This window comes from Symphalangus syndactylus, chromosome 11, assembly GCF_028878055.3.
Source record: "Symphalangus syndactylus isolate Jambi chromosome 11, NHGRI_mSymSyn1-v2.1_pri, whole genome shotgun sequence".
In the NCBI taxonomy this organism is placed as follows: Eukaryota; Metazoa; Chordata; class Mammalia; order Primates; family Hylobatidae; genus Symphalangus; species Symphalangus syndactylus.
The window spans coordinates 111957121-112029209 of NC_072433.2; the positions used below are offsets into that span (position 1 = coordinate 111957121).

The window sequence follows — 72089 nt, forward strand, 5'->3', positions numbered from 1 at the left end:
AATGGAATATAAAATGTCTCATTTCCATAATGGAAGAGGTGGAATAGTGCAGGCAGTTATTGCAGGCAGGCAGGTAAAAGAATGTGATCATGTTAAATGGGGCCAAACATTTTTGTAGACTCTAGGAAAACAGTGCACTGACTGACACAGAATGCTGGCATTTGCTGGACTTTTCTTGTTGCTTTTAATAAAGCCCTCAGACAGAGAGTACCTTATTCAAGAGACACACAGTATACAAAACAGATATGGAATAAAATATACGACTGAGATAGGTACTTTTGCTCAAGTCCTGCAATCTAAGTTGTTCGAGAATTCTGAAAGTTGGAGGATTTATTTGCTGGGATATATGTTTGACCATTGGAAAAGAAACCCAAAATACCATGTATAGGAAAATAGAAGCTTAGTTCTCTCTTAGTAATAGTCTAGGTATAAGCAGGTCAGGCCTGGTATATGGCTTCATGTTGGCTTTCTATCTTACTGCTTCTCAGTCTCCAAAGTATTGTCCTTATCTTAAAGATCCCAGATGGCTCTAAACCATAGGAAGGGAAAGAGGGAAAGAAAGGACACATCTTTCCCTCCATAGGCATAATCTCAAAGTTGCACACATTATTTCTGCAAACGTCTCTTTAGACATAATTTAGTAATAGGACCATCACTTACTATAAAGTTTTTTATGGGGGCTCCTATATTTTCAGCTAAAAATCATGAATTCTATTTCTGTGGAAGATGGGAAGAACTGAAATTGCTGCCTTTGGTGTTGAAAAGCCAAAAGTTCTTCTACCCCAAATGGAAACTGAAATGGGAAAAGTTCCCTTGTTCCCCTCACACAGCAGGCGATGGGGGAGTGGCTCGCTTCCTCAGTGCCCCACTGCTCAAACCTCTAGGGAAGCATACAGGTGGGCAGGCTGTGGGGCTCCAACCCCATGGCAGTGTCTAGGGCTGGATTTTTACAGCTCAAGCCCCAGTGGGCGTGTGTTACACGGTGCTCTTTTAGTTTAGCCATCCGTAGGCGGCTGTGTTAGCTCAATTAGACCCCTGCCTTATCGCAAGGACAGAGGGCTTTCTGTATCCCAGGGTTCTTGCCTTGGTATACTGCAAGAATCAGATCATGTGGGCTTGGGGAATGAGTGCAAGGTTTGATTGAGTGGAAGTAGCTCTCAGTAGGTGAGGGAGCCAGAGGGAGATGGTTTTCCCCTGGAGTCAGGCCCCTCAGCAGCCTGGGCTCTCCAACTGTCCCGGCCAAACTGTGTGTCATTCTGCCAGTCAGTGGCCTGCCAACAGGCCGGTGCCTGTCGGTGCATTCCTCTAGACATCCAGCCGCCCGCGTGTTCCTCCACTGATGTGTTCCTCTCGACGTCCAACCGCCTGTTTGTCTGCCTGCTAGGGTCTTGGGGGTTTTTACAGGCATTTCCGGGGAAATGGAACATTTGGGCAGGAAAACAAAAATGTCTGTCCTCACCTTGATCCGTGGGTACAGGCCTGGGGGTGGAGCCCTAGCCAGAGACCATGCCCTCCTCTACCCAGCACTTCCCTTTTCCCTATTCTGTATCATTTAAAGGTACTATGCCCTTCTCTTTCCAGCGCTTCCCTTCCGTATCAAAACCATTATAAGTTGAGGAACATACCATGCTTTCTTTTTTTGTTCTAAAACAAACAAACAAACAGGCTTAAAAAGCTCTATGTACTGTTCTTTTTCCCTTTGGCTTTATATTCAAAAATTATAATGAAACTTTAATAAGATCACAATACATGGTATTTGTATTTTGTGTTTCCATTTGGGGAAAAAAGTGATGGTGTTGGAATGTTCTTTGGCAATTCCAATGAAGAAAAACAGCAACACCTAAAACATCTTTCGAAAAAATAGAAGACAGTGGAAATCTCTCAAGGTTTAGTTCTAATCAGTATCTAAAATTGTTGTTCCTTGAGCACAAACTGAGCTGAGACCTCGCACTCTTGAGACATTGCATTTTATCTTGAATGAGATGGATTAATAATTCTCTACTCAATGAGTGAAAATTAGGTTTGTCAAACAGTGTAATTGTTCTTAAATAAATATAATTCATAGGTAATTGTTAAAGAATAATTTACTCTTACTGGACTAGATGTTAATTATATTCTTCCACTTGTAGAAGCATCCTATTAAATAGTGGAAAAACCTTTCTAAAATCTATATTTTGAGGAAAATAGGTAATATCCATTTTAGAAACCACACATTGGACAAATCAGTTTATTAAAACGTTATGTAAGCAAATATGTTTCTACAAGTATGTCCACTGAGGCATTATTTACATTTCCAAAAACTTTCTTTTTTTTTATTATTATTATACTTTAACTTTTAGGGTACATGGGCACAATGTGCAGGTTTGTTACATATGTATACATGTGCCATATTGATGTGCTGCACCCATTAACTCGTCATTTAGCATTAGGTGTATCTCCTAATGCTATCTCTCTCCCCTCCCCCTCGCCCCACAAAAGTCCCCGGAGTGTGATGTTCCCCTTCCTGTGTCCATGTGTTCTCATTGTTCACTTCCCACCTATGAGTGAGAACATGCAGTGTTTGGTTTTTTGTCCTTGTGATAGTTTGCTGAGAATGATGGTTTCCAGTTTCATCCATGTCCCTACAAAGGACGTGAACTCATCATTTTTTTATGGCTGCATAGTATTCCATGGTGTATAGGTGCCACATTTTCTTAATCCAATCGTTTTTGGACATTTGGGTTGGTTCCAAGTCTTTGCTATGGTGAATAGTGCCGCAATAAACATACGTGTGCATGTGTCTTTATAGCAGCATGATTTACAATCCTTTGGGTACATACTCAGTAATGGGATGGCTGGGTCAAATGGTATTTCTAGTTCTAGATCCCTGAGGAATCACCAGACTGACTTCCACAATGGTTGAACTAGTTTACAGTCCCACCAACAGTGTAAAAGTGTTCCTGTTTCTCCACATCCTCTCTAGCATCTGTTGTTTCCTGACTTGTGAATGATCGCCGTTCTAACTGGTGTGAGATGGTATCTCATTGTGGTTTTGATTTGCATTTATCTGATGGCCAGTGATGATGAGCATTTTTTCATGTATTTTTGGCTGCATAAATGTCTTCTTTTGAGAAGTGTCTGTTCATGTCCTTTGCCCACTTTTTGATGGGGTTGTTTGTTTTTTTCTTGTAAATTTGTTTGAGTTCATTGTAGATTCTGGATATTAGCCCTTTGTCAGATGAGTAGGTTGTGAAAATTTTCTCCCATTCTGTAGGTTGCCTGTTCACTCTGATGGTAGTTTATTTTGCTGTGCAGAAGCTCTTTAGTTTAATTAGATGCCATTTGTCAATTTTGGCCTTTGTTGCCATTGCTTTTGGTGTTTTAGACATGAAGTCCTTGCCCATGCCTATGTCCTGAATGGTATTGCCTAGGTTTTCTTCTAGGGTTTTTATGGTTTTAGGTCTAACATGTAAGTCTTTAATCCATCTTGAATTAATTTTTGTATAAGGTTTAAGGAAGGGATCCAGTTTCAGCTTTCTACATATGGTTAGCCAGTTTTCCCAGCACCATTTATTAAATAGGGACTCCTTTCCCCATTTCTTGTTTTTGTCAGGTTTGTCAAACATCAGATAGTTGTAGATATGCGGCATTATTTCTGAGGGCTCTGTTCTGTTCCATTGATCTATGTCTCTGTTTTGGTACCAGTACCATGCTGTTTTGGTTACTGTAGCCATGTGGTATACTTTGAAGTCAGGTAGCGTGATGCCTCCAGCTTTGTTCTTTTGGCTCAGGATTGACTTGGCGATGCAGGCTCTTTTTTGGTTCCATATGAACTTTAAAGTAGTTTTTTCCAATTCTGTGAAGAAAGTCATTGGTAGCTTGATGGGGATGGCATTGAATCTATAAATTACCTTGGGCAGTATGGCCATTTTCACGGTATTGATTCTTTCAACCCATGAGCATGGAATGTTCTTCCATTTGTTTGTATCCTCTTTTACTTCATTCAGCAGTGGTTTGCAGTTCTCCTTGAAGAGGTCCTTCATGTCCCTTGTAAATTGGATTCATAGGTATTTTATTCTTTTTGAAGCAATTGTGAATGGGAGTTCACTCATGATTTGGCTCTCTGTTTGTCTGTTATTGGTGTATAAGAATGCTTGTGATTTTTGTACATTGATTTTGTATTCTGAGACTTTGCTGAAGTTGCTTATCAGCTTAAGGAGATTTTGGGCTGAGACGATGGGATTTTCTAGATATACAATAATGTCATCTGAAAACAGGGACAATTGGACTTCCTCTTTTCCTAATTGAATACCCTTTATTTCCTTCTCCTGCCTAATTGCCCTGGCCAGAACTTCCAACACCATATTCAATGGGAGTGGTGAGAGAGGGCATCCCTGTCTTGTGCCAGTTTTCAAAGGGAATGCTTCCAGTTTTTGCCCATTCAGTATGATATTGGCTGTGGGTTTGTCATAGATAGCTCTTATCATTTTGAGATACGTCCCATCAATACCTAATTTATTGAGAGTTTTTAGTATGAAGGGTTGTTGAATTTTGTCAAAGGCCTTTTCTGCATCTATTGAGATAATCGTGTGGTTTTTGTCTTTGGTTCTGTTTATATGCTGGATTACATTTATTGATATGCATATGTTGAACCAGCCTTGCATCCCAGGGATGAAGCCCACTTGATCATGGTGGATAAGCTTTTTGATGTGCTGCTGGGGTCAGTTTGCCAGTATTTTATTGAGGATTTTTGCATCAATGTTCATCAACGATATTGGTCTAAAATTCTCCTTTTTGGTTGTGTCTCTGCCCGGCTTTGGTATTAGGATGATGCTGGCCTGATAAAACGAGTTAGGGAGGATTCCCTCTTTTTCTATTGATTGGAATAGTTTCAGAAGGAATGGTACCAGTTCCTCCTTGTACCTCTGGTAGAATTCGGCTGTGAATCCATCTGGTCCTGGACTCTTTTTGGTTAGTAAGCTATTGATTATTGCCACAATTTCAGAACCTGTTATTGGTCTATTCAGAGATTCAACTTCTTCCTGGTTTAGTCTTGGGAGGGTGTATGTGTCCAGAAATTTATCCATTTCTTCTAGATTTTCTAGTTTATTTGCATAGAGATGTTTGTAGTATTCTCTGATGGTAGTTTGTATTTCTGTGGGATCGGTGGTGATATCCCCTTTATCATTTTTTATTGCATCTATTTGATTCTTCTCTCTTTTCTTCTTTATTTGTCTTGCTAGTGGTCTATCGATTTTGTTGATCTTTTCAAAAAACCAGCTCCTGGATTCATTAATGTTTTGAAGGGTTTTATATGTCTCTATTTCCTTCAGTTCTGCTCTGATTTTAGTTATTTCCTGCCTTCTGCTAACTTTTGAATGTGTTTGCTCTTGCTTTTCTAGTTCTTTTAATTGTGATGTTAGGGTGTCAATTTTGGATCTTTCCTGCTTTCTCTTGTGGGCATTTAGTGCTATAAATTTCCCTCTATACACTGCTTTGAATGTGTCCCAGAGATTCTGGTATGTTGTGTCTTTGTTCTCGTTAGTTTCAAAGAACATCTTTATTTCTGCCTTCATTTCGTTATGTACCCAGTAGTCACTCAGGAGCAGGTTGTTCAGTTTCCACGTAGTTGAGTGGTTTTGAGTGAGTTTCTTAATCCTGAGTTCTAGTTTGGTTACACTGTGGTCTCAGAGACAGTTTTAATTTCTGTTGTTTTACATTTGCTGAGGAGAGCTTTACTTCCAACTATGTGGTCAATTTTGGAATAGGTGTGGTGTGGTGCTGAAAAAAATGTATATTGTGTTGATTTGGGGTGGAGAGTTCTGTAGATGTCTATTAGGTCCGCTTGGTGCAGAGCTGAGTTCAATTCCTGGGTATCCTTGTTAACTTTCTGTCTGGTTGATCTGTCTAATATTGACAGTGGGGTATTAAAGTCTCCCATTATTATTGTGTGGGAGTCTAAGTCTCTTTGTAGGTCACTAAGGAGTTGCTTTATGAATCTGGGTGCTCCTGTATTGGGTGCATACATATTTAGGATAGTTAGCTCTTCTTGTTGAATTGATCCCTTTAGCATTATGTAATGGCCTTCTTTGTCTCTTTTGATCTTTGTTGGTTTAAAGTCTGTTTTATCAGAGACTAGGATTGCAATCCCTGCCTTTTTTTGTTTTCCATTTGCTTGGTAGATCTTCCTCCATCGCTTTATTTTGTGCGTCTTTATTTTGTGTGTCTATGTGTTTCTCTGCACGTGAGATGGGTTTCCTGAATAAGCACACTGATGGATCTTGACTCTTTATCCAGTTTGCCAGTCTGTGTCTTTTAATTGGAGCATTTAGCCCATTTACATTTAAAGTTAATATTGTTATGTGTGAATCTGATCCTGTCATTATGATGTTAGCTGGTTATTTTGCCCGTTAGTTGATTCAGTTTCTTCCTAGCGTTGATGGTCTTTACATTTTGGCATGTTCTTGCAGTGGCTGGTACTGGCTGTTCCTTTCCATGTTTAGTGCTTCCTTCAGGAGCGCTTTTAGGGCAGGCCTGGTGGTGACAAAATCTCTCAGCATTTGCTTGTCTGTAAAGTATTTTATTTCTCCTTCACTTATGAAGCTTAGTTTGGCTGGATATGAAATTCTGGGTTGAAAATTATTTTCTTTAAGAATGTCTTATATTGGCCCCCACTCTCTTCTGGCTTGTAGAGTGTCTGCCGAGAGATCCGCTGTTAGTCTGATGGGCTTCCCTTTGTGGGTAACCCGACCTTTCTCTCTGGCCGCCCTTAACATTTTTTCCTGCATTTCGACTTTGGTGAATCTGACAATTATGTGTCTTGGAGTTGCTCTTCTTGAGGAGTATCTTTGTGGTGTTCTCTGTATTTCCTGAATCTGAATGTTGGCCTGCCTTGCTAGATTAGGGAAGTTCTCCTGGATAATATCCTGCAGAGTGTTTTCCAACTTGGCTCCATTCTCCCCGTCAGTTTCAGGTACACCAATCAGACGTAGATTTGGTCTTTTCACATAGTCCCATATTTCTTGGAGGCTTTGTTCATTTCTTTTTATTATTTTTTCTCTAAACTTCCCTTCTCGCTTCATTTCATTCATTTCATCTTCCATCACTGATACCCTTTCTTCCAGTTGATCGCATCGGCTCCTGAGGCTTCTGCATTCTTCACATAGTTCTCGAGCCTTGGCTTTCACCTCCATCAGCTCATTTACGGACTTCTCTGCCTTGGTTATTCTAGTTATCCATTCGTCTAATTATTTTTCACAATTTTTAACTTCTTTGCCATAGGTTTGAATTTCTTCCTGTAGCTCGAAGTAGTTTGATTGTCTGAACCTTTCTCTCAACTTGTCAAAGTCATTCTCCGTTCAGCTTTGTTCCATTGCTGGTGAGGAGCTGCGTTCCTTTGGAGGAGGAGAGGTGCTCTGCTTTTTAGAGTTTCCAGTTTTTCTGCTCTGTTTTTTCCCCATCTTTGTGGTTTTATCTTCTTTTGATCTTTGATTATGGTGTCATACAAAAGGGTTTTTGGTGTAGTTGTCCTTTCTGTTTGTTAGTTTTCCTTCTAACAGACAGGACCCTCAGCTGCAGGTCTGTTGGAGTTGGCTAGAGGTCCACTCCAGACCCTGTTTGCCTGGGTATCAGCAGCGGTGGCTGCAGAACAGTGGTGGCTGTAGAACAGCGGATCTTGGTGAACCACAAATGCTGCTGTCTGATCGTTCCTCTGGACGTTTTGTCCGGAGGAGTACCTAGCTGTGTGAGGTGTCAGTCTGCCCCTACTGGGGGATGCCTCCCAGTTAGGCTGCTCAGTGGTCAGGGACCCACTTGAGGAGGCAGTCTTCCCGTTCTCAGATCTCCAGCTGCGTTGTTGGAGAACCAGTACTCTCTTCAAAGCTGTCAGACAAGAACATTTAAGTCTGTTGAGGTTACTGCTGTCTTTTTGTTTTTCTGTGCCCTGCCCCCAGAGGTGGAGCCTACAGAGACAGGCAGGCCTCCTTGAGCTGTGGTGGGGTCCACCCAGTTCGAGTTTCTTGGTGCTTTGTTTACCTAATCAAGCCTGGGCAACGGCAGGCACCACTCGGCCAGCCTCGCTGCTGCCTTGCAGTTTGATCTCAGACTGCTGTGCTAGCAATCAGTGAGACTTTGTGGGCATAGGACCCTCTCAGCCGGGTGTGGGATATAATCTCCTGGTGTGCCATTTTTTAAGCCCATTGGAAAAGCGCAGTACTATGGTGGGAGTGACCCGATTTTCCAGGTGCCGTCTGTCACCCCTTTCTTTGAGTAGGAAAGGGAACTCCCTGACCCCTTGCACTTCCCACGTGAGGCAATGCCTCGCCCTGCTTCGGCTCGCGCATGGTGTGCTGCACCCACTGTCCTGCACCCACTGTCTGGCACTCCCTAGTGAGATGAACCTGGTACCTCAGATGGAAATGCAGAAATCACCCGTCTTCTGTGTCACTCGCGCTAGGAACTGTAGACCGGAGCTGTTCCTAATCGGCCATCTTGGCTCCACCCCCCTACAGTTTCAAAAACTTTGAAGCAACTTAAATATCCATCAAAAGAGGAACGGTTAAATACAATATTGTATAGTTATCAAAAAATGCAATGTAATGCTCAAAAGAAAACAGATCTACAGAGTAGAACTGAAGGAGATAGAGACACAAAAAACCCTTAAAAGTATTCAGTGAATCCGGGAGCTGGTTTTTTAAAAAGATTAAGAAAATAGATAGACTACAAGCCAGACTAATAAAGAAGAAAAGAGAGAAGAATCAAACACAATAAAAAATGATAAAGGGGATATCACCACTGATGCCACAGAAATACAAACTACCATCAGAGAACACTATAAACACCTCTATGCAAATAAACTACAAAATCTACAAGAAATGGATAAATTCCTGGACACATACCCCCTCCCAAGACTAAACCAGGAAGAAGCTGAATACCTGAATAGACCAGTAACAATTTCTGAAACTGAGGCAGTATTTAATAGCCGACCAACCAGAAAAAGCCCAGGACCAGACGGATTCACAGCCTAATTCTACCAGAGGTAAAAAGAGGAGCTAGTGCCATTCCTTCTGAAACTATTCCAAACAATAGAAAAGGAGGGACTCCTCCCTAAGTCATTTTATGAGGCCAGCATCATCGTGCTACCAAAACCTGGCAGAGAGACAACAAAACAAGAAAATTTCAGGCCAATATCCCTGATGAACATTGATGCAAAAATCCTCAATAAAATACTGGCAAACCAAATCCAGCAGCACATCAAAAACCTTATCCACCATAATCAAGTGGGCTTCATCCCTGGGATGCAAGACTGTTTCAACATATGCAAGTGAATAAACGTAATCCATCACATAAACAGAACCAAAGACAAAAACCACCTGATTATCTCAATAGATGCAGAAAAGGCCTCTGATAAAATTCAACACCCCTTCATACTAAAAACTCTCAATAAACTAGGCATTGAGGGAACATATTTCAAAATAATAAGAGCTATTTATGGCAAACCAACAGCCAATATCATACTGAATGGGCAAAAACTGGACACATTCCCTTTGAAAACTGGCACAAGACAGGGATGCCATCTCTCACCACTCCTATTCAACATAGTGTTGGAAGTTCTGGCCAAGGCAATCAGTCAAGAAAAAGATATAAAGGATATTCAGATAGGAAGAGGGGTAGCCAAATTGTCCCTGTTTGCAGACGACATGATTGTATATTTAGAAAATCCCATTGTCTCAGCCCAAAGTACTCTTCAATTGTTAAGCAATTTCAGCAGTCTCAGGATACAAAATCAATGTGCAAAAATTACAAGCATTCCTATATACCAATAACAGACAAACAGAGAGCCAAATCACGAGTGAACTCTCGTTCACAATTGCTACAAAAAGAATAAAATACCTCGGAATACAACTTATAAGGGATGCGAAGGACCTCTTCAAGAAGAACTACAAACCACTGCTCAAGGAAATTATAGAGGCCACAGACAAATGGAAAAACATTCCATGCTCATGGATAGGAAGAATCAATATTGTGAAAATAGCCATATCACCCAAAATAATTTATAGATTCAGTGCTATTCCCATCATGCTACCATTGACTTTTTTCACAGAATTAAAAAAAACTTTCAATTTCATATGGAACCAAAAAAGAGCCCGTATAGCCAAGACAATCCTAAGCAAAAAGAACAAAGCTGGAGGCATCATACTACCTGACTTCAAGCTATACTCCAAGGCTACAGTACCCAAAATAGCATGGTACTGGTACCAAAACAGACATCATAGACCAACGGCACAGAACAGAGACCTTAGAAATAACACCACACCTCTATAACCATCTCTTCTTTGACAAACCTGACAAAAACAAGCAATGGGGAAAGGATTCCCTATTTAACAAATAGTGTTGGGAAAACTGGCTAGCCATATGCAGAAAACTGAAACTGGACTGCTTGCTTACACCTTTTGCAAAAATTAACCCAAGATAGATTAAAGACTTAAACGTAAGACCCAAAACCATAAAAATCCTAAAAGAAAACATAGGCAATACCATTCAGGACATAGGCATGGACAAAACTTCATGACTAAAACACTAGAAGCAATGGTAACAAAAGCCAAAATTGACAAATGAGAACTAATTAAAGAGCTTCTGCACAGCAAAAGAAACTATCATCAGAGGGAACAGGCAACCTACAAAATGGGAAAATTTTTTTGCAATCTATCCATCTGACAAAGGGCTAATATCGAGAATCTACAAAGAACTTAAACAAATTTACAAGAAAAAAACCCATCAAAAAGTGGATGAAGGATATGAACAGTCACTTCTCAAAAGAAGACATTTATGCGGCCAGCAAACTTACGAAAAAAATCTCATCATCACTGGTCATTAGAGAAATGCAAATCAAAACCACAATGAGATACCATCGCATGCCGGTTAGAATGGCGATCATTAAAAAGTCAGGAAACAACAGATGCTGGAGAGATGTGGAGAAATACACTCCTAAATACGTCTCTACTAAAAAATACAAAACTTATCCGGGCATGGTGGTGTGCGCCTGTAATCCGAGCTACTCTCAGGAGGCTGAGGCAGGAGAACTGCTTGAACCCAGGAGGCGGAGGTTGCAGTGAGCGGAGATCATGCCGCTGCCCTCCGGCCTGGGCCACAGAGTGAGACTCCGTCTCAAAAAAAAAAAAAAAAAAAAAAGCGTTTTTGACATAACGATATTTTCAGTTTATGATGCGTTTATCAGGATGTACCCTTATCATAAGTCAAGGAGCATCTGTATAAGAAACTATTAATAATGCTTACAACCAGATAGTGGGATTGGTTGTACTGGTATGAAGAATGAAGGACTCTTCTTACCTTTTACTGTACGACCTTATGTACTCATTAGACGTTTAATCTTTTTTTTTTTTTTTGAGACGGAGTCTCACCCTGTCACTCAGGCTGGAGTGCAGTGGCGTGATCTTGGCTCACTGCAACCTCCTCCTCCCAGGTTCAAGCAATTCTCGCACCTCACCCTCCTGAATATCTGGGACTACAGGTGCCTGCCACCATGCTTGGCTAATTTGTGTAATTTTAGTAGAGATGGGGTTTCACCATATTGGCCAGGCTGGTCTCAGACCCCTGACCTCAAGTGATCCACCTGCCTCCCCCTCCCAAAGTGGTGGGATTACAGGCGTGAGCCACCGTGCCCGGCCTAGACTTTTAATCTTAAGATTTGCTCTAGTTTTCAATAGAAAAAAATTAATGAAAATCTATAAAAACAACTGTGCTCCAATGTATATTGTCTTTAAATACTGTTATTGTGCAGGGAGTAAATAGCATAAGGAATTACTGAAGTAGGGACTACTTTGAATCCTGCTTCTTTTTGATTTTTATTGACTAAGAGTCTGCTGTAGGAGAAAACACTGTATTTGCCTATATGTGCTTAGATAACATTATGACTTGAGACTGATTTGTTTAATTGATACTGTTGTCCTGGAAGCACAGCCATTGCAAAAGGGCACCATGCTGTCTCTTAGTAATGCATTTAATAGCTCACAAATTATTTTCCTTTCTTCTAAATTTTACTTGCAGGAAGAATTTGGGCTTAGTGAAATGTGTCCTACTCAGCAGTTTTGGAACACATGAAGAAAAACAAGAAGTGCTTTTTCTCTTAAGCCAAGTCTAATACTATTCCTTATAATGGTGCAGCCTTGGCCGGAACCTGCCAAAGAAGAAATCATCGGTAATTCCCTTATCTGTAAGGTGAAGAGCATATTAAGGGACCTGATACTCATTTTGACAACCCAGAAAATTTTTTTCAAAAAATTCTCATTTTATCAAAGGAGAAGTACCCCAAAACCAGAGTTCAAATTTGAAATGAGTAAGTGGTAAATACCATTTCTGCTAATTTTATGAAAGGAAGTATATTCCTCTTATGAGAGCATGTGGCTGGAATCTGAAGAAGCATGAATTTGAATCTGCTGTATAAAATCAAGAAGGCCCAACTTACCTAGGCTCTGTATGCTTTAGAGCCTCATAGGGCACAACCGAGAAGTGTTTATTTCACAAGGCGTTACATAATAGCCATACTTCTCATTCTGGTAAAAAAACAGTTACTGGCATCTACCATGTTGTAGGCCTACTACAGGAAGGGAAAAGACAGAAGACCTACTGTCTGAGATTTTATAATCTAGCAGTGGGGGAGACAGCACTTTTGCTGTGGAAATAATTCATAATCAAAAAGTTTTATGCCCATAGAATACCACATTATTCATTTGAGTCCTTCAAAAATTGAGAGATGGTTGTGTTATATAAAGACCCTCTATGCTAATGTGGTAAAATGATTTTAAAGATCTAATTTGCAAACAGAAGAGCAAGAATTGCTGAATAATAGTGGCATTTATCATTGATGAAAAACCCACTCTGAGTTTCTTACTTTACAGATATCTTCTCTAAACTTCATATAGACCCTGCACAAATGGAATTATTATTTTCATTTTGCAGAGGGAGAAACTGAGGCTGTATCAAATTGGTGACTGAGTCAGGAATCAAACCTGTGTCTGACAGACCCCAAGCACAAGTCCTTTGAACCTTTGAGCTGTAAGGCTTTGTAATCCTGATGAAGAGAAATGGAGATGGGGAGGGGGTGAAGAAAATCTTCAAATTCTTTTTTTTTTTTTTCCTCTGCAACACTTTAAAAGAGACAGGACAAAAGAAGAATGCATGTTCTATATGCACATTTCTTTGCAGCCCTCTGACGAAGTACCTCAAAAGCTAAGCTCCCATCAATCCTGGAGAGAGAGAATCGGCAGAGCATAGTGGCAGAATGAATGGTTTAAAAGGAACAGCAGCGACCAAAGAACTTTTTATGCAGAGAAACCCCAAATCTGGGGCAAAGCCCTCCTGTTCATTTTATCTCACACAAGGTAGGTAGTGCTGCCTGTCAAGGTAATGCATTACTACACTATTTGGAAAAACTACACTTCTAATTAGATGAGCAAATAAATGTTCATTTCAATTTATTAATATAGCTGTAGGCCTTGTTAAAATTTATCTCCCGGTTTTGAGACCAATCCATCTCGAGCTGGGAATCATTGTGGTGAAGTAACGGGTTTTAATAATGGATACAGGCGGTGAATTATTCAGGCAGAAGGGAGCAAGCCTTGATGCCTTCACTCACTTCTTTAATTAACTGTGAGATGCTGACGAGTCTGGGCTGTCTCGAGGCTTTCTAAGTTTGTCTGCATCAGAACTGTGAATTTTTCTTGGGCCATGGATATGTTGTGCTTTCAGGTCTATGCATAGCCAAGAAGTGACACCAGCTATCATATTCTCATTTTGTCTTCTTATATTCTGAATTCTGTGTCTGCTTAAATATTATTTTCCTGTAACTTCTTGAGCAACAAACATTTTTCTTGACAAAATCAACATCTTTGCTCTACTGCACTTCTAGATAAGACTTCAACACATGAAAATCCAAAATGTTTCAATTCTCATATAAGTTTGGGAACTAATCAGTAAACCACAAAACCCAGTTCTAGTCACTTCAGTCCATTTAGCTCGGTTTAAAGCCATTTATTTTCATGGCTTAGAAATAAATGAGCTGCTAGAAAAAAATTTTTCGTCTCCATTTGACATAGCATCGAACAAACAAACAAAACTAAAACTCTTACCAAAGGCAGGTTCCATTATTTGTGGAGCTTTGCAGTTTGCCCAATTGGTTTCTGTAAACAAAACCTTTTAGGGCTTGTCACTAAACAAATGACAGAATATGACTGGGTCCGTTGAATTTTCTCCTTTTCCTAACACAGATCTTCTAAGTAGAAAGTGCATCTAGCTCACAGTCTTTGCTCCAGTGTTAATCAATGGTTTTTGCTGTGAACACATTAATAACATGCTTAGATAATTGATTCCCCTTAATCTGGACGATCTACTTTGCTACTACCGGTGACCATGAAAGTTGAAAGAAAAGTGCACATAAGCTGTTTGACAGCAATTTATTTATGCTGTGACAAGAGAGTTCCTCTTTCAATTTTGTCACATCAGAGAGAAAGTAAGAATCTGGGGGAGGTCTGAGCTCACCACTTCCTGGTAGAAATTGAATCACTTTTTTCTGTAAATCAAAAGTCATGTTAAAAGCTCTGTGAAGTAAACAATGATGTATATGAATTAGCAGCACAACCATAGTCAATAAAAATCAAAGTGGCTTTATGAAGGTATTGATGTTTTCAGCTCTTCCTAAGGTTGAATACATTTAAGCGTTTATTCCCCAGGGCATTGTTGATCCAAATGAATGTATTCACTTTGAAACCAGACCATAGTTGCCACTGGAGGCAAAATTACATACACTGACCCAGATACTGTTCTTCCCCAGACTGAGTGACCCCAGCTGCGGCTGGAGTGCTCACAGTAAACTGAAATTACATGAATGACACCCAGGGAAAGACACTTGTATTACAAAGAGGCTAAATTTCCATTTGGTTTTCTGATGTATTAATTTTTCAAAGTTTGGAATCTCTTAAAATACAATGTAAATGCATTTTCTAAGAATTTGGCCCAGTGGCACTGTCTGGATGTGATAACCTGTTTTTCCTGTATCATGATTTAACTTAAACTACTCTTGTAAGTGACTGATTCTGTATCTTCAAGTTACATTCATACATCCTGTGACTGGATATTGACGAATTCAGTAGGTGCCACAGGCATATCTTGCTTGTCTGAAAGGAAAGTTAATTTTATACTAAGATGCCACCTTTAAAATAGATAATGAAAGCATTGTTAGGATTTACTAGATTAGCTAAAGCAAGCAAAACATCAGATTGTAACTAGATGACCTCAAGGAAAAATACAGGATGTATATTTCCACAAAATATCCTGCATCATTTGACATATTCAAAGTAAAGGTAAGCCGCGTATTTTGGCCTTTATGTTGTTCACACAAGAGTTCTTTGCACACTGGATATACATTGGAATTCATCTTCCTTTTCTTCTTAGTATGTTAGAATATCTATGTCTTCAAAAGGGTCAGCCTCAAATGAGTCAGCCAAAGGCACTTACGTGCAGACCAGTACTTATTAGAAAGAACTGAGAAATGAAACATAAACTGATAAGTGAGTGCAAGTCATTCATCTTTTTAAAGCCCATAAAAAGAGAATTGTAAATTAAAATGTCTACAGTAGGTTCAACACCTCTCTCTCAGCCCCTCCCTTTCCTTTGTCATGCTACAGCATTCAAGTGTGGGAATGTTTCTCTGAAACATGTGTAAATCACACATTTAGTCATGCCATACCCAGGAGCACCATACTGGGAGGAACAGGGGGAGGAAGGCCAAGGAAATTAAATACGAGTCCAGCAGTTTGTTAATGAAACATTTACACAAGCAGTTTATATGGTTGTAATAAAAAAGGGGGGCCTCTTTCATCGCACCCTTTCATTACTTAGCACAGTCTTTAAGAGGATTAATGTGGAAGGGGGGAAAAGAATGTGCTTATCAGTTGAGTCTCAGGATTGGTAATGCCGAGTTCTTAATAGATTGCCTCTGGATTTAGGATTACTGTGGTGCAAATTCTTCCAGGCTTTCAATAGAATAGAAAGCAGTTTGTTTTCCCCCCTTCAACGAGAAGGGCTATTGACTTGGTGATGAAATGACCTAGGACTCAGAGTTTATTCAAACCACTGCCTCCTGTTTCTGTCACTTCAGGGAGATTTATTTATTTGTTTGGGCTACTGGTAGCCAATGCATCAAAATATGCACTAATTCCACCACTACTGTGATTAAAAAGCAGCTAACAATGCAAGTTTAACAGCAACCAGCTGAGTTTTATGATGCTCGTTTTAAGGATCTAGTTTTCAAAAGGAAACAGCAGAGAAGACAGATCTATTTTTTGGACACTGAATTCCCTGCACCTCATTTTCTGACAGGTTTCCTAACAGCTTAGATAAACTACATATTTTGGAGGACACTGAAGTGAATAAGTGGCCCTTTTATTTTTCTGGGGAGTTAGAGGCAGCTTTTGTTGGCAGTCTTGTGAAACAGTACAGTACTGATGGATCATGCTGCTTGAGGTCCCGTGACTTCACACTATTTTTAGCACAAGGAAGATGTTAGTTGTAACAGTGTACAATGGGCTAATCAGCCATAATAGAACTCACACTGTTTTTCACTTCACATAGCACTTATTATGTGCCTTGAATGTAAACAGCTCTTTGCTTCTGACAAAGATGGCAGTTTGCCATAGTGGGATTCAGCCTTCTCTAAGGCTCAGCAAACATTGAATAGAGCAAGCCAGAAGACTGAAAAAGCAATTGTTCGAATTTATGTCACTTGCAGCCTTAGACAAAATTATTTTTGTTACTTCCATCCTTTCCTTCCTACCTCCCTCAAATTAGCAAGCATTCACATATGTCAGTTATCAGCATATGAAAAATTATTTCCATTATTTCTCCACCCACATTTAGAGAATCAATAAATCACGTTTTATATAAAGTCTTGAATAATGACATCCCTGTACATTTTATACCCATTGTGAAATGTTTGGAACTTAATATAATAATATGAAGCTTGATCATATAAATAGATTGAAGTTGCTTTAAAGCATGATAAAAGATACTCTTTAAAATTACACCCAACACCCAAAAGAAGTTTATTGTTTTGTACCATCTGTATGTACCATTAGCAGATTCAATAGTTTGCTCTCAAAACAGATTTAGAGCAATTTACTATAAATCAAATTGTTGTTGGCTAGGCTCCCTGCATTGTTATCCTATGATTTTTCCAGACACAGGGGCTTATTTAAAAGTTTTTTGAAATTTTATCACAGTAATACATGCACATGATAAAAACCATCAAGTAATATAAGAAAGTACTTTATAAAGAAAAGTACCCCCTCCACACTCAGGCTTATTACTAGCAGCAAACACCTTTTTATTTTTTAGTTCTTCTTCTGGAGATTATTTCCTAACCCTAAATAATAGGCTTATAATAGTATTTCTAAAACGTTTTTTTAAATTATTATTTTTTTTTTAGAGTTGGGGTCTTGCTCACTGCAGCCTCGAACTCCAGGGCTCAAGTGATTCTCCTGTCTCAGCCCCTCAGCTTCCTGAGTAGCTATGACTATAGGCATGTGCCACTGTGCCCAGCTAATTTTTATTTTTACTTTTGTAGAGTCAGGGTCTTGCATTGTTGCCCAGGCTGGCCTTAAACCCCTAGCTTCAAACAATATTCTCACCTTGACCTCGCGAAGTGCTGATTTACAGGTGTGAGCCACTGCACCTGGCCTTATAATAGTATTTATTGATTGATTCATTCATTGATTCAGCAAATATTCACTGAGTGACTACTATTTGCCACATACTGTTCTAAAACTGAGATACAACAGTAAACGAAACAGACAAAAGTCCCTGCCCTCTTGAAGCTGAACATTCCACTGGAATGGAAATGAGGAGAGGCAGATAATAAATATCAATGAATAATTTATATCGCATATCAAAAAGTGAAAAGGGGTATAGAATAAAAGAAATGAGAAAGGTGGGCAAAGGGGGTACTGAAGATGGAAGGTGGTTTTAAGTTCGAAATACAGAGGTTAGGGATGGCCTAACTAAGAGTGTGAGTTTCAGCCAAGACATGAAAGAAGTAATAGAGTAACCCATGAAAACATCTCAAAGGAGAGAGGCCAGGGTGGAAGGAATAGCCAGTGCAAAGGCCCTGAGGCAGGAGCATGGCTGGTTGGCTTAAGGAACAGTGAGGAGGTCAACTTGGCTGATGGGGAATGAGCAAAGGAAAGTGCAGTAGGAGATGGGGCGTGTGACGTGATGGGAGGAGGAGGTCCATGGGAGTGTAGGAAGGATTTGAACAGAGAATTAATTCAATCCTATTTACGTTTTTACTTTCTTGAGGAAAGGAAGTGTGAATGGAAGAAGGAAATTATTTTGGAGTCTCTGTGGTGATCCAAGCGAGACAAGGAAACTCCCAACAGGCTGATGCTTCAGAGGAGGTAAGAAGTAGTCAGATTCTGGGTATACAGTGAGGCTTACTTGATTTTCTGATAGATTGCAGTTACAGAATATGAGAGAAAGAAGATTTGGCTTCAGCTGCTGTAGGAATGGAGTGGCCCTTAACAGAGATAAGATAGACTGCTGGTTGAATGGGATTTGGAAGGAAGATTTAGTTATGGATATGTTGAGTTTGGGATGCCTTTAGACATCAAAGTGGTGATAACAAATAGATAAGTGGATATGAGAGGAGTTCTGGGGAGAGATACAGACCTCATATTTCCATATTTGGTCATTAGCATATACATGGTATTTAAGGTCACTTGCCTAGGTAAGCTCACTAGAGAATGAAGCTAAAAGAAGTCCAAGGACTTATCCTTGGGACACTGTCACATTAAAAGATTGGATAAGAAACTTGCAAAAGGAACTGAAAAGAAGTGAAGTCAGAGACTACTGGAAGAAAGAGAGTTACGAAAGTAGGCTAATAAATGCATATCAATTTTACGTGACCCACAGTGATATTCTCACATTAGAGAAAGAGTTATGAAGACAATGGTGATCCTGCAGCAAAGTAGAAGAGAGCACTTAAATTATAGAATAATGAAACATTAGAAGCATTTCCTTTAGAATTTAGAGTCAGTATTTTAGAAATGTCTAGAATAAAGGAAAATATGTATTAAATAGCAGTGCTATATACTAGTAATAATCACTTTTTTAGTAGTATGAAACTTGGTGTCAACAGAAACTTCATATACCAATGAATAGCTTTAACAAAAAACGTGATAGATGTGTATGAATACTTACAGTATATTCTGAGAGGTGTAAAGATGTAAAAGATTTCATGCAGATACACAGTTGTTGATGGACAGGTGGACTGGGTATTACAAAAATGTTAATTTTTTTCTTGAATATATGAGTTTATCGTAGTTCAAAATAGAATTCTCTTGGGCAAATTTTTGGTACATTAATGATCATAGCAGCACTATTTTTAACAGCCAACAACTAGAAACAATCAAATGTCCATAAATGAGTAAATAAACTGTATATTCATTCAATGAAATAATATACAGCAATGAGGATGATTGAACTACAGCTACAGCATCAACATAGGTGAATCTCGCAAACATAATAATGAACAAAGAAGGCAGACACCAAAGAGTATATACTTTGTGATTCCACTCGTATAAAGTTCCACAACAGATACAAATGATCTATGATGCCTGGAAGGGGTGCAAGGGAGTCTTTTGTTCTGGTAATGCTTCTTTTGTTTTCTTTTTTCTTTTGAGAGGGAGTCTCGCTCTGTTGCCCAGGCTGGAGTGCAGTGGTGCAATCTCGGCTCACTGCTACCTCTGCCTGCCGGGCTCAAGTGGTTGTCCTGCCTCAGCCTCCCAAGTAGCTAGGATTACAGGTGCCCATCACCACACCTAGCAAATTTTTGTATTTTTAGTAGAGATGGGGTTTCACTTTCACCAGTTGGCCAGGCTGGTCTTGAACTCCTGACCTCAGGTGATCTGCCTGCTTTGGGCTTATTTCTTGATTTGAGTGCTAATTGCGCATATTCATTTTCCAAAAATTCTTAGAAATTACATGTATGGGCCGGGCGCGGTGGCTCACGCCTGTAATCCCAGCACTTTGGGTGGCTGAGGCAGGCAGATCATGAGGTCAGGAGATTGAGACCTTCCTGGCTAACACAGTGAAACCCCGTCTCTACAAAAAATACAAAAAATTAGCCGGGTGCGGTGGCATGTGCCTGTAATCCCAGCTACTCGGGAGGCTGAGGCAGGAGAATCGCTTGAACCTGGGTGGCAGAGGTAGCAGCGAGCCAAGATCACACCACTGCACTTTAGCCTGGGCGACAGAGTGAGACTCTGTCTCAAACAAACAAACAAAAAAGAAATTACATGTATGATTTGTGTCCTTTTCTATATGAATGTGTGATACAAATTTAATTTAAAAATATCAACTGTTTTTTAAAAATGTGGACATACTAATTTAACCATTCATCTGCAAATTAGACAGCAAAAAATTAGCTTAGAGACTATTCAAAAAGAAAAGTAATGAAAACTGGCTGTATCATATATAAAATATATAAGAAAGCAGGAATGAGTGAAATGCTCTGGCAATAGCTGGGGATCCGTGGATAGAATATAACATATGATAGAAATGAAAGGATAACTCGGTGGGGGGAAAGGAATGAATGATCAATAAGTGATGTTGTATTTTCAAATCCTCCATGCAGCTGGGTACACCCATGTGACCACATTTTGGCTAATGAGACATCAACGAAATTGACATATGCCACTTCCAAGTCTTGCTCCTTAATGAATTAGGGTTGTGTACCTTTCAGCCTCACTCCGCTGTCCTTTTAGTATGGAGAAAATGAGATTTAGGACAATTGCCCAAGACGCAGAGACGGGAGCCACTTGTCAAGGATGGCAGATCCACCTTGTCAGGCCCACACCATTAACTGTGAGAGAGTTGATCTTTTAGCTTAAACAAGCCCTAACTCAAGGAGAGAGGATTACATAGAGGCATGAATGTCTGGAGGTAGAGATATTAGAGGTTGCCTACCACAGGAAAAAAATCAATTTAGATCCTCACTTAACACTATCTCACTTAACACTGTACCAGACTAATTTGTGGATGAATAAGACATTAAAATGTAAAAACTCAAGTAATTCCTAAAAATAGATGAAAGTATATGTGTGTGCGTTTTTTATTTTTTTTTAATCAGATTGGAAAGAATGTTCAAAGCTTAAAACAATGGAAGCTCTTGCTCACAGGCCGGGTTCTCCAGGAAGCAGACGCCGCAATTGTCCTAGAATGTGAAAGGCTTATTGGTGAGTCATGCCTGTGAAGGGAGAAAGGGAGGAAGCAGGAATGGGCAGGGAAAGGGGAATCTGAAAAAAGTCGAGTAGTCCAATGGGGAGCTCTAGAACAAAGATTTCCCGTTAGAGGAGTCCCAGGTTGGGCGACATAGCTGAGCCTTGAACCAGTTTCTTGCTCCATGAGTGGCTAAGGGCTGCACTGAGTATTAGAGTAGCCTCTGTTTGAAAGCTGAGGAGAACCCTGAGGAACTAACAGCTGGAGGTTGTCCGCTGTCCTGGGCTGCAGGCCTATTTTTGAGGGTGGATCTAAGCAGAGTGCTTCCGTCCCTGCCACAGTCTACCCCTTGCACTCTATGAATCCACTTTTCTGTACACCAGTAGGGAGTAGCTCCTGTGGGGCTCTTATAGGCTCCCTCCCCGAGGAGAAACTGAGGAGTGAGAAGTCAGTGGGAAGAACTGCACCCCCATTACTGCAGTTGCTCTTCAGGATGCAACTGGCGCTCATCCTCTCTCTCCTCCATCATCCATTCTAAAATCCCTGCCCCTCAGTTACCACCTCTGCTGGTCTTGGTGGCTTATCTGAGGTGGGACTCTAACACTCATCTGAAGGTTCGGAGCCCTTATAACTGAAGTCTTTAGGCTGGGCTTCAGTGATCAAGTGATCCTCCTGCCTCAGCCTTTCAAAGCACTGGGATTACAGTACCTGCCTATTCAGACAAGAAAGTATCAAGAGACACCTCAGTGGGTTACCTGTGTTCCATACATGGGGTGACAGCAGTTGGACCTCCTCCAGATGATGGCAGATGACAAGTAACTGACTTTCTTTTTGCCTGTTGTTTCCTGGACAAAAGGAGCCCTAAGTGACTTGGTGGCAGTCATAGCTATTAGCTCAATGGGATTGGGATTCTCCTGGTAAGAGTGTGCTTCATTTGGGATCAGGTCCTCTAACTCTGGAGCTCAGAGTTATGGGGACAGGAAGTAAAGATTTTTACAGATGGTCGCTGGTGGTAATGGTAAGCAGAGCCATTCCTGCTTGCACATACCCTGAAGGATGGCATTTCATCCTCACAGAGTGCTGCCTCGGATCCGGCACTTCAGCAGGCCACTGCGATGCTCTGTCAGGTTGGCAGTTTCTGGGTGGTGATTCAACCTGTGGATGCTGTGGGCATGCGCTCACGCCTTGGCCTCTTCTGTTTTAAAATGGGTTCCCTGGTTAGATGTTCTTTGTGTGGGATTTACTGTGTATTAAGCATTCCAAAACCGTTGAATGGCAGCGCTGGCTGAGGACGTATGGTAGGAAAAGGCAAACCCATCTTCAGAATAGGTTTCTGTTTTTGTGAGAACACCCTGTTAGTTGGCCCCTCTGGGTTGGAATGGGTCCATTGTAGTCAGCTTGCCACCAGATCACCCATTCGTCCGTTCAAGGAATAATGCCATTTTTTAGGTTCAACACTGGTTTCTGTTGTTGGCGGATGGAACATTCAGAGGTGGCAGTAGCTACAGAGGCCTTGGTGAGTAGGAGTCCACGCTGATGGGAATATGCAGGGCCTCCCTCTCTGCCACCACTTCATTTATGTGCCCATTGTTTTATCCCTGGGGTGCCTGCACGAAAGATGGCTATCATCAACTGGCTGCATCATTTTTCTTCCTTTCTTTTAGAGACAGGGTCTCACTTTGTTGCCCAGGCTGCAGTGAAATGATATAATTATGGCTCACCGCAGCCTCCAACTCCCGGACTCAAGTAATCTCCCTCCTCAGCTTCCTGAGTAGTTGGGACTACAGGTGCTCACCACCATGCCCAGCAAATTTGTTAATTTTTTTTTTTTTTTGAGATGAAGTCTTGCTCTTGTCTCCCAGGCTGGAGTGCGATGGCACGATCTCGGCTTACTGCAATCTCTGCCTCCTGGGTTCAAGTGATTATCCTGCCTCGCCCCGCCACCGCCCCCCCCCCGCCACTGCCCCAGTAGCTGAGATTACAGGTGCCTGTCACCAGGCCTGGCTAATTTTTGTTTTTTTAGTAGAGACAGGGTTTCACCATGTTGGCCAGGCTGGTCTAGAACTCCTGACCTCAGGTGATCCACTCGCGTCAGCCTCCCAAACTGCTGGGATTACAGGCATGAGCCACCACGCCTGGCCTGTTAATTTTTTTATAGAAACGGGATTTTTTTGCTATGTTTCTCACGCTGGTCTTGAACTCTTAGCCTCAAGAGAGCCTCCTGCCTCAGCCTCCCAAAGAGCTGGAATTACAAGCTTGAGCCACCATTCTTGGCTCATGTTTTTTCATGGTTGTTTAGTGCCTCTTCTATAGTGGGTGCTTTCTGGTGGGCACTGATCTTGACACTCTGTATTCACATTGTGTGCATCTGCAGGCTCCTAGCCTAAATCTCCTTGTCCATGATCTTTCCATCTTTTTTCTTCTAGGTCTCTGACCAGCCCGCCATCCTATTCCTTCTTGTTTAATTTTTCCACCTTAAGCTCCTCATGTGGGACCACCATATGGACATAGGTGTGAACTGACAGAGGGGTGCTGGCACATTGGTCGAGGGTGATGGGAATCTGGCTACTCACCCATACAATTTGCTCGTGCCCTCATGACTTGCTCTTGCTTGGTCCTGGATGTATCATATCCCTCTTAGGATGGAATACTGGCATTTATGATAGTAGTCCATCATAAGATAGATATGATACATCCAGGACTTATTTATGACTTGGTGGGTCCAAGAAGGGCCCAGCTCATTATCTGATACATAATCACTAAGTGTTTTATGGTCAAGCATTTTTGTCTCTACTAGGACCCAGTAGCATGCTAGGAAGTGTTTTTTCAATGTCTTTTTTTTTAGCAGCAGATAACATGGGCTTGCTCCAGAACCCCAGGGACCTGAATTGTGATTCTGCCGTTGAGGTTTGCTATAAACTCTGCACTACATCATTTTCCATCACTGACACTGCCATTACCTAAGGTCTGCCAGGTTGTAAGGCCCAAGTGACAGGGATACTGCATCACATCCTGGAACTGCTGTGTAGTCTTCTCTGGCTTTGGGTCCCACTTAAAGCTAGAAGTCTTCTATGCTACTTGGTATATAGGTCAGAACAGTATTTCTAGGTGATGTTGAAACCAATGATCACTAAGGCATCATCAATGTAATGGATCAATCTGATGTTCTGTGGGATGTCCAAACAGTTCATATCTCTTCAGGCTGTATTATGAGAGAGGGCAGAGGAGACAGTATAGTTCTAGGCAATAATGTAATTGTATAATGTTGTCCTTTCCGTGAAAATGTAAACTGTTTTTAATCCTCTCTCTTCATTGGGATAGAAAGTAATGAATTCTTGGCAGGGTGTGGTGGCTCACGCCTGTAATCCCAGCACTTTGGGAGGCCAAGGCAGGTGGATCCCCTGAGGTTGGGAGTTCAAGACCAACCTGGCCAACATGGTGAAACCCCGTCTCTACGAAAAAAAAAAAAAAATTAGCTAGGGGTGGTGGTGCACGTCTGTAATCCCAGCCACTTGGGGGGCTGAGGCATGAGAATCACTTGAACCCCGGGGAGTGGATGTTGCAGTGAGCCGAGATTGTGCCACTGCACTCCAGTCTGGGTGACAGTGAAACCCCATCTAAAAAAAAAAAAAAAAAAGTAATGCATTACCTATATCAGCGGCCATATACCACACAAGAGGCTATATTAATATCCTTTAACAATGATACCACACGGTACAGCAGTTGTGACTGGGCAACAGCTTGGTTGATCTTACTGAAGTCTCAGTCATTCTCCAAAACCAATTTACTTTCTTCAGGAACTGGACTGGTGAATTAAATAGAGATATGATAGGTGCCACCATCCCTGGACCCTTTAGTCCTTTAAAAATGACACTAAGGGCTGGGTGCAGTGGCTCACACCTGTAATCCCGGCAGTTTGGGAGGCTGAGGTGGGCAGATCTCCTGATGTCAGAAGTTCAAGACCAGCCTGGTCAACATGGTGAATCCCCAACTCTACTAAAAATACAAAAATTAGTGGGCACCTGTATTTCCAGCTACTCGGGAGGCTGAGGCAGGGGAATTGCTTGAGCCTGTGAGGCAGGGGTTACAGTGAGACGAGATTGTGCCATTGCACTCCAGCGTGGGCAAAAAGAGTGAAACTGCATTGCAAAAAACAAACAAAAAAAAACAAACAAAACAAAACAAAACACTAGTCTTTGGTACTCCTCATTTTCTTACCTGGGATGCGGTAATGTTTTTGATTTGCTATGCTCACTGGAGGGTGGTGGTGGATTATTTCATAGCCTCCAATTTGGCTTTCCACACTGATAACTATTACTCCTATAAGCCAATGTCTCAATATAGATGGTTTTCTAATTTTCAAGAGTGTTAAATCTGATTATACATTCGGGGACTAGGAAATTGACCACCAAGAGAGTTTGTGAACCTAGAGGACATATTACTACTCTGGGCCTTGAAATTTCTTCATTCTTGTTTCTTTTTTTTTAATAGGGTCTCTGTCACCCAGGCTGGAATGCAGTGGTGTGATCACTGCTTACTGCAGCCTCGACCTTTCCAGCTCAAGCAATCCTCCCACCTCAGCCTCCCAAGTAGCTGGGACTATAGGCACGTGCCACCATGCCCAGCTAATTTTTTCTTTTTTTTTTTTTTTTTTAAAGAAATGTGTTGCCCAGGCTGGTCTCAAACTTTTAGGCTCAAGCGATCTTCCCACTTTGGTTTCCCCAAGTGCTAGGGTTACAGGCATGAGTCACTGTGCCTGACCTCATTATTTCTTGATTCCTATATGAGCCCACTCTAAGAAGAGGGGCCATGATGACATTCCATGTCTCTGAGTTTCAGTGACCACTTGGACTCTTTGTCTAATACCCCTTAAAGGGTCTGGTCATTCTTACCATATTGTGTATTTACTTGAATAAATGGCCATAAACGCCTTTAGAGAAGAATTTGGAGTGTCAGTGCTCTGTATATTTGTCTCAGTGTTGGCAGGGTTTTCCCCCTGGGAACCCAGCCACTTCTTTGGTTAATAGATTCCAGGTCTGGAATTGCTCAGGTTCAGGATCATGACATTTTTATTGGAGCAATTGCATTCAAGCTCCAGTACTGGGTAAAAAAAATAAAAAATGCCCATTAGAGGGGTCCTGTGCTTGGTGGAGATGGGTAGGCCCTTAAACAACTGCCTGGATCAGTCATTGGTTGAGGACCGCCCCCAAAATAATGTGCCCTCAGCTCAAAAGCTAAGGCAAAACCTGAAGGAACTGATAACTAGAGGCCATCAGCTAAACACACTCCTACTCACTGGACAGGAGTTCTTTCTGGAAAGGCAATCTGAGCAGGTCACCTCAATGTCTGTCACACAATCACGAACAAAAATATCCCCCAAAAATTTTTTTCACAAAAAGTAAAATCCTCAAAACTCAACAATTTAAAACAAAAGCTATTAAAAATAATATGAAGGGTTAACTTCCTAACTTCATAAAAGATTAACACCCTTACATCATAGCATCATTCTTTAGGAAAAATCTATAGCACATGAACTCTATACGATATATTTAACAAATAATTAAAGTTAAACACTTAAGAGTCCAATAAATACTTAGAACAAGTACTAAAACAATAAATACGATTAACCAATGGACATGAAAAAATACATAGTCTCACAAGTAGTTTTGAATGCACATTAAAAGAAATACATTTGAAGGACCTATCAAACTTCTAAATTTTTGTTGTTGTTGTTAGATGGAGTCTCACTCTCTCGCCCAGGCTGGAGTGCAGTGGCACGATCTCAGCTCACTGCAAGCTCCGCCTCCCGGGTTCACGCCATTCTCCTGCCTCAGCCTCCAGAGTAGCTGGGAGTACAGGTGCCCACCACCACACCCGGCTAGTTTTTTGTGTTTTTAGTAGAGACGGGGTTTCACCATGTTAGCCAGGATGGTCTCGATCTCCTGACCTTGTGACCGCCTGCCTCGGCCTCCCAAAGTGCTGGGATTACAGGTGTGAGTCACTGCGCCCGGCCCAAACTTCTAAATTTTTAAAGTTAACAATTTAGTTTTGGCTGGTGAATGTTAAGTTAGAGGCGTCTCACACATGCTTAGCAGGAATGTAAATTTGTATTTCTATAAATAAATTTGGCACCAGGCTTCAGGAGGTGCACAAACAAATTTTTTTTCTTTCTTTTTTTTCTTTTTGAGATGGAGTCTTGCTCTGTTTCCCAGGCTGGAGTGCAGTGGCACTATCTTGGCTCACTGCAGCCTCCACTTCGTGGGTTCAAGTGATTCTCCTGCGTCAGCCTCCCAAGTAGCGGGGATTACAGGCATGTGCCACCATGCCTGGCTAATTTTTGTATTTTTAGTAGAGACAGGGTTTCACCATCTTGGCCATGCTGGTCTCAAACTTCTGGCCTCAATTGATCCTCCCACCTTGGCCTCCCAGCATGCTGGGATTACAGTTTTTGAGCCACTGTGCTCAGCACAAACAAATCTTTTACTCAGTAACTCTACTTTGAGAGCCTATCCTAAGGAAATAATCAGAAATGTGGACAAAGATTTATGTGTAAAGATATTTATCCTAGCACTATTTATTATATTAAAACCCACAAGCAGCCTTAATGCCCCAAATGAGGAAAACAGTTATATAAATTACATTGAATGTATGTGATAGTGTAGCGTATAGCCATTAAATGAAAATGTGTGATAAGCCTTTCAAGCCAAGAGGTTATGCTTAGGAAATGTTCAATGAAAGTGAAAATAATCATACATCGAGTAATACCTCAAATATGTAAAAATCCATAGAAATATGTGTAGAAGAAAATATGACAGAAATATAAGTATTGATTTGATGAACTTTGGTTGGGTGATTTATTTTCTTCTTTTAACTTTTGGATTTTACAAAGCAAACATTCTCGGAGTCATCTCAAGTGACATTCCTGAAAGGTTTTGTTGACTTCGGGGAAGGTGCTGGGTTATGGGCTTCTCTCTGTGTGCTCACTGCATTTTCTCAGTGCCTGCCTATCTCATCACATTTATTGCATCGTGCTGGACTTTTTCTGTGTATGTATCTGCAATGCCATTCTGACACTAACTACCTGGAGTAAGGTCAAATTGCGGAAGTTGAGGGCGTAGTCCACCACGAGACTTCTCTCACTTCAGACACCAGCCACAGGCTCTGTGCTTTCCAGCCACCTGCACTTCTAACCAACTGGTGACAAATTTAGGGGTTTCCACTATTCCCTCAGGCTCTGTACTTTCCTAGAATAACTCACAGAATTCCAGAAAGTGTTACACTTAGGATTACAATTTTATTATAAAGGACATGAGTTGCCAGGCACAGTTGCTCACACCTGTAATCCCATCACTTTGGGAGGCCGAGGTGGGTGGATCAGTTGAAGCCAGGAGTTTGAGACCAGCCTGGGCAACATGGTGAAACCTCATTGCTACTAAAAATACAAAAATTAGCCAGGCGTGATGGCACACATCTGTAATCCTAGCTATTAGGGAGGCCGAAACGAGAATCTCTTGAACCCAGGAAGCAGAGGTAGCAGGGACCTGAGATGCGCCATTGCACTCCAGCCTGGGTGACAGAGTGAGACTCTGTATCAAAAAAAAAAAGAATATAAGTCAAGACTGGCCAAATGAGAAGAACATATCTTGAGATCTTAGAGGGTCCCCAACACAGAGCTTCCATGTCTTCAGGATGTATCACCCTCCTGGCACATCAATATGTGTCACTCACCTGGAAGCTCACTTGAGCTTTGGGTATCCAGAGCTCTTACTGGGGTTTCATTCTATAGGCTTGATTGGTTGAATCACTGGCCACATGGTTGAACTCAATCCCTAGGCCCCCCTTCCCTCCCCGGAGGTTGGGAAGTCAGGTTGATAACATATGCCTTGAAGCCCCAACCCTCTAACCGCATAATTTTTCTCTCCAGCATGGAAAGCCCCCATGCTGAAAATACCTAGAACTGTGAGTCACATCATTAGCATAAACTCCAGTGTGGTCAGAGAGGTCTACCGTGAATAATAAAGACGCTTCTATCACTTGGGAAATTCCAAGAGTTTAGAGTCTCTGTCACAGGAACCAGGGGCACAAGCCAGCCAAATCCTCTATTATACAACAGTATATGTTTCACCCATTGGCTGTGCCGCCAAAATGGAGAAACCATGCCTGGTACCCCAGCAGATCTTTTCTTTCAGTTAATTTGGCAACATAAAAAACTTTGCCTAGGCTGGGCACAGTAGTTCATGCCTGTAATCTCAGCACTTTGGGAGGCCGAGGCAGGCAGATCACGAAGTCAGGAGATCGAGACTATCCTGGCTAACAAGGTGAAACCCTGTCTCTACTAAAAATACAAAAAATTAGCCCAGCATGGTGGTGGGCGCCTGTAGTCCCAGCTACTCGGGAGGCTGAGGTAGGAGAATTGCTTGAACCTGGGAGGCGGAGCTTGCAGTAAGCCAAGATCGCGGCGCTGCACTCCAGCCTGGGCGACAGAGCGAGACTCCGTCTCAAAAAAAAAAATAAAAAAAATAAAAATAAAAAAAATAATACTTTGCCTAAAGTCTATCAGTGTGACTTTCACTGTGAGTCCTAATGTGGCACTTTTCAGCTTCAGTGGCCTTAGAAGATCACGTTCTAGGACTTAGCAATGCACCAACATTTTGGTCCTTTTAAAATGTAATTCATCACTGAGAAGAACAATAACACAACAGCAAAAACCACAAAAACGTTTTTGTGTTTATCATCTTTCTTTTCCCTTGATTGTATCTATCAAAACCATTAGCTAAGTTTGAATTAATAAGGAAATTAATAGAAAAAATATTAGCTTTGTGCAAGGAAAGGCCACAAAGAGAAATGCAGGGTTTCCAGTGGCATGGCTGTGTTGATGAATGTCTAATTCTGTCAATATTTTGTTGTCAATCTCAGGATGGCCCAAGAATTAGTTTTTATAACATCGATATAGTATTTGGTGAATCTCACAAATTAGTTGATTATATTTATGCTTACTCTTTTATTCCAAAAGCTAATTGCGTCTAGTAGGTGGTATGAGTAAAGTTTAGGATTGCCTATTTAACCTAGTCCTTCAAGTCTTTGTTAATTTGTATTTCATAATTTATTAGATTAAAACCAGGATGGCTGCCTAGAGATACTATTTTTCAACTTCATAGGACTATATTAAAATTTTAGTCACTCAAAATTGAGTCAACTTTTTTTGAGACAAAAATATTTTATAGACAGGCATACCTCATTTTATTGGGCTTTGCTTTATTTTGCTCCACAGATACTGTTTTTTTGACAAGTTAAAGGTTTGTGGCAACCCTGTGTCGAACAAGTCTATCAGCGCCATTTTTCTAACACCGTATACTCACTTTGTTAGCATTTTTAGCAACAAACCATTTTAAAATTAAAGTATGTACATTGATTTTTAGACATAATGCTATTGCACACGTAATAGACTGCAGTATAGTGTGAACCTTAATACGCACTGGCAACCAAGAAATTCATGTGGTTGGATTTATTTTTAATTAATTAATTTATTGAGACAGGGTCTCAGTGTGTCACTCAGGGTGGAGTGCAGTGGTGTGATCACAGCTTACTGCAGCCTCAACCCCCCAGGGCTCAGGTAATTCTCTCACCTCATCCTCCCAAGTAGCTAGCCTACAGACGTGTGCCACCAGCTTGCCTAATTTTTCTATTCAATAGAGACAGGGTTTTGCCATGTTGCCCAGGCTGGTCTCGAACTCCTGGGTTCATAAGATCCACACATCTCAGCGCCACAAAGTGCTGGGATTGCAGGCGTAAGCCACCATGCCCTGCCAACTTGATTCATTTTGATGCTTATTTTATTGCAGTGGTCTGGAACTGAACTTGCAATATCTCTGAGGTATGCTTGTATATATATATATATATATATGTATACGTATACGTATATATACGTATATATACACGTATATACGTGTATATACGTATATATACACGTATATACGTGTATATACGTATATATACGTACATGTATATACGTGTACGTGTATACGTATATATACATATGTATATATACGTTTACGTATACGTATATATACATGTATATACATGTATATACGTAAGTATATACGTATACATATACATATATATATATATATATATAGTCAAGTGCTGCATAACAACATTTTGGTCAAAGACAGACTGCATATATGATGGTGGTCCCATAAAATTATAATACTGTATTTCTACTGTATGTTTTTTCTTTGTTTAGATATGTAAGACACCATTGTGTTGCAAATGCCTGTAGTACTTAGTACAATAAATGTTGTACAGGTTTGTAACCTAGGAGCAACTGGCTATTTGATACAGCCTAGGTGTGAAGTAGGCTTCACCACCTAGGTTTGTGTAAGAACACTCTGTGATAGTTGTACAACACCATATTTGCTTATTGACACATTTCTCAGAATGTACACCTGTTGTTAAGCAACATATATAATGTATAATGATATACAGAGTGTAATATATGTGGACCAGTTTTACATGTTTGACCCAAGGACAACATCCAAAGTTCTCAAGCATCACTGATTCACTAGATTTCACTGCCAGGCACATGGAGATGCCTTTCTGATGAGAGCTGTCTCTGTGGGCTTGTTGCTACACTGTCTCTGGGTGTTGGAGACAGATCTGATATGGAGACTGGTCTGAATCCTTACCTTTTCTCTTCCTTTCTGAGCAGGCTTGACCCTAGGCTTCTGGGAGAAGACAGGGTTTTCAACAATCAGGATGAATAGAATGCCTTCTGTGTGTATTGTTTTTGCGTGGTCTCTTATCTTTCCTGAGGGTGAGGGTCTCCTGTGACTACAGTCACAGTAATTCCTAGGTACCATTGAATGCCTAATACATATTTAAATTTTCCTTATAAAATCAAAGGTTAGGCCGGGTGTGGTGGCTCACACCTTTAATCCCAGCAGTTTGGGAGGTCGAGGCGGGTGGATCACGAGGTCAGGAGTTCGAGACCAGCCTGGCTAACATGGCAAAACCCCATCTCTACTAAAAATACAAAAATTAGCCGGGCACCGTGGCAGGTGCCTGTAATCCCAGATACTCGGGGGGCTGAGGCAAAAGAATCGCTTGAACCCGGGAAGTGGAGGTTGCAGTGAGATGAGATCACGCCACTGCACTCCAGCCTGGGCGACAGAGCAAGACTCCATCTCAAAAAAAAAAAAAAAAGTGCTGTTTTGTATATAACAGGATGTATATACATTTGTATATAACAGGATGATGCAGTTGAGAAGGAAAAGTTGATGATTCAGGACTGAGCAGAGACATTTACCAGAGTGATGTCCTTGAGCACAGCCTTACACCATGTTCAGTATAAAGACAGTGTCCCAGGGAGATGTCACATGCTCTTTTGTATGAAAGGTGCCTCATGAGTAATGCATCATGGGGGCCTGTCTGCACAGGCTGAAGGGGTTAGATTGAAGGAATTAGCTGCCCACCAAAATGCTATGAAGACTATTTTAAACTGAAAACATCTGAACAGGCAGCAGCCACAGAAAGAAACATTATTTACACTTGAGTAGAACCCTCCCAAAATACAGCTGCTGTTGACCCCCATCTGAGGGAGTTCACTGTTTGAAGAAAGGTTAACCCTTAGCACTGGGAAGTATGAATCAGCTGCCATAACACCCATCGCCTCCGTGGGAAAATTTCCAGCCAGGAAAGAGATAGACTGCCTATTCCCATTAACAACAAAAAGCCCAATAGAACCCTTTATACCTTCGCAGTGAAATCCTCCCCTCCTTTTGTGAAATCATTACATAAACCTCTGTCTCTGGCTATTCAGTGAGTTACTCGTGACTGAGCAACTCTTGCATGCACATGAAAATAAACTTTTATCTTTTCTCCAATTAATCTGCCTATGGCTGGATAATTTGCAGGTCCTGGGACTATTCAGACCTAAGTTGACAGAGGAGAAGTTTTTCCTCACAACAGGATCCTGGGTAGAAGTGGAGAGTTGGTCTCAGTAGGAGCAGAGACACTTCATCCATACTAACAGGATGGAAGGCAGAGGCATTTGCATATATTCAACATCTCTCTCATTCTCAAACTTCCTGAAAGTGTTGTCTACTCTTAATGATTCATGTCCTCACTTTCCTTCACTCTTCTACCTATTCCAATTTGGCTTCCAGGCTCAACACACATTCAATCATTCACCCATTCATCTAAAAATTCTTTCATACTACTATATGGTCTAGGCCCTGGGAGTCTATCATTAAACGAAATCCAGAAATCGCTGTCTTCATGGAGCTGACTGTCTAGTAAGGGAAAACATATCTAAAGCAAATAAATAACACCATACATTCACTGGTGATAAGTGTAATGGACAAAAACCAAACACACAAAGCAGGCAGGAAAGTGAGGTTCTTAGTTCACTCATGCTGCTGTAACAACAAAATACCTTAGACTGGGTAACTGACAAACAACCGAAATTTATTGCTCACAGTTCTGGGCAGAGTCAGTGTCTGGTGAGGCCCCATTCCTCATAAATGGTGCCTTCTATGTTCCCTCACATGGTGGAAGGGGCAAACAGGCTCCTTCAAGTCTCTCTCATAAGGGCACTAACCCCATTCAGGAGGGTGGAGCCCTCATGAGTTAATGACTCCCCAAAGGCCCCACCCCTTAATACCATTGCATTGGGGTTAGGTTCAACATAAGAATTTTGGAGTGACACAAACAGTCAGACAACAGCAGGAAGCTGGAGAGTGTTGATGGCCTCACTAAGAAAGAGATAATTTGAACAAAGACCTGAGGAGGTAGGGAAAAAACCCTATGGATCTAGCAGAAAGTCTCTTCCAGAAAGAAGGAGCAGATAAGCAAGAGAGTGTACCTGATAGAGTCAAGGAAAAGCAAGGAGGTCACTGTGGACTGAGCAAGTGCAAAAGGCAGAGCAGCAGGTAAAACCAGTGAGGTCATATGTGGCCAGATTGTGTGAGAGCATGTAGCAATTGCCAAATATTTTGACTTTATTCTGAGTGAGATGAGGACTCACTGGAGGAATTTGAACAGACAAATGATGTGTTGAAAATGTATTGCGAGAGGAGCAAGGGTGGAAGTAGGGGGAGCAGGACCAATGCTGATCATGTCAAAAGATAATGGGTGCTGCTTTGGAAAACAGTCTTGCATTCCTCAAAAGGTTAAGTATTGAGTTAACACATGAAACCAGCAATTACACTCCTAAATACATACCCAAGAGAAATGAAAACATGTCTAAACAAAACACGAATATTCATGGCATTGTTATTAAAAGCCAAAAAGTGGAAACAACACAAATAAATGTCCATTAACTGATGAATGGATACAAAAATTGTGGTATATCCATATAATGGAATGTTATTTAGTCATAAAAAGGAAATATGGATAAATGCTACAAAATGGATACACCTTGAAAACATTATGCTACATGAATGAGGCCATTCAGAAAAGACCACAAAGTGTATGATTCCATTTACATGGAAAGCCCAGAATAAGTAGTTCTGTAGAAAAAGAAAGTAGTTTAGTGATTGTCAGGAGCTAGCGGGAGGAGGGATGAAGAGTAAATTATCTTTGGGGCGATGAAAATGTTTTAAAATGAACTGTGGCAATGGTTGCACAACTCTGAGGTTTTTAGTAAAAAACCATTGAGTTGCACACTTTAAGTGGATGAATTATGTGATATGTCAATTATATCTCAATAAAGTTGTTAGTAAAAATAAAAAGGTAATGAGGCTTGGCACGGGAAAGTTGGAGTGGAGATGCTGAGACATAATCAGAGGTGAGAATACTTTGAAGGTAGAACTACTAGAACTTGCTGAAAACTGGGTGAGAGGCTATGAGAGAAAGCAAGGAGTCAATAATGCCACATTTTTTTTTTTTTGACTGAGTGACTTAAAGCTGACATTACACGAGGTGAGGAAGAATGCTGGAGGAAAAAGTTTCAAGAACTCTTTGGAACATGTTAAGCTAGAGACATCTAGTTGACATTCAATATGCAACTGAAGATACGGGTTTGGTGCTCAGGAAAGAACTGGACTAGAGTTTTACATTTGGGAGTTGCCAGCATAGGAATGGTATTTAACTGGCTAAGTTATTAATGAACTCCCTGTAGCCAAATCTTCATCTAACTTGACTTTTCAGTAATATTGGACACTATTGACTACTGCCTTCATCTAAAACTGTCCCTTCTCTTACTTTCAGTAGAGAAAACTTGTTTTCCTTCTTCCTTTCTGGCCTCTCCCAATCTGTATTGTTTGTAGGCTCATTCTCTTCCATTTCATCTTCTTTGTTCTTTTTATTATTATTATTATTTTTTTTGCAGGGACAGGGTCTTGCTGTTGCCCAGGCTGGCCTCAACCGATCCTCCCACCTTGGACTCCCAAAGTGCTGAGATTACTGATGTGAGCCACTGTGCCTAGCCACCTAATCTTCAGTTCGTAAGTCTTTAAGTTTTGTTCCTAAAGTTTTTTACTCATCTTACTCTACACTTTTTCTTTAAGAGATCTTATCCACATTCCCAATTTTAATTACTCCCTTACACAAAGACTGACAGGTGATCTTCAGGTCTTTTAGATAAACACTATTGGATAAATCAAAAGCATCTCAAATTCAACCTGTACAACATTGAACTCATGAAGTCTTCTTCCCTAAACCTGCTCCTCTTCCAGCATCCTTTTAGTTCAGTAAATAAGTTATTAATACTTATTTTATTTATCCAAACCACAAACCAGAACCCCTTCTTGGTATCTCTTTTTCCCAGGATATTTACATACATCACCAAATTCTGAGAATTTTATCTCTTAAAATATCCTCTGTCTCTACTTCTCTCTTTTTATTGGTGAACAATGCAAATCTATTTCCACTGAGTAATTTCTTTACACAACAATCCATGTTCACAGTCAATATTTCTACTACTCTTAAGTTTTAGAGGTAGACTAATACAGTGTTGTGGATTAAAAAAAGGGAGGCAATGGATTCCCTACACAAGCTGAGGATTTTCATTCCAAAATGTTCTCTACAGTTTTTCTTTTTTTTTTTCCTACCTCTTGTCTCTTTTAAATCCAAATTATCCTACTGGTTGTCACCATACTAATTCTCTTAACATGTAGTTCAGTTCATTTTCCATGTAAAAAACCTTCAAGAACTGCATTTTACCTGGGAATTTAAGAACAAACTCCAAATCTTAAAAGTCTAGGTTCATGATAACAAATTCCAAACACTCTTTCCTATGTTCCAGTGTTATGAGTAAAATACCACTAGTTGCTAATAGAAGACAAATGATGCTGCTTGAAATTGTGACTTGAAAAGCAAGTAAACCATGAATCATCCTAACGTATAAGCTTGTAATCAGAACAATGGAGAACTGATATATGAATAGTTTCCATTTACTCTGTTCTTAGCAAAACATTGACCAATTCATGGCTATGCATGTTAAATGTTGTAACGTGAACATAATTCATGTTATCTGAAACAGGGAACACTTCTGTTTCCACTTTGCTTATTTAAAAAAAAAAAAACACATGTATTTTAAAAAAAAGAGATACCCTAAATTAGCCTAAGGCTATCAAAGTACATCATGCTTCTCCATAGAAGGCCACCATATTAACAGTAATTGTACTAAGTATGTATAGTATTGTATAGTACTTTAAGATGTACAGAATACATCTTAATATCTGACCTTCATCACCAAATTCAAATACATTCTCTCTTTAAATAAAATATTTAAAACATTCTTGTGAGTTAAATATTTTCATTATCCCACATTTATGAATGAGGAATTATCCTTGGTAAGATGAAATGATTTACTTGTAGATATGTCCAGGTAGTATATGGCAAGGAGCCAGTACACACACCCAAGTCTTCACCTTCACACTTTAAACTCTGTATGGTCATAATTCAAATGTGAAGTATAGCACAAGTAACTGAGGCTTCTCTATTTAACAATGATGCTGATGATGTAATAAAAAATAATAACAGTAGTAAAATTATTTATGTATTTGTCCCTATTAGAATGTGAGCTTGATGAGGACAGATGTTTTTTTGTTCACTGCTGCTCTTAAGTACCTAGAACAGTGCCTGGGACGCAATGGCCTCTCAATGAGGACTTCCTTATAAATCAAAGAATGATACATTACATTTTCAAAGACATTTCATAAACATTATTTTATTAATTGTCACAGCAATTTCCAGGTTTTCTGACTCAGACTCTAATATTCTTTTTATTACTCCATGTTGTATAAAGTAAGACTTAAAGGACTACTTAAAATTGGTGCTGAGGCTAGGTGCGGTGGCTCACGCCTGTAATCCTAGCACTTTGGGAGGTGAGTGGATCACCTGAGGTCAAGAGTTCAAGACCAGTCTGGCCAACATGGTGAAACCTCATCTCTACTAAAAATACAAAAATTAGCCAGGCGTAGTGGCAGGCGCCTGTAATCCCGGCTACTCAAGAGGTTGAGGCAGGAGAATCACTTGAACCCAGGAGGCAGAGGTTGCAGTGGGCAAAGATTGCTCCATTGTACGCCAGCCTGGGCAACAGAGCAAAAACTCTACCTCAAAAAAAAAAAAAAAAATCGGTACCGACAGATAAAAATAAGATATATTCATTCCTTAAGACCAGGACTATAGTAGGAGCTCAGTAGACCTAATGGACACTAAGTATTAACTTGAATATGTTGGCTTCTCCATGGATAGAAGGTATTGAAAGGCATGTAGAGAAATTCACTTTTGAGAAACATACACATTTATCAAGATTAAAAAAGAAGTCAAACTTCCTTTATACAATTCTGGAACATGGGAGAAGTGGGAAGTTTGCCTTCTTTTCATGAAGTTCATCCCGTTAGAGATGCCACAATTCTTTTATTTACTATTATCTTGCTTTTTGTTTTTTGGGGGTTTTTTGCCTTTATGGAGAATCAAAAAGTATTTGAGTTTGAAAAATTAGCAAGCATTTTGTTTTGGTGTAAGGGGGTAACAAGACCTGGGCTCTGTGGTCACTCTTTTGGTGGCCTATTTTGGGGAGAAGGAGATGATGAATAGGTGAGATGCATCTCTGCTTCAATTTCTTGCTGTCAAACAAATTTGAAAACTGCTTCTGACCAAACACAGTGGCTCACACCTGTAATCCCAGCACTTTGGGAGGCTGAGGTAGGCGAATAACAAGATCAGGAGTTCTAGACCAGCCTGGCCAACAGAGTGAAACTCCGTCTACTAAAAATACAAAAACTAGCCGTGTGTGGGGGCACACACCTGTAGTCCCAGCTACTCGGGAGGCAGAGACGGGAGAATCGCTTGAACCCAGGAGGCGGAGGCTGCAGTGAGCCAAGACCATGCCATTGCACTCCAGCCTGGGTGACCGAGTGAGACTCCATCTCAAAAAAACAAACAAAAACCTGTTTCTATTTAAAGTACAATGCCAAAACTTTACATAATTTAGGAAGGTCTTCTTTGTTTTTTACTGTCCATTTTGAAGCCACGTTCCTTCAAAGGTACAGTAGAGTATTAGTATTCCAGAGGTTGCTTATCTTGCTATCTCAGCTAACTGGAACTCAATTAAGAAATGGGAAAGAGGGAAAAGAGGAGGACTCAAAGTTGGCATAGGCTTCACAAATACCACAGTAATACCATTCTCTTCATAATTAAGTTCTGTACTCACAGGTAAGTTCTCCGTTTTCCAGCTCACCCCCAGTTTACCCAGAATACTAATAGCCTCATCTCTCTGGGTTCTCAGGCCATAATAGCAGTATTGGGCTGCTATGGTTTGAATCTTTATCCCCTCCAAAACTCATTTAATTTGAAACTTAGTTGTCATTGTAGTAACAGTATTAAGAGGTAGTACCTTCTTCTTTTTTATTTTATTTTTTTTAAAGAAACATTGTCTTGCCATCACTCAGGCTGGAGTGCAGTCAGTGGTGCAGTCATGGCTCACTGCAGCCTTGAACTCCTGGGCTCAAGTAACTCTCCTACCTAAGCCTCCCGAGTAGCTAGGACTACAGGTACATACCACTATGCCTGGCTAATTTTTAAATTTTTGTGTAGAGACAGGGTCTTGCTATGTTGCCTTTGCTGGTCTAGAACTCCTGGCCTCAAGTGACCCTCCCATCTTGGCCTCCCAAAGCGTTAGGATTACAGGCATGAGGCACTATGCCCAAACAAGGTATGACCTTGAAGAGGTGATTAGGCCACGAAGGCTCCATTATCATGGGTGGGATTGGAAGCCTCCCAGGTTCAAGCAATTCTCCTGCCTCATCCTCCTGAGTAGCTGGGATTACAGGTGCCCACCACCATGCCCAGCTAATTTTTGTATTTTTAGTAGAGACGTGGTTTCACCGTATTGGCCAGGTTGGTCTTGAACTCCTGACCTCAAGTGATCCATTTGCCTTCAGTCACCTGTTGTATTAAAGGGCTTTGTTATTATCAATATTATTTATGATCTTAATTCACCTAGAAATTTATCATCCCAATTTATCAGAGAAATAATGCATTCAACATGTTCACTCATGAGTGAACAGAACTAATTCGGTATATATAAGCACACACACACACATACACCCCTGTGACACCATCCAAAACCCACAGCAACTAAGATGCCAGACCAAAAGTAGCAACAGCGATTGAGCAACACAATTAGAAGCACGTTGTTTTGAAGAAATATTTCTTTTTTGAGATAGACTCTCGTTCTGTTGCTCAGGCTGGAGTGCAGTGGCGCAATCTCGGCTCACTGCAAGCTCCGCCTCCCGGGTTCACGTCATTCTCCTGCCTCAGCCTCCTGAGTAGCTGGGACTACAGGCACCCGCCACCACGCCTGGCTAATTTTTGTATTTTTTTTAGTAGAGACGGGGTTTCACCTTGTTAGCCAGGATGGTCTCAATCTCCTGACTTCGTGATCCTCCTGCCTCAGCCTCCCAAAGTGCTGGGATTATAGGCGTGAGCCACTGCGCCTGGCCATTTGAAGAAATATTTCTTTCGCTTCCATCTTATGTCTCTTTTTTAAAAAATCACCTCTTCCTTGTAAAAAATGAAATCAAAAGAGGTATCCTAGAAAAACTTAAGCCTCAGTACACTCTGTATGCAGGAACTAAGTCAGAACACATGAAAAAGGCTAGATGTGCTATGATTTAATGCAATTGGAAAAAGAATGACTTTTTTCTCCACCTTTTGATGGAGAATTCTACGAAAGAGTGTGCTGGCAAGAACAAGTCCCTCTAAGTGACATTTCATTTCTTAGCAGCTGGATAGATTAATGCTTGCTTCTTGCAGCTCATGCATTACTAGCCTTAGTACTCCTGAAATGAAAAATCATGTACTCAATTCATTCTTTATTGCATAAATGTTATACAAAGAGAATGGAAATTTGCATTTGGGTGTTCACTCCTGTTAAAATATTGCAGTCTTGATAACAGGTTGAGAAATACTATAGTGCCACTGCCCTATCATATTTAGCCTCTATAAAATAGCTTAATGGATTATATGTATAAGGTGAGGAGAAATGTAAGAGTAGAATTATGTTAAATTGTGTGGCTTCTAAATAGATTACAAAAACTTTATCCCCTTTTTAGGGCATGACTAAAGAGACCCACCTGTAAATCTACTTAATAGCCAGATCACAGGGATCTAGAGACGTCTTCAAATTATCAGCAACAGAACTCAGCCAAGGGGCCATTGAGGTGCAAAATTCAAAAGAAAGGCAAAGTCTAAAGAAATATGTAGTGAAGAATTGAGAGAGTACTGAACAGAATATTTGAAAGCAGATCTAAGAGCCACATCTGATCTCTTCTCATCCAGACGAGAGAAAGCAATTTTCACCCAAGCAACTCAAAGAAGCCATCTTGGATTTTCATTTGTGAAAGTGAACAATTTCTGCCTTTTTAAGTTTTCCTGACCCATGAGGTTTAGGCCTAACTTCTAGGCTTACTACTTTGCCTTAATTAGGACACGAAGGCTAGAGTTGGGCTGGTATGGAAATGGGAGAGGACTGGGTTGGAGAGAAGGTGGGGAAAAGTTGTTAAGCTGCCACTGCCTTCCTACAGTTGTGGAAGTTACCTGCAAGAAATCTTAAATACTTTGTAGAAACATGGTTTGAAAAGTTAAATAATGGAACTAATGTAGTTACGGCTGGTATGCTACTCTACATGAGACAGACCATAAAATTGTACGGTTAGGAATATATTTGGAGCGTGAAATAAGTTCTGGAAGAGTGTAGATATTTCCAACTTAATGGGTCCACACGTAGTCTTGATTTATGAGTCATTTCTTTAATATATTTGATCTGATCGAGGTTTTATCCTGCGATAAATTTTTGACTAATACTTTCACATTCCTGCCCAGCCACACGAAACTTTGGAAAACAGAACCTCCCTGTCTCCCACAATCTTCATCTGCAATCTCTTTTTTCTACAAACACTCTGGCCTCCAATGTGTCCCTCACATTGAGCTGGACACTGGAGATTCAACGACAGCTGGATTGAACACATAAAACAAGACAAAAGTTTTAATTTCTGCTGTCTGTGGCCTCATACGCTGCTCTGGAAGCTTGCTGAGTTAGACTGAATCTGCCACTCAGAGGAAGGAATTGTTTGTGGTGATAACAAAGAGAAAGGGAAACACTTGAGGGTTTAATTGAAAGTAATTACGGCATTGGCCTGCTGCCAATGGAAAATTTTCAGAAAACCCATCTTTTGCAAGGAAGTAAACTCCCAAATAGTTGCGAAAGGAAAACCTTTTTTGAAAAAAAGCTCCAAACCCAGGTAATTGTTTTTAGCAGTTTCCCTCCCATGGGTAAAATCTTTGTATTTTCCAAAACTTTCCTGAAACACAATGTAGAACAATAATAAAATACAAGGAAATGTAATACAACTAAAAATTCAGTCTTTTTCTTAGAGAAGTCATAGCTATTTACACAGTTCCATGGGCCTCTATCCTGAAGAAAATCATAGTAATGTGGCAGAAGCCTGAAGGAAATGAAACATTCTCTGTAACTCCATTCTGTTCTGTTTCTGTTGGCTTTCCCGGGAATTCAGGTAGTCAGACAGAGAAACTGAATACCTTTCTTGTGGTTGTCCAAATGTTCAAGATCTCTGAATCAGCATGGGAGTGGTAAAACAAAGTTAGGATGTGTAGACTTACAATGTGTTGGTCAAAGGAACAAGGGGAAACTTAAAAGGAGTTTGAAAACTATTTGTTAAAAAATGTAAAAGCCTTTTGCGTGTCTGGTACATAAATTTGCTCAAAGGCAAATTAATTTCTAATGACCTTAAATACATTGTTTGAATTTGAATGTTTAGAGACCAATGGTTTGGTCAGGTAGGCGCAGTGGGTTTGTTGTTGTTGTTACTGTTATTATAATTGTTTTGCTGTTTCTTGTTTTTGAATGCCTTCAGGTACATTACGTATTTTCCTGTTGGCCATAGGCCCAACTGCTCCCTGTTATTTTATACATATTCAAATTTAGAATATTTATCTTTGCAAATCTTTAGTTAGCAACTTTAGAGGAAGCCTGTTGTTGTCAGGTCATAACAAAAGCCATCTTTTTATAAGTGCCTAGAGTTTGTTAGGCACTTAATCGCCATTTACCTTAACAGGAATCCCATTGGTAGATATTATTATCCCACTTAAAAAGATGTGGAGCCCACTAAGTAGTAATGCTGGAATTTGAACCCAGGTAAGTCAAGTTCCTACACCTATCCTCTTTCTGTTACGCCTCAACTTCCTTTAGATTCCGGAATCAGAGAAATAACGTTATATACCAACTTTAAAATATGTCTCTTGACACAATGTACAGGATAAATGACATCTGTACCTTGTTAAGTTCCAAGATAAAAAAGTGCAAGAACCTTGAACCTCAATTAAGATTCATAAAAGAAAGAATGAGGCATTTGTTCTGGAGAAGACCAGCAACTAGAAAGAATAGATTTTTTTTCTTTTTCTTTTGGTAATACTGCCTGAGGGCCCGAAGTGGTCAACCTTTGTCATAATTCATTTGGCAGGCCCGTAAAGATAGCTCAGTCATTTAGTCTAACAAAATATTTTTTAACAGTCAGGGTACATACTTGATTTGGATCCAGGGACGAATGGCTCTCCAAAGGCTTGCTGGCAGGTTGATGATGCAATGCATCAACTGAATGTATCAGGACTTAATAGTACTGAACCATGGAGCACATTTAAAAAGCTCACATACGTTCTCAAATATCATAGTATATAACAAATTTCATTGCCTTCAACTCAATGATATTTAGAATATGTGCTACATCAGTCTTTCTGCTCTGGGATTCAGTAATGGTCCAAGGTTGTTGTCTTCTTTTCAAATGTAAAAAGCTTAACTTGAAATATGGGTCATTTATCTTGGGCTTGGTTTGAAATGGCATATATTCAATCATGTCGTAATACATAATGTCTTACAATTTAACCATAAAAGAAGTTAACAGCCACACATCATTTTGTTCAAAATCACTGAGAATGGAGATGCTCTACTTAAGCACATTTTCTTGAATACCTTTCATTTACTTTGAAACCCTCCAAAATTATAAAACTAACTTTTATTCATTCAGGCTTCATTTAAACAGAATCAGCTCCACAATTTAGCTTCCTAATGACTTAAAATTTTTGTATAATTAGCTTTTTTATTACTAAAGTCAGGAAAAGGAGCACTAAAGACAGTCTTACGGATTTGTGTCTGGACCTACCTACAACCTTCAGCACTTCAGAGTCAGAAGGTGTTGCTTTTGCCCTGCCTTCTTGTCAGTGATTATGCTTTCTTCTTCTTTTTTGCTTACTCTCATTTTTATCTCAGAAAATAGATATTAAACTTCTAAATCCAAAAATTCCAAAAACCAGAAACTCCAATCCCATTTATGCTTTTTTCTTGAGTTATGTCTCTTGTGGAGATGGTTAATTGGTGACCTTCTCCTTTGCCTCCATTCCCAAAAGATATGTCTACCTCTCAACCTGCAGAGCCTATGAATATTGCCTTATCCAGAAAAAGGGTCTTTGGAGATACAATTATGTTTCTTCAGAAGAGGAGCTTATCTTGGATTATTCGAGTAGCTCCCAAATGCAAAGACAGATCTTTATAAGAGATGCATAGAGCAGACAGATGTACAGTAGGAAGCCAAGTGAAGACAGAGGCAAAGATGAGTGATCCAGTCACAAGCCAAGGAAGGCTGACTGCCACCAGAAGCTGGAAGAGGTGAGGAACAGAATCTCCCCTAGAGCCTCTGCCTACACACTGTTTTTTGTTTTGTTTTTGACTGTTTTATTCTCTTTCTGTTTAGAGATGGGGTCTGGCTATGTTGCCCAGGCTGGTCTCAAACTCCTGGCCTCAAGTTATCCTCCTGCCTTGGCCTCCCAAAGTGCTGGGATTACAGGCATGAGCCACAGTGGCTGGCCCTGATTTTGGACTTCTGACCAAAAAACTGTGAGAAAATACATTTCTTCCATTTTAAGCCTCCATGTTGGTGCTAATTTGTTACAGCAGCCACAGGAAACTAATACAGGAGGTTTCCATCTTTTCCAGACTGTGTAGAAGAGCTACATATTGTTGGCTTTGCTTTTTTTAACAAGTAAATTTATATGTTTTGTTAAATTGTTCTTTGCTCAAACTCTGTAAACTTTAGACAAATTAAGTTTAACAGAGTTTAATTGAGCAAAGAACAATTGATGAATTGGGCAACAAATGCCACACCCTTCCCTCACCCACCAGAATAAGCTCAGAGTGATTTCCCTCCTGCCATGTGGTCAGAGAGGATTTGTGGACAGAAAAAGGAAAGTGAAGTAGAGAAAATGGAAGTGAGGTACAGAAACACCCAGATTGGTTACAGCTTGGCGTTTGCCTTACTTGAACACTGAAAAGTTGGCTGCTTGTGTGTGGTTAAAGTAGCGCTTCTGTGATTGGCTGTGACTTAGCTACTTGTTACAAGAGTAGGTTGCAGTCCGTTTACACATGCAGCCAGCTTACAGCTCACTGCAGAATGGAGAAACCTCTAGACCAAACTTAAAATATGTAAGGAGGCAGCTTTGGGTTAAACTTTTTTTTTTTTTTTGAGACAGAGTTTTACTCTGTCACCTGGGCTGGAAGGCAGTGGTGTGATCGCGGCTCCCTGCAGCCTCGGCTTTCCAGGCCCAGGTGATCCTCCCACCCCAGCCTCCTGAGTAGCTGGGACTACAGGTGTGTGCCACCAAACCCGGCTAATTTTTGTGTAATATTTTTTGTAGAGATGGGGTTTCTCCTGTTGTCCAGGCTGGTCTCAAACTCATGAGCTCAAGCAGTCCACCCGGCCTTGGCCTCTCAAAGTGTTGGGATTACTGGTGTGAGTCACTGCACCCAGCCTAGGCTAAACTTAACAGTTTTCAGTTTCACTTGTGCAGACACACTTTTCAGTAGCAGTGTTCGCTGGTGCCCACATATACTCTAAAGCAAACACACCAACACCTACTTAATACCCTTCATCTATTTGCTTTTTTTTTTTTATTTTTTTATTTTTTTAAGGATTAAGGTGAAATGGCTTTAAAGGAAAAGATTATTGCCAGAATTAGAAAGCACTCAGGATAAAAGTGTCTCTCTGATAAAGTCCATCCTAAAAGTATGTCTTCAAACTCTCTATGGCAGCAAAACTGCTCGTGATTTAACTTGCTTTGTCTCCACTTTCTACATCAGTTTCTCTCTTCATGAAGTTTCTGAAATATTTTTGTGGTAGACTTTACAAATCTTAACCAATATATCTAGTTCAAATGTCCAGTGGAAGATGTGCCCCCTTAAAGGTAGGCATGGCTGTCTGTCTTGCTTTAGCCAATCATATATGAGCATCACTTTGCGCCAGAGTATTTACTTCCTAATGCTCAACCCTCAATTTCTTTCTTCCTCTGCCATTTAAGTTATGGAGGCTTGTGTTGATGTGGAGGTGCAGTGAGGTGGAAGTGGCCTGAGATACTGAGCTCACAGGTAGAGGGCCACACCCCTAAGAAATCTCACCCCTAATAAACAAGAAGTACACCTTTGTTGTTTTATGCCACTGGGGCTTTGCCGTAGTCTGCTATTGTTGCATAACCTAGACTGTTGTGAATGATACATTTTCTTAAGTTTAAGTTTGGTGATTAATTTTAAATTCTGGGATCTGCTCTACTGTTTTTGTTTTTGGAATTATTTTAATGACATAAATATTTTCTGAGATATATTACCTTGCAATGAGATGACCATAGGGACTTGCACAAACTTAAAGTATAAAATGAGAACTCAGTATTGTGAATTCAGTAGCCTTGGTCTGGCAAAAAGACTAGCAAATATTCAAATGCAGATTCTGGGCCGGGCACAGTGGCTCATGCCTGTAATCCCAGCAGTTAGGGAGGCCGAGGCAGGTGGATCATTTGAGGTCAGGAGTTTGAGACCAGCCTGGCCAACATTGTGAAACCCTGTCTCTACTAAAAATACAAAAATTATCTGGGCATGGTGGCACGTGCCTGTAATTCCAGCTACTCGGGAGGCAGAGACAGAAGAATTGCTTGAACCCGGGAGGCAGAATTCGCAGTAAGCTGACACCACCACTGCACTCCAGCCTGGGAGAGAGAGCGAGAGTCCTTCTCAAAAAAAAAAAAAAAGAAAAAAAATGCAGATTCTGAGTTCTCCTCTCTTCCTTGTTATTGTGAAAACTGCTTGTTAATTGAAAAACAGTGACAAGGTCCTATAAGGTATTTTACTTTAAAATTATATACAATAAAAATGTTTGCTAAATGAAGAATCATCATAAAACCAATTTGTTTTACAGCTAGGAGAGACTTGTGTTTATCAAACCTATTATTTTCACTTTCTTTGGCAAGTGGTTGATTCTTTTTCTGGGGCAAAAAAAATGTACACAATATACCAGGGACAACTTATCATATCAAGAAATCTAGGTAGTTACTAAAGATTACTGGTTAGGTCTAAAGGGCCTGGAGGCATAACTAAAGATGCTCTCCCTATCCAAGTTAGGATAATGTTAGCATCAAATTTTCAATCAATAGCTTGATCATATCAAATATACTTAAAATCAGGAGTTCATAATAGTATATAACAAAAAAGGCTGGACACAGTGGCTCCTGCCTGTAATCTCACAACTTGGGGAGCCTGAAGTGGAAGGGTCACTTGAGGCCAGGAGTCTCATGCCAGACTGGGCAACAAAGCAAGACCCCATCTGTAAATTAAAAAAAATAGAGAAAGGAAAAGAAAGTAACCTCATTGCTCCATTTTGAAGGATGCTAAGGAAGCAACTCACTATTTTGAAAATTTGTAAGAATGCAGGCATATATCCTATCTTTCCAAAATGACTTGTACCTCAGGGCAATCCAATAGTTAGCAAAGGGGCATTTTTCTTTCTTTTTTTTAAGACAGGTCTCACTCTGTCACCCACAATGGGAGTGCAGTGGCTCAATCTTGGCTGCAACCTCTGCCCCCTGGGCTCAAGCAATCCTCCCACCTCGCCCTCCCAAGTAGCGGGGACTACAGGCATGCGCCACCTTGCCCAGCTAATTTTTTAATTTTTTTTTTTTTTTTGAGACGGAGTCTTGCTCTGTCGCCCAGGCTGGAGTGCAGTGGTGCGATCTCAGCTCACTGCAAGCTCCGCCTCCTGGGTTCACGCCATTCTCCTGCCTCAGCCTCTCCGAGTAGCTGGGACTACAGGCGCCCGCCACCATGCCCGGCTAATTTTTTGTATTTTTAGTAGAGACGGGGTTTCACTGTGGTCTCGATCTCCTGACCTCGTGATCCGCCCACCTCGGCCTCCCAAAGTGCTGGGATTACAAGCGTGAGCCACCGCGCCAGGCCTTTAATTTTTTTTTTTAGAGAAAGTGTTTTGCCATGTTGTCTCAGCTGGTCTCAAACTCCTAAATTCTCTCTCCTCAGCCTCTCAAAGTGCTGAGAGCGATCCTCTCTCCTCAGCCTCTCAAAGTACTGGGATTACAGGCACAAGCCACTGCACCCGGCCCGGGACATTTTTCTTTATAAACACATTTAGTTAAGAAGTGAAGAAGAAATGATAGAACTAGAGCATTACTATTTTGCAACTCATAATACAAATGTAGGCGTAGGCATTGATGATTAATGACTGCTAATTTTACAAAACAGAGAGAGCCAGATACTATGGCCTCCTAATTCAAGTACATATCATCTAACAAGTGTTATTGTAGAAAAAAAAAAAAGAAAAAATCCTGAATCTGATTGAACTCCAGATCTAACTACTAACTTTCTTGATTGCATCATAAGAATTAGTGTTGCTAGGCCTGGCGCGGTGGCTCACGCTTGTAATCCCAGCACTTTGGGAGGCCGAGGCGGGCGGATCAGGAGGTCAGGAGATCGAGACCACGGTGAAACCCCGTCTCTACTAAAAATACAAAAAATTAGCCGGGCGTGGTGGCGGGCGCCTGTAGTCCCAGCTACTGGGAGAGGCTGAGGCAGGAGAATGGCGTGAACCCGGGAGGTGGAGCTTGCAGTGAGCCGAGATCGCGCCACTGCACTCCAGCCTGGGAGACAGAGCGAGACTCCGTCTCAAAAAAAAAAAAAAAAAAAAAAGAATTAGTGTTGCTGAGAGCTATATAATTAGACTGGGGACAGAGGAGCATGTTAAGCAACACTATGAATATGCAATTAACAAAATCTAGATTGTGGAAATTCTACAGGTCTAAAGACTTACTTCGTTTAACAAATATCAGGAAAATTTGAATACTGTCTTTGATATTTGATGATATTAAGGAACTATTGTTAATTTATCTAGGTATGATAATGGAATTGTGGTTATATTTAAAGAAAATGGTACCGATTTTTCAGATATACATCAAAATATCTTGAGATGAAATAATATGATATCTGAGATTTGTGTGAAATAATTCAGTGGGAAATGGTAGGGTGGTGGATGAAAAGTAGCTGTGAATATAGATAAAACAAAATTTACTTGAGGTTTTAATTGTTGAAGGTGGGTGATGCATAGATAAGTAGTTCATTATGCCGTTTTCTTTACTTTTGCGTATATTCACAATTTTTAATAAGGAGAATTAGAAATAAATTCTCATTTTGAATATGTAAAAACCATGTCTAAAGCAGGATTCCTTGGAAAAATGCAGATTTGGAGAACTGTACAAAGATTTTATCATTCCAGAAATGAAGAAAGTTATTGAAGACTTTTGGGGTCATTTGCAGGGACTAAGTAGCCTAATTGAAGAGGTTTCCAGTAATGAAAATAATGGATCTAGACAATGATTATCAATGGCAGCTAACAACTCAAAAGGAGAAATAACTAGACATTAAATGCATCATAACGGAAGTACACAATACCACCTAAGAAGCATTCTTACAAAAATTTAGTATATGAAATGATCAAGCTTCTAGATCTAACTATAGAAAGTACAGGAGACAGAGGAATATATTCAATATCATTACAAGGAAGCAATTAGAAAAGTCCAGACTGAGAAACTCTATTGACAAATGACCTAGGCTCTTCCCCTCAAATGAACTGAAGGAGACAAGAGGGGAAGAGGGGAAGAAAGAATAAGAGAGAGTGACAGCAGAAGAGAAAGAGGGAGTCTGTAGTTTACAGGAGTCTTGAGACATTTTAACAATTAAATGTTATGGACATCTTTTGGACTTTATTCAAAAAGTATTTTGAAAATTTGACAGGGAAATTTCAACACTGGATATTTGAAAATAATAATTATTGTTAATTTTTTAGTATTTAAGGTTATTTTGGCTTTTTAAAAGCAAAGTAGTCCTAATCTTTCAGTAATATACTCTGAAATACTTATGGATATAATGACATGAACTGTGACTTATTTTATAATCCAGAAGTTGAGTTACAGCATAACTAAATAAAAATTGACAAGTTGATAATTGTTGAAACTAGACAATAAGTAATCGAATGAACTGTTCTATTCTTTCTACCTTTGTACATTTGAAAGTCACATTATAAAATGTTAATAACAACAAAACTCCAAAAGCCAAGGCCCAGAGACATTTAGTGACTTGCCCAATACTATATATGTAATTAGGAGCAGTTCAGACCTGAAACTGGACTCTTGACTTCCAATCAAATACTCTTTCCCTTATAACAAGCTGTTTTGCAGTGAAGCCAGACTTCTGGGATACAAGATGCCTGCCCAGAGCTTGACAAGTCAATGGGTGAACTGGGAAATACACTATGGTGCTATCAAATACTCATACAAGCAGCTCATCAGCAAGCAGCCAAGTGGCAAATTGGGATTGCCTGGGAGTGCACAGCAGCTGTTGACTTTTGAAGTATTGCCCGGAGCTCTTGGCTTTTCCCCATTTGGTCTTTAAGAGAGCCATTTGAAAAACAGGCCAGCCTTCAGAATGCCCAAACATAGTTGAAAGGCTGCTTAGTTTGTACTTAGATGTTTCTTGATTGCATCATAACAATGTTTTTGCTGAGATTTATATAGTAAGACCAACATGATGTCTCATGATGATAGCTAAGGTTACAGGGCCTGGACATCAGAGATTAGAGGATAGTTAGGTTGGAGTTTGTTTATTTATTTAATTTTTGAAATGGAGTTTCACTGTTGTCACCCAGGCTGGAGTGCAATGGTGTGATCTTGGCTCATTGCAACCTCCACCTCCCGGGTTCAAGCACTTCTCCTGCCTCAGCCTCTGGAGTAGCTGGGATTACAGGCACCTGCCACCATGCCTGGTTAATTTTTGTATTTTTAGTACAGATGGGGTTTCACCATGTTGGCCGGGCTAGTCTTGAATTCCTGACCTCAGGTGATCTGCTTATTTCCACATTTACTAAGTTGGCTGATCACTGGACACTAAAGCTAAGTAACCTTTGATGTGGGTCTGGCATTGTTGAGACACCTGAGCTGGTGAGAAGGTCTGTGGGCAGATGAACTAATGAAGATCATACTGAAATTCAGAAAGGGGACAAAATAGCAGTGGCAGCAGTACCCAATCAGGAAAAGGGCAGGCAAATCCTTCAAAGTCAGCAAATACTGAACCAATATTTAAATGCAGCTAGCCAGGCAGATGCTCACTGCCATTAGATAGCACCCTTACTTCTGGGTTTTCTTACAGTGTATTCAGAGGTAGAGGATCTCTGTGGAGGGAATTTGTGGGAAAGAAAGGCAAGGTCACATTTTTCTATTGTCAGTGCCAATATTAATACTCTCAGTTTTTCAAAATTGATATTCAGGCGGTTGCTCCTAGTGGACATCTATTGCTTTTTCCTGTCCAGTGTCCCATTTGTTTTTCCAGCAACATCTCATACTTTCTTTGAAAAACAATCACTTCCCCATCATGTGCAGTATTGGTAAAATTGTTAATCAAATGGGCACCTGAGTCAAGTTTTGCTAATCTGACTCTTCCTAGAGGAAGTTTGGGTATTGCAGTTATGATTCACCCCAGTAGTGGCATCCTATAAGAGAGTGGCTATTGGATCATGCTCCTAGAGCTCCGGAACTTAGCTACTCAGAAACTGACCTTTAATTTTGTTACTTGTTTCCTATGATCTATAAGGTTCTCTTTTTGCTTAAGTCAGAATTGGTTTATGTTGCTTAAAACCAAATCTAAATGACATACCATTCACAAATCATAGCCAGCTACTAAAGGAACAAATCGAGAATATTTAATATTCTTCTAGTATGAGGTAAGGCAGTAGTTTGAGCCGTACTTAACTCAGGTTTTTGGCATCCACTAGAATCAAATCTTTTTTTTTTTTTTTTTTTTTTTTTAGTTTTTGAGACAGAGTCTCGCTCTATCACCCAAGCTGGAATGCAGTGGCGTGATCTCGGCTCACTGCAAGCTCCGCCTCCTGGGTTCATGCCATTCTCCTGCCTCAGCCTCCCGAGTAGTTGGGACTACAGGCGCCCACCATTACGCTCAGCTAATTTTTTTGTATTTTTAGTAGAGATGGGGTTTCACTGTGTTAGCCAGGATGGTCTCGATATCCTGACCTCGTGATCCGCCCACCTTAGCTTCCCAAAGTGCTGGGATTACAGGCGTGAGCCACTGCGCCTGGCCTAGAATCAAATCTTTTATGCTCTTTGACTTATTCTTAGAGAAAAATCAATTAGGATACTGAAATTTTGGTGCATTTTTGGTTTTCCTTTTTCTCTTGAAAAAAATTCATTGAAAAGTCATGATATTTGTATGAGCTCACAGTGCAGTATACCAATTTCACACACTCATATTTTTCTTTCTTTCTTCTTCTTTTTTTTTTTTTTTTTTTTTTGGAGACAAGGTCTCTCCCTGTTGTCCAGGCTGGAGTGCAGTGGCATGATGACAACTCACTGCAGCCTTGACCTCCTGGATGCAAGTGATCCTAGTTTTATTTCTATGCCTTCTGAAGGGCTAGATACAGAAGACAGCAACAGCTTGAGCCTGAGATGGAAAAAACTTTCTTGAAATCAAAGAAAATTCATGATGGCCAGAATTTACACACTGCTTCAATTCTTTTCATCTATATTTTCAAAAAGAGACTTGGTCATACTTTGCAAAACTTGTCACAGAAAAGAAATTATAGTCTGGATAAACAAAGAGTAAATGTAAGTGATAAATACTTTTGGTTAAATATTCATTTGACTACAGAGTGAATCAAGACCATTTTTTGGAAACCCTGAGAGACAGGAATGGGCTTCTTACCAGATAAGAAATGCAATAAGCCTTTCTTATTTATAGGTCATGTGCAGTCCCTTGAAGATGGAAGATTATCTTTAGCCTTCGGGTAGGGACAAAATAGAACTCTGGAGCATTTTTCATTTCTTAGGTTCATTCATGAAGGTCCATTGTGGCTCCCTGTTATAAACTGAATTGTGTCTCCACCAAATTCATACGTTGAAGCTCTAACCACCAATGTGGAGATAGGACTTTTTTTTTGTCTGAGACGGAGTCTCGCACTATCGCCTGGGCTGGAGTGCAGTGGCGCCATCTCAGCTCACTGCAACCTCTGTCTCCCTGGTTCACACAATTCTCCTGCCTCAGCTTCCCGAGTATCTGGGACTACAGGCGCGCACCACCACACCTGGCTAATTTCTTGTATTTTTAGTAGAGATGGGGTTTCACTATGTTGGCCAGACAGGTCTTGAACTCCTGACCCATTGATCCTCCCACCTTGGCCTCCCAAAGTGCTGGGATTACAGGCGTGAGCCACCGCCACCGGCCAGAGATAGGACTTTTAAGGAGGCATTTAAAATTAAATGAGGTCACCAAGGTGGGGCCCTAACCCAATAGGATGGGTGTTTGTATAAGAAGAGGAAGGGACACCAGAGATTTCTCTCTTTCCGGGCTCACATGGAGGAAAGGGCACGTGAGTACACAGTGAGAAGGCTGAGGGCATCTTGATTCTGAACTTCTAACCTCCAGATCTGTGAAAAAATAAATTTCTATAGCTTTAAGCCATCCAGTTTGTGGTGTTTCCTTATGGCAGGCCTAGAAGACTAATACATTCCCTTACGTGTTCTAACAACACATGGTATCTCCATATAAAAAAACTGCCCTTAGGCCCCAACACTGTGATTTGTAGGTAAAGTCAATTTAACTTTTTTTTTTTTTTTTTTTTTTTTTTTTTTTTAGATGGAGTCTCGCTCTGTTGCCCAGCCTGGAGTGCAGTGGTGCGATCTTGGCTGACTGCAAGCTCTGCCTCCCAGGTTCACGCCAGTCTCCTGCCTCAGCCTCCTGAGTAGCTGGGACTATAGGCACCCGCCACCATGCCTGGCTAATTTTTTGTATTTTTAGTAGAGATGGGGTTTCACCATGTTTGCCAGGATGGTCTCGATCTCCTGACCTCGTGATCCGCCCGCCTCAGCCTCCCAAAGTGCTGGGATTACAGGCGTGAGCCACTGCGCCCAGCCAATTTAAGGTTTTTATCAATAACTCCAACTTGATAGAATCTCTGTTCCCTCTCTATTATGTGCCGTTCCCTGCACCCTGCAATTCCTGAGCTCTGTTGCTTCTCAAGTGTGACCCAGTGATGCTTCTGGTACTGTGGCAGCAGATCACGATCACTACTGTGTTCATGATGCTTAGCTCAGGAAGGTTCCTGGCTTCACCCAGGAAATAATTCAAGGGTGAGCCAGTGGTATTAAACCACAACTTTTCCTGAAGCGGCAGTGCGGTGGCAGCAGAGGTACTACTCCTTGCAGAGCAGGGCTACCTGGTAGGCAGCGTGCCCAGAGTAGCACCTCAGACGTAGTTCCACACTCATATTTATACCCAATGTTAACTATATGCAAATTAAGGAGTGGTTTATGCAGAAATTTCTAGAATAAGAGTGGTAACTTCTGGGCTGTTGGGTTTTTGCCATGAAAAGGAGCTATAACTTCTGGGTGTTGCCATGGAAATGATAAACTGATAAGGCACACTGGTGGATGTTTTATAGGAAGGTGCTTCCTCTCCCACTTGTTTTAGCTGGTCCTCAACTTGGTCGGGTCCCTGAGCCCCACATCCTACTTCATTCTGGCCATGTGAATGGTGGTGCTTACCTGCTCTTAACCTTCTAAACTTTAGGAGTTCGATACTGGTGCTTGACAGAGTTCCTTCACATTTTTTCCATACTTTTGGGTTTATGGGCCTTTATTCTGTCAGTTCACCTTCCTATTCTCATTTTCTTTTTTAAGACAGAGCCTCACTCTGTCCCCCAGGCTGGAGTTCAGTAGCACAAACTTGGCTCAACCTCCACCTCCCAGATTTAAGCAATTCTCATGCCTCAGCCTCCTGAGTAGCTAGGATTACAGGCGCCCACCACCAAGCCTGGCTAACTTTTAGTAGAGATGGGGTTTCGCCATGTTGGCCAGGCTGGTCTTGAACTCTTGACCTCAGGTGATCTGCCCACCTTGGTCTCCAAAAGTGCTGGGATTACAGACATGAGCCACCACACCCGGCCTTTGATTTTCTTATTTCACAAACACATACAGCCTTTTTTTTTTTTTTTTTCTCAGCTTACACAAACAATCTCTGAGGGTAGGTCAAAATGTATCCAACTCCAGACTTCTTTTTGTATCTGGTCCACTATGCAGAACTCCTTTCTCATCATGGGTTTTCTTCTATAGGATTTTATTGTTTCTTCTGCAGTCTAACCTCCCTTGTCCTCATTTACACCAGTCAGTATATCTCTAAACCCAGATCGTGAACGGGGTTCAAGATCTTGCCCTTGAGTTTGCTGTGACCTGTACAAATCAGTGGATATATGCTATAAACTGAACGTCCCCCCTAAATTCATCTCCAGTGCGATGGTATTTGGCTGATGCCTTTGAAAGGTGATTAGGTCATGAGGTCAGAGCCCTCATGAATGAGATCAGTGCCCTTATAAAATAGATCCCAGGGAACTCCCTGGCCACTTCCTCCATGCTGGGTGAGCAGTCAGCAAGACAGCTACATAAGGAAGTGGAGCCTTGACAGAGACGCTGAAGCTGTTGGCACCTTAGTCTTGGACTCTGTAGCCTCCAGAAGTATGAGAAATAAATTCCTCTTGTTCGTAAGCCACCTAGTCTATGGCATTCTGTTATAACAGCCCAAACCAAGGTAATACAATAGTTCTCCCTTATCCATAGGTGATACGTTCCAAGACTCCCCAGGGGATGCCTGAAACTGTGGATAGCATTGAACCCCATATATACTCTGTGTTTTCCTATACATACATAACTATGATAAGGTTAATTTATAAATTAGGCACTGCAGGAGGTTCACAACAGTACCTAATTATAAAATGGAAGAATTGTAACAATATACTTTAATAACAGTTATATAAATGTGGTCTCACTCACAAAATATCTTTTTGTGATGTATTCACCTCTTTTTGGACCATGGTTGACTGGATAAATGAGACCACAGGAAACAAAACTGCGGAGAAAGGGGGACTTCTCTCTGTCTAGACAGAAGCTGAAGGGTTGCCGAAGTTTTGAAGCTATCACAGCCAAACCTCATCTCCAGCCAAGTGGTGAGTGGACTCCCTTGTGGCAGTTTTACCAGTTGGATTTTTAATGTTTCATTCCATTTTAGCTCAGCATCTAGGACAGAATCTGTGATATAGAGGTGAATAATACATTCAAATGAATGAGGAAGGCAGCACTGTCACAGTTCAGAGAGTCCCAGAAAGGGCCTACTGTCCTTTCATGCTTTTTACATTTTCCTGCCTGCCACCCATCCTGCAGCGTCTTCCCTGACACAGCCTGAGCTTCTTTAGCACTCGCACCCAAATTTCCTTTTATTTCTGTGCCTTTGGCAATTTCTTTTCCTCTACTTGCCTCCAATATCAGGCAGAAATGTTAATATGATCTCTTATTCTCCTCTCCAGTTCTGTTTCTCAGAACATTCTAGAGAACGTCTAGTAATAGCGACAGCCCATGTCTCTGTATTCCTTGCTTTTCTTCATCTAATTAAATAATACTGAGGAACAGAATCTTGGTCCCTCTTGAGTTTGTCCAAATACCATGTACAGGCCAGCATGGCAGTTTCCACCCTGCCTTTGAGGCAGTCAGGTTGGAGGGGTCCCCTGGAGAAACTCCAACCAGCCTGCCCACTGCGGTGGAACCTCCAGAATTTGCACCCTTTGAGCGGGGAGGAGCTTGGCCCTGCCTCTTCCTGTGGAACCTGGGATTCAAAGAGTGGGCCGGAAGCCCTCTAGCAGGGGACTCTGGCCTTACGGAGGATCCCCGTTTCCTCCTTTTTTTTTTTTTTTTTAACCCTTTTCACCTAATAAAACTCTGCTTTTCTAACCCTTTAAACTGTCTGTGAGCCTAAATTTTCATGGCAGTGGGACAGACAAGAACCCCATCTTTGCTAAACCAAGGAAAAGTCCTGCAACATTTTTGGCACGCAGCGTGGGGGATGGAGAGGAGGTGAGTGAAATGGGGATTCAAAACCTCTCACTGTTGCTCTAAGCATTTTCATCCTCGGACTTCCGAATGTGGGAGAAACGCCCCCAAACCCTGTCACTCCCAGGGGTCAAGGGAAAGGCCCTTTCCTTCCTTTTTGGGGACTGACAGGTGATGGGTGGGGGGGGCCTCCTTGCTCTCCTGTCCTCTCCCTGCCAGGCAGGGAGGCGTAGGCCAAGGGTCCCGCACAGCGGGCTGGCTGGTTGCCAGCCACAACTGCTGCAGCTTTCACCCTTCCCCAGCCAAGGGGTTTTACTCCATCTTAGAATAATTGAACTAATCTCCCTGGTGGAGGAAGCACTTGCATAAGAAGAGGTTTTCCCCAGGCATTTTTAAACTGTTTTTTTTTCTTTCCTCTTCTCCACCTTGACAGCAGTTAACCTTTAATTTTTTTTTTTCCTTTTAGAAGATGTTTTTACTAGGCCAGGCCCCACAACTACCACTGTTTACATTTTCTGCAAAGGTTTGATTGTGAAATCACGCCTCCATCTTTTTTTACAGCCTGGGGGCATGGCCATAACGGCTTAGCAAAGCTTTGTTTAGCAATCCTGCCTTAGGGAGTAAGTTTCTTCCTGGTTTAATATCTGCTTGTTCTCCTAGCCTTGTCTCATGAAGAACCCCATCCGGGGACTGGGTTTTCTCCTGCCTGTCCATGTAGCTATATGTGTGTTTGTAAATGATGTCTGTTAAAAGAATTCTAATTAATTTGGCCTAAAGAAGGACAAGTGCTTGGATCTCATTTTTTTAAATGGGAAGTGAAAAGCTGTGGTACCTTTCGGTTCACGTGACTTTAATCTTTGAGAAATAAAAACAGCCCTAAAGACTATTGGTAAAATGCAGGTCAGATGCAAGGTTTGCTAAGTGTTGCGAGGTTACAAACTGCTTTTTGGGTTTTGAGAACTGTTTGACTTGCCGGCTTCACAACTGGTAGGGCCTGGGGATATATGAAACTAACCACGCCCTTAATTAAGAAGGCAAATCTGGGTTGCAGTTAGCACACAATTAAAGCAACCTACAAAGTTTTACCTTAGAGTTAAAAATTGCTAGGAGTTACCATTGTAACAGATAATTGAGACTACTGGAAGTAGGTTTACATGCAGGATGTGTAAGAAAAGTAAAATGCATTTTTTAGTAAAAGGTTATAAGAAGGCATGGAAATGCAAACTTTTGTCTAGGGTTAAAGGATTGTTTTGATTTAAATTAGGAAAAAGTTGAAGTTTCAATGAAGTGGCGGAAGAATTTTGGAAATTAATCTTGCAGAAGAGGTTCTCTGTGTGAACACATTAAATTCACAGGGGTTGTAAAAGGTTTTTGCTTCTTTACGTTTCTAAGTGATCATTTTGGCAAAATAAATAACTTATGGTAATCTAGAACTCTATTTCATGTAATCTGGAACGCTACTTCATAATATCAAGTGTTTTAAACGTTGAACATTTAACAGCTTTCCCGAAATCAAACTTCAGTTTCAAAATTGTCTTCCCTGGAAACTGTCTTTTCGAATACTTCAGAGGGCCCCTGAAATATCCAGAAAAGAGAGGTAAATGGGATTATTTGACAGGTGCATGGGATTGCCAAAATGATGTTCAATCTTCTTTAGGTTGTATTTTTGGTAAATACTGCTAATATATATTCCAAGATTGTATGGGATTTCTAGAATTCTAATGTCTGAGTATATGCTATCAATCACAATTAAGGTTGTTATGTTAAGTTACTGTAAACCACAGAGATAACCAAACTTCTTTGTCAATTGTGTTTCTAACTGTAACTGCCTTGGACATTTGCTATTCACCGACAATTGTCTTGTTTTAATCCTTTTCAAAAAATGGTTTATAATGAGATATAGAACTTTAATAGGTGCTTTCAAATGTAGGCTTCTGATAACTTTAGAGATTGTAACACTGGAATAAAGGAAAATGTACAGGACTCATAAAGAGCTGAAATGATCATGAATAGCAAGCAAACAAAACAATAGTTCAGTAAATACAGACTGAACTCAGAAAGCTGAAGCAACCTTTTTGACTTTTGGTTGGAATATTGCTTATCCATGTTTTGTTTTTCAGAGTCAAGGAAACTTATTTTGAACTATTTACAGCCTTTAATAATTAAGATATATACTCCTGTGATCAAAATTTGGAGCATGTTTGTTTCCCTTTGCCTGGTTCCTCTAGAATTTGGTAACTGAGTATTCTTAAGGCAATATAGTTGTTTGCATCATTGCAATAAGAATTCATTCTTCTTTTGCAAAAGGACACAATTGGAGAAAGCAGTTATTTTGCTAAGGCTTTGACTAGAAGGGTATGCTTCCCTTTAAGGAGTCAAGCTCGACTTACAGAGCCAATAAAAGGCCCATGGGGAAACTGGCCTCATACCCTTGTCTATGCAGTCCCTGTACAGGGTTTCTGATCTGTAGTCAGTAAAGAATGTCACTTTCTAGCAGGTCCAGGAGCTCCAAGTTTATCTTGGGACCTTAAGAGGAGAGGATCACCCAATTCGCAGGTATTTGAGGATGCAAATTCATGGCTGGGCTGGGCTTTAAAAGGTCTTGTCTGTGGATCACACTTCCATCAAAGCCAATCCAAAAGGCTGATGTAGAAATAATTATTCTTGCTGCATTTTGTGCAAATAATCAGGCCAAGTATAAGACTAAAGTCTATTTAAATAACTTGGTCCTATGATCATTTGTTTCTTGACAAAAATGAGGACTGGAGAGAAATTATGTTTCAAAACTTATATATTTGTCATTAAATTCTAAACTCACTAGTTGTTTTTAAGTTTTTGCCTACATTTGAGACTAACCCTGCTTGTTCCTGTGAACCTACCAGTAATCTCTGGCTGCAGCTCAGAAAGAATGAAAGGGATGGGTAGTATGGAAATCTGGATCAGTATTTTAGTTCTGAGCAATTATTCTGCAAATCCTGCCAGATGTTGGAATAAATAGGGTGCCCATCATGTGAAGGTTTCCTTTTGGAGAAAGTAAGACCAAGGGAACTAACCAAAGTCGAGCGCCATACACCCAAATCCTAGCAAGCATAACTATAGCTGCCAGTTAGCAGGGTGTGCCACAAGACATCCCCTTTCCTCTCCCTTGTTGGAGGAGGAATCAGTTCCACAGCTTTACCTTAGCATTTAGCGTATGATAAGGAGTCCATGCAACACCCCAGTGACACATTTTTGTCCCAGATCCAATTCCAAGCTTTGGGTTAAAGCTCTAGAAAGAAGATTGGATTTAAGGGATCCAGAAGTAGACAGCAACAGAGGTTAAAAGGCACAGTGCAGGTGAGTGTGGCTGATTCCTGCTGATTAAGCCAACCCCAAGCTTCCTGTTTCATGGATAAAGGCATGTCAGTATCCATAGCATAAATGAGGTCTAGGGAACTCCAATGCTACTGACAGTAGGAGGGATAGAGGCATAGGTGACAGCAGTTTCACTCGCTTCCCTGTGAAGAGATCACCAAACAGGCTTTGTGTGAGCAACAAGGCTGTTTATTTCGCCTGTGTGCAGGCGGGCTGAGTCTGAAAAGAGTCAGTGAAGGGAGATAGGGGTGGGGCCGTTTCATAAAATTTGGGTAGGTAAAGGAAAATTAAAGTCAAAGAGGGGTTGTTCTCTGGCGGGCAGGGGTGGGGGTCACAAGGTGCTCAGCGGCGGAGGGGGCGAGGGGGGGCTTTTGAGCCAGGATGAGCCAGGAGAAGGAATGTCATGAGGTAATGTCATCAGTTAAGGCAGGAACAGGCCATTTTCACTTCTTTTGTCATTCTTCAGCTACTTCAGGCCATCTGGATGTATATGTGCAGGTCACAGGGGATATGATGGCTTAGCTTGGGCTCAGAGGCCTGACATTCCTTTCTTATATTAATAAGAAAAGTAAAATGAAATAGTGGTAAAGTGTTGGGGTGGTGAAAATTTTGGGGGGTGGTATTGAGAGATAATGGGCGATGTTTCTCAGGGCTGCTTCTAGCGGGATTGGGGTGGCGTGGGAACCCAGAGTGGGAGAGATTAAGCTGAAGGAAGATTTTGTGGTAAGGGGTGATATTGTGGGGTTGTTAGAAGAAACATTTGTTGTGTACAATTATTGGTGATGGCCTGGATACAGTTTTTTATGAATTGAAAAAGTAAATGGAATAAGAGAAGGAGAAAAACACATATTAAAGGACTAAGAATTGGGAGGACCCAGGACATCCAATTAGAGAGTGTCCAAGGGGGTTCAGTGTAATTACTTGTTTGGTTGGCGAGTTTTTGCCTCAATTCTTGACAAAGTCCTTTTTTTAAGTTGGAGGCTGAGCTTGGTGAGGTGTGTTTTTAAAAGACCATTTGTCCATTCAAAGACCATTTGTCCGTTCTATCTTTCTTGAAGATTGAGGACGGTAAGGGATATGAAGGTTCCACTGAATACCAAGAGCCTGAGAAACTGCTTGGGTGATTTGACTAGTAAAGGCTGGTTTGTTACCAGACTGTATAGAGGTGGGAAGGCCAAACCAAGGAATCGTGTCTGACAGAAGGGAAGAAATGACCGCAGTGGCCTTCTCAGACCCTGTGGGAAAGGCCTTTAGCCATCCAGTGAAAGTGTCTATCCAGACCAAGAGGTATTTTAGTTTCCTGACTGGAAGCATGTGAGTAAAGTCAATTTGCCAGTCCTGGGCGGGGGCAAATCCCCGAGCTTGATGTGTAGGGAAGGGAGGGGGCCTGAACAATCCCTGAGGAGTAGTAGACTAGCAGGTGGAACACTGAGAAGTGATTTCCTTAAGAATAAATTTCCATGATGGAAAGGAAATGAGAGGTTCTAAGAGGCAGGCTAACGGCTTGTAACCTACATGGAAGAGGTTATGAAATGATGATGGAATAGAATGGGCCTGTGAGGCTGGAAGGAGATATTTTCCTTGGTCTAAGAACCATTTGCCTTGTGTGGGATGAGACTGATAGGTGGAAGTTTTAATGGGGGAGTAGGTGGGAGAGGCCAGATGAGAAGGAGAAAAACTGCCATGAGGGATAGAAGTTGTAATGCTACTGCTTTTTTTTTTTTTTTTTTTAGCTACCTTATCAACATAAGCATTGTCCTGAGCGATGGGATCTGATCCTTTTGATGGCTCTTGCAGTGAATGACTCCAGCTTCCTTTGGAAGTAAAGTGGCTTTGAGAAGAGTTTTTATTAAAGAGGCATTAATGATGGAGTACCCTTGCATAGTGAAGAAATCTCTTTCTGCCCATATAACAGCATGATGGTGCAGGATATGGAAGGCATATTTAGAATCAGAATAAATATTGACACATAGTCCCTTTGCAAGAGTGAGGGTTCGAGTTAAGGCAATGAGTTCAGCTTGCTGAGAGGTAGTAGAGGGGGGCAGAAAATATATGCGTCAGGTGTGAGGAAGAAAACAGATTTTGGAAGTTATGAGAACTGTAGAGAGTGAGTTGAGCATAGTTTGTGATTTTGAGGGCCTCTAAAAGTATTAAGACAGCAGCAGCCACTGCACGCAGATGTGAGGGCTAGGCTAAAACAGTCAGGTCAAGTTGTTTGGACAGAATGGCTACAGGGCATGGTCCTGGCTCTTGTGTAAGAATTCTGACTGCACTAACCATGCCTAGGAGGGAAAGTTGTTGTTGTTTTATAGAAGGGATTGGGGTTTGAGAGATTAGTGGGACATGATCAGCAGGGAGAGCACAAGCGTTTTTATGAGAATTATGCCAAGATAGGCAACAGATGAGGAAGAAATCTGGGCTTGACTGAAGTAATGGGGGCTGCCTGTGAAGCCTTTCGGCAGTACAGCCCAGGTAATTTCTGAGCCTGATGGGTGTCAGGGTCAGTCCCAAGTGAAAGCAAAGAGAGGCTGGGATGCAGGGTGCAAAGGAATAGTAAAGAAAGCATGTTTTGAGTTCCAGAACAGAATAATGAGTTGTGGAGGGAGGTATTGAGGATAGGAGAGTATATGGGTTGGGCACCACGGGGTGGATAGGCAAAACAATTTGGTTGATAAGGCGCAGATCCTGAATTAACCTGTATGCTTTGTCTGGTTTTAGGACTGGCAAAATAAGGGAATTGTAAGGGAAGTTTATAGGCTTTAAAAGGCCATGCTGTAGCAGGCGAGTGATAACAGGCTTTAATCCTTTTAAAGCGTGCTGTGGGATGGGATATTGGCGTTGAGTGGGGTAAGGGTGATTAGGTTTTAATGGGATGGTAAGGGGTGCATGATGAACAGTCGCCAAGGAGGGAGTAGAGTTGTACTATACTTGTAGATTTAGGTGGGGAGATACAAGGGGAGGATGTGAAGGAGGATTTGAACTGGGGAAGAGGGTGGCAGTGAGGTGTGGCTGTAGCCTAGGAATAGTCAGGGAAGCAGATAATTTAATTAAAATGCCTCAGCCTAATAAGGGAACTGGGCAGGTGGGGATAACTAAAAAGGAATGCATAAAAGAATATTGTCCAAGTTGGCACCAGAGTTGGGGAGTTTTAAGGGGTTTAGAAGCCTGGCCGTCAATACCCACAACAGTTATGGAGGCAAGGGAAACAGGCCCTTGAAAAGAAGGCAGTGTGGAGTGGGTAGCCTCTGTATTGATTAAGAAGGGGACAGACTTATCCTCCACTGTAAGAGTTACCCAAAGCTCGGCATCCATGATGATCCAGGGGGCTTCCGAGGTGATTGGGCAGCATCAGTCTTCAGCCGCTAAGCTGGAAGATCTGGGAAGGAGTCAGTCAGAGAGCCTTGGGCCAGAGTTCCAGGGGCTCTGGGAGTGGCTGCCAGGTGAGTTGACAGTCCAATTTTCAGTGGGTTCCTGCACAGATGGGACATGGCTTAGGAGGATTCCAGGGCTATGGGCATTCCTTGGCCCATGGCCAGATTTCCAGCACTTGTAGCAAGCTCCTGGGGGAGTTGGTTCTGGAGGAACCTCTGGCAGCTGAGGTTCAGGCATTTGGAGTTCTTGTGTGCTGGAGATGTGGCTGGGGTTTGTCTCACAGTGGAGGCAAGGAATTGCAACTCAGAAATGTGTCACTGCCTGGCTGCCTCCTCTCTATTGTACACCTTGAAGGTGAGGTTAATTAAGTCCTGTTTTGGAGTTTGAGGGCTGGAATTTAATTTTTGGAGCTTTATTTTAAATGTTGGGAGCAGATTGGGTAATAAAATAAAATGCATATTGAGAATAAGACGGCCTTCTGACGTTTCAAGATCTAGGGTTGTAAAGTGTCTCAGGGTTGCTGCCAAACTAGCCATGAACTGGGCTGGGTTTTTATATTTGATGAAAAAGAGCCTAAACTCTAACTGATTTGGGAGAGGTTGGATAAAGAAAAAGGAGTATTAACCTTGACTATGCCTTCAGCTCCAGCCACCTTTTTAAGAGGAAATTGCTGGGCAGGTGGGGGAGGGCTAGTCGAGGAACAAAACCGTAAGCTGGGCTGGGTGTGAGGAGGGGAGGTGATAAAAGGATTATAGAGTGGGGAAGTGGAGGCTGAGGAAGAATTGGGACCTAGCTTGGCCTGGCAAAGAGCAGCCTGGGGAGGAGGGGAGATGTCAGATGTGTCTGTAGAAAAGGAAGATTAGAAAGACTCAGCGACATTTGGGGTTGGGACCGAGAGGACAGGCAGGAGGGAAAGAAGGAGGATTTGGGACGAGTCGCCTTGGGAACAGAGACTAGGATGGGACCGATGTGTAAAAGAATGTCTGGACGTCAGGCACCTCAGACCATTTGCCCATTTTATGACAAGAATTATCTAGATCTTGTAGGATGGACAAATCGAAAATGCCGTTTTCTGGCTATTTGGAACCATTGTCGAGTTTGTATTGGGGTCAAGCAGCATTATAGAAGAAAATAAGGCATTTAGGTTTTAGGTCAGGTGTGAGTTGAAGAGGTTTTAAGTTTTTGAGAACACATGCTAAGGGAGAAGAAGAAGGAATGGAGGGTAGAAGGTTGACTATAGTGAATGAGGCAAGTGCAGAGAAAAGAGAGAGTAGAGACACGGAGAGAAGGGGTGGGGGTTGCTTCCCCCCAGGAAAGTGGAAAAGGGGTTGAGACATGGAGAGAAGGGGTTGGGGGGTGCTTGCCCCCCAGAAAAGTGGTGCTTGCCACTAAGGGTGAAGGACCAAGGCAGGCATCCCCGCGTGGTCAGACACCTCTGAAACGTGGGTGAATAATCAGGCAGGTGTCCCCGCGCCATTAAACACCAAGGGAAGACTGTCTTCCCGAGTCCATGACCGACCGGTGCCAGAGTTTTGGGTTCATGGATAAAACACGTCTCCTTTGTCTCTACGAGAAAAGGAAAGGAACTCCCCTCTGTCTTTGCTCTCCCCTCTGTCTTTGCTCTCACTCTGGTGGTCTGCCTGACTTCTGAGCTTCAGCCTCCATTTATGCACTGACAACTCCCAAATTAAGAGAAGGGAGAGATTGAAGTGTGGCACCAAGATTGAAAGGAGAAAGAGGTTGAGGGATAGTGAGAGAGGTTGGAGAAGGGAGTAAAGAGAGGCCGCTTACCAGTGTTAAAGTTGGTGAGATGTTCCTTGGGCTGGTCAGTCTGAGGACCCGAGGTTGTAGGTGGATCTTTCTCATGGAGCAAAGAGCGGGAGGACAGGAGATTGATCTCCCAAGGGAGGTCCCCCGATCTGAGTCATGGCACCAAAACTTCACTTGCGTCCGTGTGAAGAGACCACCAAACAGGCTTTGTGTGAGCAACAAGGCTGTTTATTTCACCTGGGTGCAGGCGGGCTGAGTCTGAAAAGAGTCAGTGAAGGGAGATAAGGGTGGGGCTGTTTCATAAGATTTGGGTAGGTAATGGAAAATTACAGTCACAGAGGGGTGGTTTTCTGGTGGGCAGGGGTGGGGGTCACGAGGTGCTCAGCAGGAGAGCTTTTGAGCCAGGATGAGCCAGGAGCAGGAATTTCACAAGGTAATGTCATCAGTTAGGGAAGGAACAGGCCATTTTCACTTCTTTTGTCATTTTTCAGTTATTTCAGGCCATCTGGATATATACGTGCAGGTCACAGGGGATACAATGGCTTAGCTTGGGCTCAGAGGCCTGACAAGCAGGTAATTCCTATTCTGCAGGCCCTCCCTGCTTCATGGGTGCAAGCCACTTTGGCACGCATGGTGGTGCCTGCCAAGGTTGCCAGGAGTCGGGGATGCAAGGATGGAAGAGGGAAAAAAGATGCTTTTCCCTCTCTCCCTCATGTGTCTTGGGTATCAGCTAGGAGGAGAAGAGAACCAGGGATCCCTGCTTCCCTCTTTCTAGATGCGTGGCCATTCATGTTCAGTCTGCCCCTTTCAAATGCATCCTGAACCACTGGGACTCCTTTGAATAGTGTCTTCTTTTCCCTTTCTTTTCCTTTGTTCAGTTAGGTAATTTTGTTTCCATACTGCGGGACACTCCCTTCAGATGCATCCTCCAAACTGGAAAGAGTTAATTTCCTAAACCTTCAACTGGTTGGCTTAGGATTGGGCTCAGGGGAAGGGAACCCAGAAGCTCAACATGCCGGCAAAAGGGTAAAGATTTTTTGCCAATTGGTCTTTTGGCCTGTCTCTCCCTGTGCAAACTGGTAAAAGGCCTCAGAATTTTTTTAGCTGTCCTTACTCCTCCCCCTTGTTTCATTTTGATGCATGTTTTCTAATAACCCTGTTTTTCTGTTCTTACCTTCAGGCCATCAAATTCCAAACAGGCAACCAGAGCCTCTGAAGATAGCCCCTTCTTCTGGGGACCCTCAGATAGGCCTTGGAGGAAGCTCTGACTGCTGTTTCCCCAAAACAGCGCCCCTGTCTGCAGAAAGTGGTTAAGATTGGTCTTAGTCCTTATCCTTAAGCTAATGGGAGTTAGATATACTTCTTTAAGAGGGGGGAATGAGACAGCCAGGTGGGAGGGGGTCCCTGGAGAAACTCCAACCAGCCTGCCCACTGAGGTGGAGCCTAGGAAGTTTGAGCCCTTTGCAGTAGGGAGGAGCTGGCCCTGCCTCTTCCTGTGTGGAACCTGGGATTCAGACGCCAGGCGGGAAGTGCTCTAGCAGGGGACTCTGGACTTGCGGAGGACCCCTGTTCCCCCCCCCCTTTTTCCCTGTTTCACCCAATAAAACCCTGCTTTACTTACCCTTTAAACCATCTGTGAGCCTAAATTTTTGTTGTTGCTGGATGGACAAGAACCCCGTCTTTAGCTAAACTAAGGAAAAGACTTGTAACACCTTACAGGGAACAAGTTTGTTTTCCAGATGGAAAACACTGTGCACAATTGCGTGCCTCACACAGGTGTCTCGTCTTCTCTTTATAGGTTAACACCTAAAGGAGATAATTACTTAAAATCTATCATTCATTCGTGATGTTCCTTCTCATTTTATTGTTTATTTATTTATTGACATGGATTCTTACTCTGTCGCTGTCTGGAGTGCAGTGACTCGATCTCAGCTCACTGCAATGTCTGCCTCCCAGGTTGAAGCAAGTCTTCTGCCTCAGCCTCCTGAGTACCTGGGACTACAGCCACCACACCCCGCTAATTTTTGTATTATTTTTTGGTAGAGATGGAGTTTCATTATGTTGGCCACGCTGGTCTTGAACTCCTGACCTCAGGTGATCTGCCCGCCTCAGCCTCCCAAAGTGCTGGGATTACAGATGTGAGCCACCGTGCTTGGCCACCTTCCCATTTTAGAGAACAGATAACATCACTGAAGAATGCTGAAAGTACAGGGAAGGAAAAAAACCTTTCTCCCTACCTCCTAAGTCAGGCCCTGTAAATTTGACTAACAAAAGACAGATTAACATGAGAAAAAAATAAGTTTATTTAATGTAAGTTTTATATGACACGGGTCTTTATTAGGAAATGAAGACTTGAAACAGTTAAGCCTTCTCACTTTTATACTAGATTTGATGTGCAGAAAGTCTTGGAAAAACATGACAGGACAAAACCTTTTGGGCTAAGGGTAATAACCTGGCAGAAACCTAGCAAGGCCTGTTCATTACTTTCCTTGTGGCATCCCTCCACCTTCAGAGATAGGAGTGCTCATTTTCTGTGAGTACGGGCAGGGGTCCTCTCACAGGAGGGTTTTGTGATCTGCTTCAGGGAGAAGAGGGAGGTCAGTCCTTTCAACACCTGCCATTTCTCGAATTCTGTTTAGAATATGCAGTATGTAAAGTTACCAAATCTGGGGGCAACATGTTCTGAACCTCATCAACAGATAAAGCAAGAGGTTAAACTGACTCTCCCAGCTTACATTAGCTTTGTGTTAAGAATCAGATGCAAAGACATCATCAACCGAGAAGTGATCAATCAATAAGTTTCAAAGAACGTTAAAACAAGAAAAAAATAATGGTGAGGGTGTTCCCTAAATAAGTAGGAGTTTCCCATTTGCCTAATTTGTTTCAAATTCTCTAAGGTGAGAATATAAGTGTTTCCCCCTCACTACTTCATTATGCCAGTTACTACAGGAAGTGCTGCATCTTATTGTTAATTTGCTGATGTTAAATTAGCACTTATATGTCTCTTTCTTTGTAACTTTAACAGAAATAATCACGTGGAATTTTAGGTCATTGTTATTTGAACTGTTTGTTTAAATTTAGGAATATTTTACCTTAAACTCTGGTGCTACTAGTGGGCCTACTCTTAGTACCGTTTGGCTTTTGTGTGTTGACCAAACTTGTATAAACTAAGTATGTTTTACAGCTGAAAGAGTGCTTTCCAAAATCAATTACTCTAGATTTTTCCCTACTGATATTTATATGACTTTGGAAATTTTACTCTTCAAAAGTATAATTCATAAAAGAATCCCAGGGTTTGTCCTGGGAGACATGGCATGTCAAAACCTGTCTCGTCAAGTTACCCACTTACCCGTTACCCCATATAATGCCCACAGAAATATGCCATGTGAAGCCATTAGGATTATTTTTACTTTAGGTCTTCAAGACATTTATATTTTGTGGCTATGAAGAAAGTTAATGTTCCATCCATCTGTTCTTCCTGGCTAACCTGCTGTTCCTTCCCAAATACCTATGCCTGATTTTCAAGAGCCTTTACTACAAGTGCTCAGTTTTTGTGGGGAAAAAAGATTTTCAGAGAGTGGTGGAAAAAAAAGATAACGGATTAATCATTACAAAGTAGTTCTCCTTAACTTTGTCCAGGTTAACATTTGTCTTTTGAAAGAGCATCTCTCAACCTAGTGTGTCTGGAATTGGTGGGTTCTTGGTCTCGCTGACTTCAAGAATGAAGCTGCGGACTCTTGCATTGAGTGTTACAGTTCTTAAAGATGGTGTGTCCGGAGTTTCTTCCTTCTGGTGGGTTCGTAGTCTCGCTGGCTTTAGGAGTGAAGCTGCAGACCATCGTGGTGAGTGTTACAGCTCTTAAAGGTGGCACGGACCCAAAGAGTGAGCAGCAGCAAAATTCATTGGGAAGAGCGAAAGAACAAATCTTCCACAGTGTGGAAGGGGACCCAAGTAGGTTGCCGCTGCTGGCGTGGGCAGCCTGCTTTTATTCCCTTATCTGACCCCACCCACATCCTGCTGATTGGTCCATTTTACAGAGAGCTGATTGGCCCATTTTCCAGAGAGCTGATTGGCCCATTTTACAGAGAGCTGATTGGCCCATTTTCACAGGGTGCTGACTGGTGCATCTACAAACCTTGAGCTAGACACAGAGTGCTGATTGATGCATTTACAATCCTTTAGCTAGACACAACAGTTCTCCAAGTCCCCACTAGATTAGCTAGACACAGCACTGATTGGTGCATTTACAATCCTTTAGCTAGGCACAAAAGTTCTCCAAGTCCTCACTAGATTAGCTAGACACAGAGCACTGATTGGTGTGTTTACAAACCTTGAGCTAGACACAGAGTGCTGATTGGTGCATTTGCAAGTCTTTAGCTAGACATAAAAGTTCTCCAAGTCCCCACCCAACTCAGGAGCCCAGCTGGCTTCACCTAGTGGATCCTGCGCTGGGGCCACGGGTGGAGCTGCCCGCCAGTCTCGCGTCACGTGCTCACACTCCTCAGCCCTTGGGCGGTCGATGGGACTGGGCTCCGCGGAGTATGGGGCGGCACCCGTCGGGGAGGCTCAGGCTCTGTGGGAGCCCACGGGGTTGGGGGGTAGGGCATGGTGGGCTGCAGGTTGTGAGCCCTGCCCCGTGGGGAGGCGGCTGAGGCCTGGCAAGAATTCAAGCGCGGCACAGGTGGGCCAGCAGTGCTGGGGGACCTGGCGCACCCTCTGCAGCTGTTGGCCTGGGTGCTAAGCCCCTCACTGCCTGGGGTGCTCTGAATGTGGGGCCCGCTGAGTCCACCCCCACCAGGAACTCATGCGCTGGCCCATGAGTGCCAGGCGGAGCCCCAGTTCCTGTCTGCCCTTCTCCCTCCACACTTCACCGCAAGCAGAGGGAGCCGGCTCCAGCCTCAGCCAGCCCAGAGAGGGGCTCCCACAGTGCAGCGGTAGGCTGAAGGGCTCCTTAAGTGCGGCCAGAGTGGATGCTGAGGCTGAGGAGGTGCCGAGAGTGAGCAAGGGCTGTTAGCACATTGTCACCTCTCACTAGGAGAGTTGGGCCAAATTGACAATGGGGGTGGGCAAGCAAAAAAGGACCATATTAGTGTTGGGTTTTTTATTTGTTTGTTTTTGAGGTAGACTGTCACTCTGTCACCCAGGCTGGAGTGTAGTAACATGATCATAGCTCACTGCAGCTTCGACCTCCCAGGCTCAAGTGATCCTTCCACCTCAGTCTCCCGAGTAGCTGGGACTACAAGCATGCACCACAATGCCTATCTAATTTCTGTAGTTTTTGGGAAGACAGGGTTTCACCATGTTGCCCAGACTGGTCTCAAACTCCCTGGCTCAAGTGATCCTCCTGCCTTTGCCTCCCAAAATGCTGGGGCTACAGGCGTGAGCCACTGTACCTGGTGTGTTGTTAATTGGAATGCCATTAGGCTGAGATGCCTTCTGTACCTTGGATTCCTAGGTAAAAAAACCCAAACCCAATTCAATGTAAACAGTAAATGAAACTTAAACCTAACCAATCAAAAACTGCCAACTAACCCCTAACTAGGATTCCAAATAAGGCAAATGCCTACCTGTAGCCAATCAAATAATTTGTTTACTCTGCCTCTGAGCTCAGCCTATATCCTGACACTCATGTTGCTGAAGCAGCTCTCTAAACCTCTTCCAGGTTTGAGTGGTGTCTGGTTCATAAATCATTAATGCTCAAATAAACCGTGTTAAATGTATTTTGTCTAAAGTTTTTCTTTTAACAGTGCTAAAGAAAAAAGTATTGTGACTCTTGTTAAAACAATAAGGTAGACTTTAGTCAGGACTATTGCAATAGATGTAGGGACTAACTGCTATGGGGTTTTGCAGTGGGGAAATGAGATTGTCTTCAACTCCAAATGCAACAAAACAGAGTGGGAGTTTACAGCCAAGGAGTAGAGGTGGGGGAGGAAGGGGTTCTGTATAGAAAATTGTTATGAGGGTAGGGTAATTTTTGCTAAACTGCCCTAACAGGATTCTTGTTGAAGTCAGACCAGGGTGATCAGACACCATCTGGAAAATGATGGGGAATGAGGAATTTGGTCAGGTTGTAGAGGGTTATCAGATATCAAGGGTGAAAGATTCTGGCTGAACTGACTTGATAGAATTCTTGCTAAAACTGGGCTCCTGAGGGCATGCCCAACGACAGGGCCTAATTGAAAAATAGAGCTCAAAGGAGCCACACTTGGTCAAGGAGGTTGTCTTTGTCATTAGCACATTTTGAAATACCAATTTGCCTGTTATGTTATGTCAATGATAAATGTGGGGTCTTTCTCAGAAACTGGAGCAATATAAAGAAACATGAGCAGGTGCTGTGGCTCATGCCTGTAATCCTAGCATTTTGGGAAGCTGAGGTAGGGTGATTTCTTGAGCCCAGGAGTTCGAGAGCAGCCAGGGCAACATAGTGAGACCTTGTCTCTACAAAAAAAATTAAAAATTAGCTGGGTGTGGTGGTTCACACCTGTAATCCCAGCTACTCAGGAGGCTGAAGCAGGAGGATCACTTGAGCCCAGGAGTTTGAG

At 41.7% G+C, this 72089-nt stretch overlaps 1 long non-coding RNA gene across 1 annotated transcript; it reads left to right on the plus strand.

Moving 5' to 3' along the window:
- Positions 1 to 18364: 18364 nt before the first annotated feature.
- LOC134731855 (uncharacterized) lies at positions 18365 to 41026 on the plus strand. The gene is made up of 4 exons (XR_010114498.1): positions 18365 to 18446; positions 21179 to 21284; positions 35597 to 35711; positions 40830 to 41026. It is a non-coding gene; the product is annotated as an uncharacterized lncRNA (long non-coding RNA).
- Positions 41027 to 72089: the final 31063 nt, after the last annotated feature.